Source organism: Channa argus, chromosome 21, assembly GCF_033026475.1.
Source record: "Channa argus isolate prfri chromosome 21, Channa argus male v1.0, whole genome shotgun sequence".
NCBI lineage: Eukaryota > Metazoa > Chordata > Actinopteri > Anabantiformes > Channidae > Channa > Channa argus.
The window spans coordinates 802,062-870,281 of NC_090217.1; the positions used below are offsets into that span (position 1 = coordinate 802,062).

At 39.1% G+C, this 68,220-nt stretch overlaps 9 protein-coding genes across 19 annotated transcripts in view; 3 read left to right on the top strand and 6 right to left on the bottom strand.

Annotated features, from left to right (window-relative positions):
• The window catches only part of irf5 (interferon regulatory factor 5), a 7,503-nt gene extending 6,535 nt beyond the window's left edge, over window positions 1-968 (top strand). Inside the window, exon 9 of the mRNA XM_067491082.1 lies at window positions 1-968. This exon is cut by the window's left edge and continues 1,255 nt beyond it. The gene's annotated coding sequence lies outside the window, so the exon portion shown is untranslated.
• Window positions 969-3,999: 3,031 nt separating this feature from the next.
• On the bottom strand, window positions 4,000-29,411 carry tnpo3 (transportin 3). 2 transcript variants are annotated; one of them, XM_067491069.1, is made up of 24 exons: window positions 29,305-29,411; window positions 26,430-26,552; window positions 24,915-25,115; window positions 23,176-23,249; window positions 22,924-23,080; window positions 22,705-22,848; window positions 21,581-21,756; window positions 21,360-21,498; window positions 21,105-21,251; window positions 20,858-20,965; window positions 20,686-20,777; window positions 20,417-20,556; window positions 19,721-19,912; window positions 19,518-19,609; window positions 19,305-19,381; window positions 19,160-19,220; window positions 18,859-18,999; window positions 18,336-18,452; window positions 18,144-18,238; window positions 17,856-18,012; window positions 9,359-9,526; window positions 9,172-9,284; window positions 7,234-7,308; window positions 4,000-6,203 (listed from the first exon to the last, which is right to left on the bottom strand). In XM_067491069.1, exons 2-23 carry the CDS (start codon window positions 26,547-26,549, stop codon window positions 7,248-7,250), a joined length of 2,772 nt encoding a protein of 923 aa, XP_067347170.1. In that variant the 5' UTR covers window positions 26,550-26,552; window positions 29,305-29,411; the 3' UTR covers window positions 4,000-6,203; window positions 7,234-7,247. The 2 variants fall into 2 exon arrangements, with proteins under 2 accessions (XP_067347170.1, XP_067347171.1); XM_067491070.1 differs by lacking the exons at window positions 4,000-6,203; window positions 7,234-7,308; window positions 9,172-9,284 and adding an exon at window positions 11,595-11,782 and having other exon boundaries at window positions 9,365-9,526.
• Window positions 28,871-31,553, bottom strand: calua (calumenin a). The gene is made up of 7 exons (XM_067491083.1): window positions 31,375-31,553; window positions 30,960-31,160; window positions 30,589-30,782; window positions 29,975-30,141; window positions 29,823-29,883; window positions 29,494-29,693; window positions 28,871-29,411 (listed from the first exon to the last, which is right to left on the bottom strand). The coding sequence occupies exons 2-7, from the start codon at window positions 31,151-31,153 to the stop codon at window positions 29,307-29,309; spliced, it is 921 nt and encodes a 306-aa protein (XP_067347184.1). The 5' UTR covers window positions 31,154-31,160; window positions 31,375-31,553; the 3' UTR covers window positions 28,871-29,306.
• Window positions 31,554-33,735: 2,182 nt separating this feature from the next.
• Window positions 33,736-38,123, bottom strand: zgc:193726 (uncharacterized protein LOC561161 homolog). 2 transcript variants are annotated; one of them, XM_067491086.1, is made up of 4 exons: window positions 37,964-38,123; window positions 37,839-37,889; window positions 36,880-36,918; window positions 33,736-36,505 (listed from the first exon to the last, which is right to left on the bottom strand). In XM_067491086.1, the coding sequence occupies exons 1-4, from the start codon at window positions 38,038-38,040 to the stop codon at window positions 36,358-36,360; spliced, it is 315 nt and encodes a 104-aa protein (XP_067347187.1). In that variant the 5' UTR covers window positions 38,041-38,123; the 3' UTR covers window positions 33,736-36,357. The 2 variants fall into 2 exon arrangements, with proteins under 2 accessions (XP_067347187.1, XP_067347188.1); XM_067491087.1 differs by having other exon boundaries at window positions 33,736-36,484; window positions 37,964-38,121.
• Window positions 38,124-38,729: 606 nt separating this feature from the next.
• Window positions 38,730-40,307, bottom strand: atp6v1f (ATPase H+ transporting V1 subunit F). The gene is made up of 2 exons (XM_067491085.1): window positions 40,042-40,307; window positions 38,730-39,170 (listed from the first exon to the last, which is right to left on the bottom strand). The coding sequence occupies exons 1-2, from the start codon at window positions 40,197-40,199 to the stop codon at window positions 38,969-38,971; spliced, it is 360 nt and encodes a 119-aa protein (XP_067347186.1). The 5' UTR covers window positions 40,200-40,307; the 3' UTR covers window positions 38,730-38,968.
• A 745-nt stretch (window positions 40,308-41,052) lies between these two features.
• Window positions 41,053-42,591, top strand: lamtor4 (late endosomal/lysosomal adaptor, MAPK and MTOR activator 4). Its single transcript, XM_067491088.1, has 4 exons — window positions 41,053-41,208; window positions 41,374-41,457; window positions 42,183-42,300; window positions 42,380-42,591. The coding sequence occupies exons 1-4, from the start codon at window positions 41,206-41,208 to the stop codon at window positions 42,475-42,477; spliced, it is 303 nt and encodes a 100-aa protein (XP_067347189.1). The 5' UTR covers window positions 41,053-41,205; the 3' UTR covers window positions 42,478-42,591.
• A 1,409-nt stretch (window positions 42,592-44,000) lies between these two features.
• Window positions 44,001-52,217, bottom strand: LOC137106986 (ADP-ribosylation factor 4). The gene is made up of 6 exons (XM_067491084.1): window positions 51,977-52,217; window positions 51,540-51,620; window positions 51,018-51,127; window positions 49,812-49,883; window positions 48,562-48,687; window positions 44,001-45,604 (listed from the first exon to the last, which is right to left on the bottom strand). Exons 1-6 carry the CDS (start codon window positions 52,041-52,043, stop codon window positions 45,518-45,520), a joined length of 543 nt encoding a protein of 180 aa, XP_067347185.1. The 5' UTR covers window positions 52,044-52,217; the 3' UTR covers window positions 44,001-45,517.
• A 1,230-nt stretch (window positions 52,218-53,447) lies between these two features.
• Window positions 53,448-59,654, top strand: gcc1 (GRIP and coiled-coil domain containing 1). Of its 3 annotated transcripts, none has more exons than XM_067491072.1 (5): window positions 53,448-53,698; window positions 55,537-56,022; window positions 56,383-57,045; window positions 57,711-58,972; window positions 59,092-59,654. In XM_067491072.1, the coding sequence occupies exons 2-5, from the start codon at window positions 55,651-55,653 to the stop codon at window positions 59,264-59,266; spliced, it is 2,472 nt and encodes an 823-aa protein (XP_067347173.1). In that variant the 5' UTR covers window positions 53,448-53,698; window positions 55,537-55,650; the 3' UTR covers window positions 59,267-59,654. The 3 variants fall into 3 exon arrangements, with proteins under 3 accessions (XP_067347173.1, XP_067347172.1, XP_067347174.1); XM_067491071.1 differs by having other exon boundaries at window positions 53,448-53,686; XM_067491073.1 differs by having other exon boundaries at window positions 53,480-53,686; window positions 57,711-59,234.
• Window positions 59,655-60,840: 1,186 nt separating this feature from the next.
• Window positions 60,841-68,220, bottom strand: part of dennd6b (DENN/MADD domain containing 6B) — an 11,053-nt gene continuing 3,673 nt past the window's right edge. For 4 of the 7 annotated variants that reach the window (XM_067491075.1, XM_067491074.1, XM_067491076.1 and 1 more), the window contains 16 exons: window positions 65,088-65,193; window positions 64,927-65,006; window positions 64,669-64,731; window positions 64,524-64,579; window positions 64,292-64,414; window positions 64,118-64,213; window positions 63,854-63,948; window positions 63,596-63,661; window positions 63,460-63,524; window positions 63,281-63,370; window positions 62,836-62,889; window positions 62,635-62,744; window positions 62,452-62,554; window positions 62,296-62,370; window positions 61,129-61,185; window positions 60,841-61,003 (listed from right to left, as the gene is read on the bottom strand). In XM_067491075.1, the coding sequence (XP_067347176.1) occupies window positions 60,881-61,003; window positions 61,129-61,185; window positions 62,296-62,370; window positions 62,452-62,554; window positions 62,635-62,744; window positions 62,836-62,889; window positions 63,281-63,370; window positions 63,460-63,524; window positions 63,596-63,661; window positions 63,854-63,948; window positions 64,118-64,213; window positions 64,292-64,414; window positions 64,524-64,579; window positions 64,669-64,731; window positions 64,927-65,006; window positions 65,088-65,193 (1,362 nt within the window). In that variant the 3' untranslated portion in view covers window positions 60,841-60,880. The remainder of the gene's footprint in view (window positions 61,004-61,128; window positions 61,186-62,295; window positions 62,371-62,451; window positions 62,555-62,634; window positions 62,745-62,835; window positions 62,890-63,280; window positions 63,371-63,459; window positions 63,525-63,595; window positions 63,662-63,853; window positions 63,949-64,117; window positions 64,214-64,291; window positions 64,415-64,523; window positions 64,580-64,668; window positions 64,732-64,926; window positions 65,007-65,087; window positions 65,194-68,220) is intronic. The other 3 variants (XM_067491079.1, XM_067491078.1, XM_067491080.1) reach the window with 3 other exon arrangements.

Below are 68,220 nucleotides of genomic sequence, written 5' to 3' on the forward strand. Positions count from 1 at the left end.
TTTGCCGTGCTTAAGTTTGGCTATTCCTCATGAGGAGTCGTTATTAGTCTTAAATCATTTGTCAGAAAAGCTTTTCCTGAGTCAGCACAAAGCTGACCACATGACAGAGCCTCTCTACAGGCATGCTAGACATTGTCGCAGTGTAACATTTTATGGATATACTCTTTATTTTAGGGAAACTATTTAGGGTCTTCATCTCATTCAGAATTCATATATTCAAAGATTTTAGTGATGGATTTGAATGAAGCTGTATCCTCACCTAAAACAAACAGGGTGTTTGTAACTTAAGGGCTATGACACACCAAGCCAATGGGTGGCAATCAGCTATTTTTTGGCCATCTGGGACTGTCCATTAGCCCAGTTTTTGCTGTGTTTCTTGCTTGTTGGTTGTCATCTTTGCGGTATGTTCTAGCGCCACTTCTTGGCCCAGACAAAGGTGGTTTGAGCCATCACAGCAGTGTGTCTTTGTCAGTTAGTTCTTTGACATTGGCTTCGTGTTATAGCTTTATGTGTTGCTGTTGCTCATTGTGGTGGGAAAACCTTCATGTGATTACTTTAATGCACTACATTACTGTGTGACTTATGCTAGCACCAATATTAGAAATAACGAACTATTTAAGAAGACATAATTTTTGTGTGATGATAGCACAAGCATTTACACAGCCTCTCTGTGCAGATTCAGACAGGGCAAAATCCAAAACTAAAGCTATGCAGCTCTATGCTGTCATGGAAGACACAGGATCACTGATGATAAGCAATCGAGCTGCATTGTAGGATCATCACTCTCTGACTCAAGAAGAGAGTCGCATAGTAGTGACAATAGAACACAGCAATATTGTTTTAACAGTGTTTGGTTTATGCTGCACTTTATGCTGATGGGCTTAATACAAAACGTGGCCAGTTTATACAAAAATACATTTGTTTGCACATTAATCTTGGCCAAATAAATAAAAAGCATGTGGAAATTGGCAATGGCTTCCTCCTTTTTTACCAAAAGCATGCAGAACAGAATTTTGCAAACTATTATACCCCTACTTTAAACCCGACTACAGTTTTATTTCAGATCCACTGTGTTTCCTACGGAGCCAAATTATGATGTTTCTGTCCAAATACATAAAGATCTGATTAGGACCTGTTTCCTGTGAATGGAACGACAAGGGAGCACAATCCAGTGTCTTCTTGTGCCAGTCCCAAGTCTGGAAAAATGCAGAGGGTTTGTGTCAGAAAGGGCATCCGACGTAAAAGACATGCCAAATTCAACATGCAAATCAGGACTTCAACACCGAATCTGACCCCACAGGTAGGATATAAGTTAGAAGAGAAGGATAACTTCTGCACTGAGTAGGATGAAGTGATGCAGAGCATCCACAGAGGTGATGAGAATGTGATGGGCAGGTTTGGTCTTCAGGACAGGAACACAGAAATGTAGATGGTGGTAGACTGTAAAGAGGATGGAAAAGACTGTAGTGAACATTTTCTTCCAGAAGAGGCAGGAACATAGGGTGACATAAGAGCGGAGGTAGAAGCACTCAGGTGGACTACATCTTGTGTAGACGTTGTAATCTGAAAGAGATCAGTGACTGTCAAGTATTGGTAGGAGAGAGTGTAGCCAGACAACACAGGATGGTGGTGTGTAAAATGACTGGCGTGAGAAAGATGAGGAGGATTAAGGCAGAGCAGAGGACGAAGTGGTGGAAGTTGAAAAAGGAAGAATGTTGGAAAGTTTTCAGGGAGAAATTGAGACAGGGTGGTTAGGAGGTGCTTCCAGATAACTGGACCACTATAGTTAATGTGATCAGGGAGACAGGTAGGTTACTCGGTGTGTCATGAGGAAAGAGGTTAACTAAGAAGAAGTGGGACGCAGAGGACTGAAGAGAGAGTAGACAAGAGCACAGGGAGATGCAGCGTAAGGTGAAGCTAGAGATGGCAAAGGCCAAACAAAGAGCATATGAGGACATGTATGCTAGGTTGGACAGTAAGGAGGGTGAGGCACAGAGATAGAGATGGGAAGGATGTGCAGCACATTAGGGCAATTAAAGATAAGGATGGGAATATGGAAGGAGTACTTTGAAGAGTTGATGAATGAGGAAGATAAAAGAGAAAGAATAGTAGAAGAGGTGACTGGTGTGGAGCAGGAAGTAGCAAAGATTAGTAAGAGTGAAGTGGGAAGGGTGTTGAAGAGGATGAAGAGTGGAAAGGCAGTTGGTCATGATGACATACCTGTGTAGATATGGAAGTGTCTAGGAGAGATGGCAGTAGAGTTTCTGACTAGTGTGTTTAACAAGATCTTGGAGAGTGAGAGGATGCCCAAGGAATGGAGAAGTGTACTGGTGTTGATATTTAAAAACAAGGGGGATGTGCAGAGCTGTGGCAACTACAGAGGAATAAAGCTGATGAGTTGTGGGAAAGAGTATTGGAAGTTAGATCTGGGCAGAGGTGAGCATTTGTGAGCAGCAATAGGGTTTTATGCCTTGAAAGATTTAGATTAGATCTTAGATTTAGAGAAAGCGTATGACAGGGTGCCGAGAGAGGAGCTATGGTTTGTATGAGGAAGTCTCGAGTGGCAGAGAAGTATGTTAGAGTTGTGCAGGACATGTATGAGAGCTGTAAGACTGTGGTAAGGTGTGCTGTAGGTGTGACAGAGGAGTTTAAGGTGGAGGTGGGTCTGAATCAAGGAGCGGCTCTGAGCCCCTTCTTGTTTGCTCTGGTGATGGACAGGCTGACAGATGATGTTAGACAGGAATCTCCGTGGATTATGTTTGCAGATGACATTGTGATCTGTAGTGAGAGCAGGGAGCATGTAGAGGAAGGGAGGTGGAGGTCTGCTCTGGAAAGCAAAGGAATGAAGGTTAGTTGCAGCAAGACAGAATACATGTGTGTGAATTAGAGGGACCCAAGTGAAACGGTGAGGTTACAGGGGCCAGAGGTGAAGAAAGTGCAGGACTTTAAGTACTTCGGATCAACAGTTCAGAGCAACGGAGAGTGTGAAGGAGAGGTGAAGAGGCGAGTGCAAACAGGTTGGAATGGGTGGAGAAAAGTGTCTGGTGTGTATTGTGATAAGAGTATCAGCAAAAATGAAAGGTGTTCAAGAAGGTGGTGAGACCAGCGATGTTGTTTGGCTTAGAGACATTGGCACTAAAGAAAAAACAGGAGGCAGAACTGAAGGTAGCAGAGCTTAAGATATTGAGGTTCTCTTTGGGAGAGATGAGGATCAATAGGATCAGGATGAGAGCATCAGAGGGATAGCTCATGTTAGATGTTTTGGTCAGAGAGGCCAGATTGAGATGTTTTGGACATGTTCAGAGGACTGTGAATATATTGGTAGAAGGATGCTAAGGTTGGAGCTGCCAGGCAGGAAGTCTAGAGGAAGAGGAAAGAGATTTATGGATGTAGTAAGAGAGGACATGAAGTTAGTTGGTGTGAGAGAAGAGGGTAGGGTTAGATGGAGGCACATGATTTGCTGTGGCGACCTCTGAAAGGGAACAGACAAAAGTAATAGAAGAAGGACCTGTTTTCTGTCAGCTGACAGCTCTGATCAAAAATTATGTTTCTAATTTCACCAGTCATTTCTTTAGCAGCTGATGTTCTTCTGACCTTGTTCAGGTCTAAGATGGAAACCGGTTTGATGAAGACTTCCAGCAGATTGGGGGCTCACCTGTTTATCAGGTGTTGGATTACAGACGAAATAAACATCTAGAGCCAGCTGTATAAATGATGCATACAAACAATTTTCTAAAGGCTGGATGAATAAAACAATTAAATATGAGAGGTGTGATCCGATGTTAGAATTTTCAAGATTGTCAATATTTACTAAAATACACCTTCAAATAAAACTTTAAAGCCTTCATATCCTATTTAGTTTATTTTCAACTGAGTGATGGACTAACTTATTTTTAGCCCTCACGTTTTTTTGATGCAATTTTTAAAAATGTAAACTTAAACTGTGAAGGAGCCATTTTATATTATGTTGACACGAGAGCACTTTAACTCAATAACTGATCATCTTTTAGATGTTTAATTATGACGACTGAGAGGCGGTTAACAGTTACATGTGATAAAATCTCGCAGATGCAGCACAATCAGTAAAACTCCTGTTCATTCTTCACATTGTCAGCTCTGATGAGCAGTGGAGCTGGCACAAGTATGAAGTTTAACTTCTGATTAAGGTTTCTAAATCCATTCATGCTGATTCATGAGAGTGGAAATAAGGCTGGTTGTGCAATCATTTACACAATGACTGAAATTATAAAAAAAGAATGGGGTATACATTTGATGCATCTGGCCCCTAGACTTTGATTTTAATGGTTTAACCCTTAAGAGGTCCTTTAAAAAAAACTCACATATTTGATCCTAATGACAAAAATGTCACATTCCCAAAAACTGCTGTACAAATGTCATATATTAATATTTTTTCCACTCTAAACGACTCAATCGTTTACAAGTACTTCAGCCTGAAATATACATATCAAATATTAATTTTGCTTTTTGGGTTTTTAACCCTTTAAAAGGCCATTGTGTTTCCATAACTCATTAAAAAAAAAAAAAAAACACAAAAAAACCCCCCAAAACAAATAATTTCCATAAAATACATTTGAAGGAGTATTTGATTATTAATATTAGGGCCTGAGATGGGCCAAAGAGTCGCAGCAAAATTTATTTTGATGCATTGGTTTTTTTTTTGCAGTGTCAGATTTAAAAAAAAAAAAGAAAAAAAAAGAAAGACAAATCACATTTGATCCTAATGACAAAAAAATGTCATCTTCCTGCTACTGCTGTAAAAATATTAAATATTAATATTTGTCCCTACTTTAAACAATTCCATCATTTAAAACCACTTCAGCCTGAAATATACATATCGAATATGAATTATATTTTTGTGTTTTTAACCCTTTCAAAGCCATTGTGTTTGCATAACACCCCTTTTTTAAAAAAAATCTAAATAAAGTGGGGCCTACTAAGAGAAAACACACACACACACACACACACACACCAGTAGTGACGCACACGTATCATTTCATTAGCAAGACAACCTGGCAAAAAATTGTGGGAAACTAGGGATTTATTTCTTCATGCTTTGAATAGGAAAAGGTAGCGCCATCTGGTGGATAAATATAAAAATTAAAAATTGAAGGCCAGTAGTTTAAAATTAAATCTTAACCTAAACAAATGCATTAGTTTAAATTAAGATAAATGTTGGAACAAAAATGGCAGTTTCATTTTTTATCGTTAGGATCAAATGTGTCAGTTTTTGTGTAGCTTTGCCATTTTAGGCTCACTCAAGTAACTGACACGACAATTCTATAGTTTTGTAAAAATAAATATCATCTATCAAATTTTAGCTATATTCATTTAATACAGCCAAAATGGCTACAAAATAAAGATAACTGAATGGCACAAAATGTCCCTAGGATCTCTTAAGGGTTAAGGAACAGAACAAGACATTCCCACAAATGTATGTAAAATTCAAACTCCTGTATAGACCAGGGCTAGACCACAATCTGAACTGTTCCTCTGATAAAACTGAAACAAATTTAAGTTAGAATTTCAGCTGCACGATTTTCACTTTTACAGTGTTATACACACAGCAACCCACTCTACTCAACCTGAAGTCAGAGTTAGTTTCAGTTTTACTTAAGGACCAAAAGCTAAACCACAGCCAGAAACCCATTAGTCGTTGCTTCAGTTGTTTTATTGTTTACAACGAGGCTACATCCCACGATGTTCCAGTCTCAGAGTTCCCTCTGTCTCTGTGGAAAACAACAAAAACTCAAGCAAAGTTAAAAAAGTTGAAGGTGACATCAAACCCACTGCTCAGCCAAAGAGCATCACAGGAAACCTCTTGGCTCTCTTTATGGCACCAGAAACAAACAAACAAAAAAAAAAAAAAAAAAAAAAAAAAAAAAAAAAGAAAGAAAAAAGAAAGAAAAAAAAAAAAATCACGAGTCCAAAATAATTTTTTTTCTTAAAATCCGCTGCAGACAACTGATCCACATCAGTCCATTTTAGTGAACCCATCCTGACCCTGCCCCCTTGCCTCAGGGGAAGACAGGTGAGGACAGGTAAGGTCAGGGGGGAGGACTCAGTCCTCACTCTGTCAGTCCTTCAGAGCGAATCGTCCTGTTTCACATTCAAAGTCCATCTTCTTCATCTTCATCATCCTCCCTTTGGATCCTCGTCACCTCTGAACGTCAACAAAACATCATCTGATGAACAAAACAAGCTACTTTACAACCAAATAAAATTAACAAACTGACAGTGTAATGCAATTGACACCTGGATGTGAAATACCTGGAGATGTGTGAACAGATGTAAGAAGGTGTGAACAATTAATAGGGCCCTGTTGTTTGTACATGGATCAACAAATCCAAGATCAGATGAGTAAGGCTGGATGTTCTTATCTTGGATCAGGTTATGTAGATATGTTGGTTAGCATGTAGCCAATGGGAAACCAACTTCCTGGTCCAACACCATTTAAATCTTAGAGGTTATCTTGTTTACTCTGACTAAACATGAGAACAAACCTGCTCCTGAGTAGGTATGTATTCCCTTATTTTCAAATGTTACGAAGAGTGAAACAGAAATCTTTTAAAATATCTCTTATTATATTATTACAAATTTTCATTCATCAGAAGTTAAAGTTCATTTTATTGGGACTTTTCCCCTAATATAATTTTCATTATTTTACTATATATTTTTTACAAAGAGCATTTTCACCATCTAAACGTGGACTACTACTACTACTACTACTACTACTACTACTACTACTACTACTACTACTACTACTACTACAACATTATAGTTAGGATAAAGTTCGCATCTCCTTACACTTAAATGCCATATAAGGAGAAGCTAGTACAGCTTCAATAATAATGAACATTTAGCTGGTATAAATGATCTCTTAAACACTAATGATCAAGGAGTATATAAAAAAGTCATAGTAGAATAATGAAAATTGCATTGGGGCACTACATCCAGTTAATAAATAAATTGTTATGTCTGATGAAAAAAAACTTGACCAGATCTATGTGCATTAAATAATATTTTAATGGAAAAAACTAGTTCTTTTCTTTTTATTCTTGTTGCCATTTAAACTTTTGAACCCACCTGTAACTTTGGAAGCACTAATAGATTATGTGGGATCGTTTTAAAATCATCAAAATTATCCAGTTAACCAGTTAATCCATCCATTAATAATGAGGCCATGGTGATGTGGGAACAGGTTTTAATAATTACCTGGCATTAGGCAGCTATCGGAACAGTCTGGTGAACTCTCTGATGGCCCAACACACCTGTTTACACTCTTCAGCGCTAGAAAAAAAACCCCCAAAAACCAAAATACCAGTTAGCAGATGTAAAAGAGGTTGTTACAGTTACAGACATCATTTGTTCCTGTAGGCATTTATTATTAATAATACAATAATAAACTTTGATGTGAAAATCTGGTTTAAAATTTTAAACCTGTTCAGGTTCCACCTTCAGGCAGGCGAGTTTCAACAGAACCCTGTCAGTACCTAAGTGTTGCTGAGAGGACTGAGCAACACATCCCACTGTGTTTAATGACCCTGGACTGAGTGCCTTGCTGTCAGCCCCACGTTACTGTAATCATCACTGACAATTTCACATATCCCTGTATGCCTCAATGGACTGCCACAGAGAAAGCATTTTGTAGGTCATCCTGGGAGTCATCTCCCTAGTGCTCTCGATAAAAAGCAAAGGGGACTTTTCTATTGGCATTTGACGGTCTTAGGGTTAACATCACCACCAATAAAATTTTTATTTGATTCAAATTATTGCAATTCGTTTTTCAGAAAAAGCCTGTTTTCTTATAGTGATCTGATAAAAAAAGTGACGTTATAAGTTATAAAGTCAGCAAGGCTATAAAGATGAACTCCGTGTTTGAGAGTTCTTCCTGACATCCTCTGTAGTTTCATTTAACCACTTGTTACAATTGTTTTAAAAATACATGTGACCGCTTAAAAATAGCATTAGTGGGGTAAGAACTAATGACCTTTACATTGGAGACTGAAAAGTGGTGATGCCTTTATGTTACGTTAACTAGAGACTTTACTTCATGTATTCGATCAAAAATCCTGTCAAAATGCATGGATTTCAGGACCCGGGAACCAAAAGTGCAAACCAAAAGTGCAAACCAAAAGTGCCAAACAATTTCTGGGTTTTAGGACTCATTTCTACTGCACTCCATTACAGCTTCCTGTAATGCCAGGAAGCTTGACGGAGGCGGCATGCAGAGTCTTAAGGGACACTTGCACTTGCATAGTACAAAAAAAAAAAAGTACACAAAGCCCAAAAACACATTTAAAAAGGTATGTGTTTTTCTTATTAATTAAAGGCCACATTGCAAAAACAAAACTCAAAGTGTTTTCTGAAAAACGTAACTTTTCCTACTGACTGTAATGCAATAATGCAATATAACCTTTACACGAAAACTTAATTTGGCCTTCTCTCAACTTTTGTCCAAACTGTTCAATGTTTCAATACTCATTGCGTAACATGCTGTTCTCTAACAACGTGATTAACCACAAAAATCACAATATAAAATATGGATCATGTCTGATTCATGAATTGACCACTAAACTGGTTCAATGACAATTTGTATTGAATAGGCCTCTCTCATTACGCTGTTCATATTTTGACATCATGAGACCAAGATGACTAACAATTGAGACATTGACATTTTGTGTTGTATATCCACCACTGTTAGCTTTTGTTTCACTAAATTGTTTGAAATTAAGAAGTTACCATTGCCTGCTTCTACGTAACTGCACTAATTCATTATATATCACTGTAGCATGAACTTTTTACATTTTTAATAAATTTCACCCAAAAGTTGAATAGCCCTAACTTTTTGTGAGTAGTATAAGTCAGAGGTGGGGGAGAAATCATATTACTGTTCTCCTGCATGCATTCGTGGATTTCCATAACTGTGTTTTATATGTTTATTTAAATATTGTGTCCCAATTAGCAGAGAAAGCTGATTAGTTAGAATAACCTTGTTACTCAAATGCATGTAAACACAGTCAATGAGATTCGGTTCAATCTTTTCATAAAATCCACGAAAAATACAGTTGAGTTTGATTTAGAAACTTTGACTCATAGAAAGAGACAAATGATAACAGTCAGAGGCTGTTTCAGGTACTGCAGGTGACTCACCTGGTGACCTGTTTGTGGAAGTCTGTCAGCTGTTTGTGAGTGACAGTCACCGCTCCTCCTGATGTCTCCTTGGGTAAAGCTTTCAGAGCGCTTTCCAACCAGCGACAGAACGTCTGAAACAAAGTCAGTTTCTATTATCACACCTGAGGACAGATCGGTAAGGACAAGTAAGCAGGTATGTACTTACAGGTCTGTCAAACAGCATGATCTCCCACAGCACCTCGGCAACATCGGGCAGCGTATACGGTGGCAGACAGAAACAACACGAGTGCATGAGCTGAGTGATGAGCTGTTGCCCGTGCTGCTCCATGGCCTGACCAATCAGCTGCTTCCTCACCTCAAAGTCGTCCTCATGCTGCAGGGACACAGCATGAGTTATAACATGAGGGTGGGACATATTTAACCAAGATTGTAACATGAAGACAAGTCAGATGTGCTTTTTTTTTAGAACTGTAATTCCAAAACTTTAATTCTTCATTTAAAACAAATAGAAGAGAACAAAGTAAACAACTAAGCGGGTTCTGAACTCTTGAGTCTAAAGTTATTTTAATTGTTTTATTTATTTATTTTTACATATGGTTTAACCATTCCGTTTTAACACTGTAACACTTGTTTAGAGTTTAATTATAAAGAAAATCTGCATCACTGAACCTGTATTCAATTAACATGTTAAACCTCTGAGAAGCTTATTTACTTAGTATTGTGACAATTTCTTCAATAAGGGTGATTTTCTATGGCGGTGTCCAACCATTAAAGCAAACTAATTTCTGTGTTCTCTCTGGAACCCTTTTTGAACATAATTTAAATGTAACGCCAAAAAATCCACAACACTAAATATCTGCTTGCTGACAATACCCAGGACATATTTATCCCATACTGGAAGAATTTTTAAATCCAGAAGCTGTCAACCACCACTTCAACCGATGCAAGATGGCTAACATTACATCTACAACCCAGCAAGACCCCCCAACCCAATCAAATGATAAAGAAAGATATCATCTATGGATACCTTCGATCTGCAGAGTACAATAATAGAGGCCAGTGTACTCACTTCCACCGATACAAAACTCAATAGTGGTGACACAGTAAATAAAAGCTTTAGTCAAGCATGGAATACGCCCATAAATTCATTTAAAAAGTTAGACCAGTCAAACAACTACCTCCAGATGACTGTTAAAGTTCTCAGAAAACGTACAATGTAAAATAAAAAAAATTATCAAAGAACCCAGGCTGGACATTCAAACTAGCAGAATACTAGACTTTTTTATTGTGCAACTCAACTAACATTATATTTCTTGGAAACTTCAACATCATTATTAATCACAAAACTGATTAATACCTATGCTGTAGTTCAAGAAACTGGAACTCTAATAAATCAATCAAACAATTTAGTTGGAGAATTTACCTCCTTTATCAGTCTCTAGAATAGACTTTTTTCTCATCAGCTATTCCCAACATGTAACAGAAACTAAAATTCACTCTGTAACTAGTGACCAAGCTCCGATCTCCCATACACTACAAACTTAAGATAATATTAACATCCCACAAGATAGTGATTACTACTCAAAGACCTAAACTAAAAATTACTTCATATTCATCTTTTTAAAAAATGGTTTTGATGACTTGACTCCCTTTCAAAATACAACAAGGCTGAATAGACGCTCCAAATGTTTAACTTTACTTTCTAGCAAATCAATTAAAGTATTTAGTCAAATGGATTCAGAAAGCCAACTACAACAAGTCATGGATTAAACTGGAACAAAAGAATTGTATAAAAGTTATAGTAGCAGATCTGTAGCTTGATTTCCTTCCACACCTCAAGAAAAAAAAAACAAATTAGATTATTAACCACACAATTACACCAGCCATGACTTCTGAAAAATCAAGACTCTCCATCACAGTTTGTATGAAAATGTCACAAGTTGTAAAACCAAAAAAAAGAACTTAAATCCCAACAGCTGTATGTGCACTGAGTATGTTGAAAATTACTTAACACACTGTCAGATTTTTCAACACATATAATCCAAATGAGTATAATATAAAATTATACTTTGCACAATGTGTTTAACTAAAAAGTTATTTTCAACAGACTTTTTACTCCTGTGTATATTCAAGAACTTAAACTGTTTTTGACCAACACAATCTTTGTGCTAGTAGTGTTGCACCATATATATCATACTAAAAAGTTATAGCAATACTCTGCCATTAAAAATGATACTAAACCACGTTTTATTATGATCACTGGAGTTTTAATTCAAGCTGCTTTGTCTAGGTTAGTGCAGCAGAAGAGCAGTGTGTGTGTGTGTGTGTGTGTGTGTGTGTGTGTGTGTGTGTGTGTGTGTGTGTGTGTGTGTGTGCATGCGCGCGCACGAGCAAGAGCAGCGCTCTGTTAGATAGTTGGAGTGACTCATCTGCACACTCACTGCAGGCAGGCAGCTCTCATCCTTAATGAGACATGGTTGCAACTAGAAGAGCTCTTCCTGATCATACATGGTTGTAGAAAAAGAAGATGTACAAAGCGAAATGCAGCATTATTTCGCTTATGGAGCCGACAGTCAGGGCGAGCTGCCAGCCACCACCAAGCCCATCTCTCAGAGATGCAGTCAGAAACCTGCACAAACCAAAGAAGCCAACACGTCCAACTCGGCAACCCACCTCACTTAGAGACATGCCAACTTTAAACAGCAACTGGTTAGCAAATGTAAATAACATCATTACACCACGCCCATCTACACAAAGTAAAATGTGTGTGATCAAACTTTTTTCACCATCAGTTTAGTGAGGTGATTAAGGACATGGAGAAGATCTTTTTAGCAAACAGAACAACATCTTCATATGGAAACATTCACACTGGTTATGTTAAGCAGAAACAGTTACGATTAGGATATATAATAGGATACATTTTCACATCATAAAAGGTTACGATTAATAGTAATTATGACACGCACTATACACTTTGTTTTGTTTTTAATTATTTACATTATAGAAAATGTGCACCATAGAGCACAGACTTCTGCCAAGGAGCTGTTTTGAGTCCTGTTAATCAGTGATATCTGGTTGAAAATACAAACTTAAACTTAAATCAAAATAAATGAAACCAGGGGCTAAGAAGATCTGATTACAGTCCATTCATCCATCCATCCATTATTCTTAACACTTACATGGGTTGAAAAAAGCATTGCCCCATTTTCCTAGAAACAGTAAAAATAGCACCTGGGGTACAAAGATTCTGGACCTGGTAAAAGTTTGAAACAATAAAGAAAATTACCTCACAGACCCATTTTTTTGTAAAAGGTTAACTAGCACATTTAAATATAAATAAGTATTCGTGTTCTGACTTCACGGAATATCCATTCTTCAAGACACCACTTATATTAGGAAATATGAAAACACACTTGCGGAGGAGCATCTTCTTTGTGTGTATGAGCAAGGTTGAGCTCAGTTAAGTGTCCCTGCCTGAAGCATAGAGGGAACAGGCAGCTCAGGCAAAGTCAGACTTACTCATCAACTTGACTGGACAACAACAACAAAACAAAAAAAACGCTTGAGACCTAACAAGCAATAAGAGTAAATTATTAAAACCCTTTAAACAATCATAAATGTGCACAAAAGTGGTAATTTCAGCTGTGCCTGCAGTTCCCCATCCACAGTCACAGTGTGTTCACCACAACAAGCTTGTTGGTTAATTGAAAATTGCTATGAACATTTTAGCTTAAACAGAGCTAAAGCTGTAAGTTATGAAAAGCTGTAAGTGCTATACTTAAAGTGCTAATCGTTCAACTAAATGTGCCGCAACTTCTGGTGGACACTGAGACAGCACCCCCCGAACTCCAAAACCAGGTAGGACCCTGTAGCAGCTGTAGCTGTCAGGAAAAGTCCCTCTTAACAGCAGACAGAGCACAGAGATCAGTGATTATAACTGATTTTATATTCATTCTTTTTCAACTATACAACGTTTCTGTTTAGTTAGGGGAAATATTACTGAATCCACATGGTGAATTTGCTGTTGGACATGTGGATAAACAATGTTCCAAGCAGTAAATCCTCCTTTATGAAGGTCATAATGTTCAGTTTGTGTTCAGACTCAGATGAGTTGATTCAGGATGGGAGGCTGTTTTTTTTTTTGCTGCTGTTGTAATGCAGACAGGAGATTTTGTTATGTAGCCAGTCCTCCCTGATATACTTAATGTGGGAGACAAAATAATAGAAATAATAGTTACAATACATGGAGTCGCCAGGTAATTAAGCATTCCTCACATTAGTTCTACTTTAGCTAGTATAACTATTTCTTATGCTCTTTCTAATATAGCTTACATTGCAGCTCTGCAGACATAGGTACAGAAGCAGGGGACATTTGGAATTAGGTTATGTCTCTTAAGGCAGACAAAGCACAATGTGAGCATTTAAGTGCTGCATCCTAAAACGGAGTCGAATAGAAGGATAAGTGATGATTGTGACAGCAAGTGATCAAGAATTCTGCTGGAAATAAGAAAAAAAATCAAACTGATATTTTAGCTTTTAATATTATTTAAACTAAAGTAAACTAAACTGTTTACTGTTTATTCCAATTATATATACAGCAAATTTCCATCACAGTATGTCAAAGGGGTTGAACCATAGATTTGAGGTAATGCATTTTATTAACTTAACAGTGATCACTAGTAAAACCATAGTAAGGTAAACTGATACTGTAGTTTCAAGTTTTTTTTTTCTTGACAAGCAAAGGGAATAACTAGCAGTACACAGTTTCAAATGTGTGTATGCAAACTACTGAAACAAGATATTAGACGATTTGTAATGTAAAAAAACAAACGGTACTTCACTTGGGTTCATGGTTGTTAAGATTGGGACATTTATAAGTACGATTAGGGACACTGAAACAAAACATCGATTTTGGGCCCTAACAACTTATCCTGTTCAGGGTCACAGGGGGCTGGAGAGGGTAAAACCCGGACAGTCTATGTCCGGGCATTCACAAAGACATCTGCCTGTTTCACAAATAAAATCTGGACAATGTCAGGAGAAATCAGCCTTGGGGCAATGTCTGGAGTTTCTTTTAACACACACAGCAAGAGATTGAGTCAGAAGTGCTGGTTTAGTGTGGAGGCTGCTGATAGACTCTACCAGACCTTGCTCAGTTATGCTCAGTTATTAAGTTAAGTGAGAAATGAGGCATGAACACTGAAAGACTGGACTGCTCCTCAATGACACCTGGAAGTTTTCCCCGACCACACCCCTCAACAATCTGTCATCTCTGGAATATCATGCCATTAGGATCACAGCACCAATTACAGTCCAGGGGATTGTGATATATCGGCCACAAGGCCAGCTAGGGAACTTCTGCGTTGAGCATAACATGTTGCTGTCCCACTTCCCTGAAGATGGCACGCCTCTCGTCGTCATGGGAGACCTGAACACCCATCTGGACAAAGCACAGGCAGCTCACGTGTTTGCTCGTCTAAAACACATTTGACCTGAGTCTGGTCTCCACTCTTCCGACCCACAAAGCTGGCAACAACCTCGACCTCATACTCACCCGGAACTGCACTACAGACAACATCTTGGTCACTCCTATGCATTTATCTGATCATTTCTTCATTCAACTCACACAGTCTTCATCCCTAGACCTTCGCATTTTCCCACCACACTTGTAAAATTCCGTCGTAACCTCAGGTTTCTGAACCCGGACCGATTCTCTTCGCAACTCTGCCCCCAACACAGGACCTCTCCATCCTCGATGCAGATGCAGCCACGGACAACCTTTACAATACACTTTTCATGTCGGGATAGTCTATGCCCCATGTCTTCAAGACCCACTCGTCCCTCAGCTTCTAATCCGTGGCTCACCAATTGAATACATAAGCAACACACCAAGCTCAAATGTGCTGAGTGGAAGTGGCGCAAATCCAAGACTCCATCTGCTCTTGCTGAGTATAAGGATCTGCTTGGATCTTTTTCCTCACACTGTCACCACAGCAAAGATTGAATACTACCAGGAGAAGCTCAACAACACAGTGGACACCAGAAAGCTGTTCTCCACTTTCAAATAACTCATCTACCCACCTGCATTGGAATCTCTTCGAGCTGCCAATGCCACAAGTCAGTCTTCTGTCTTAATCCTACTTGATCCATCTTCAACCTTTGACACTGTGAACCATCAAATCCTCTTTTCCACACTCTCTGACCTAGGCATCTCTGGATCAGCTCTAGCATGGCTTTGGACTTACCTATCGGGAACAACCTGCAAGGTATCCTGGCGGGGGCATGTTTCTCACTCTTATAGCCTCTCTACCAGTTTGCCACAGGGTTCAATTCTTGGTCCTCTTCTTTTTTCAGTCTATACTACATCCCTGGGTTCCATCTCCCACTCACATGGCCTTTCCTATCACTGCTATGCTGATGACACACAGCTCTTCCTGTCCTTTCCACCGGACGACTCCACTGTCTCATCACGCATTTCTGCCTGTCTCTCAGATATCTGTGCCTGGATGAGAGAGAGACATCGTCAGCTCAACCTCTCCAAGACCGAAGTCCTCGTCTTCCCAGCCAGACCTTCGACGCAGCACAACATCAGCATCAACATTGGATCTACAGAGATTGTCCCCAGTAAATCAGCCAGAAATCTGGCATTCATCATTGACGATCAACTGAGCTTTAAGGACTACATCTCCTCAGTCTCTAGAGCATGCATATTTGCCCTCTACAACATCAGTAAGATCAGACCCTACCTCACGGAATATACAATCCAACTCATTGTACAGGCGCTGGTCTTATGTCCTCATGATTACTGCAACGCTTTGTTAATGGGGTTACCGGTATACAAAAATCAAACCCTTGCAGATGATCCAAAACTCAGCCAAAAAGGTCTCATGTCACACCACTCTACACTGGCTTCCTGTAGCTGCTCGCATAAGGTTCAAAGTTCTGTCTCTTGCCTAAAGAGTGATCACCTCAACAGCTCCTGCTCATCTCAACTCCCTCATTCAGGTCTACAATCCTTCCCGTCCACTGCGGTCTGGCAACGAATGACGTATGGTGGTCCCATCACCGCAGAAAAGACACCAAGCAAAACTCTTCAGCCCAATGATCCCACAATGGTAGAACAAGCTACCAAACTCACTCCCAATATTCAAAAAATTGCTTAAAACACAACTCTTCCGCATCTTCCTATGCACTTAAATCTATAAAAAAAAAAAAAGCTTCCTTTCTGTTCTTTCCTGCACTTGCATCTCGTGAAATGTAAACGCTTTTCTGATAGGACTTAGCTTTGATGTTTTTTCCTTTACTTAGATTTTTGCTTGCCTTGTACCTTACGTGTAAGTTGCTTTGGATAAATGTGCATGCTAAATGGCTAAATGTAAGATTCTTCATAAACCAGTTATAGTTGATTCAAAACTCTACTGCCTTAGTTCTGACAAGAATGTAACATATTACACCTTTTTTAAAGTCTTTACAGTCTTTTGCTTTTTTTAAAGCACATCATGGTCTTTATGTTTTATCTTTAGATTTTCTATAATTCTTATAATCATTGTGTGCATTATTGTCTTATAATCTCATACTTTTATGTTTTATTGCCTTCGTTTAATGTGCCTTGCTGTTAAGTGTTTTTTCAATTTTGTTTTATGGCGTTATCACTATTTTATTATCTTTTACTGTTCTTGATCGGTAAACTTTTCAATCATCTGTAAAGCACATAAAATTGCATTAATCTGTATGAAAGGTGCTATGTTAAAAAAAAAAAGAAAAGAAAAAAGTTTTGACCGATGAATCTGCAATAACTTCACACCTGTTAATCTCACTAAGAGAACCCTTGGAATGCAAATAAAATGCTGAGAATTGTTCTGCCGTCATTCGTACTCACTTGCACTGTCAAGCTCTGCACGGGTAAGGCAACAGGTCATCATCACAGAATTCTCGTCAACAGCATAGAAATTGTGTATAAAAACAATTTCCCTTAATGCATTATCATGTTAATGTTGACAGCCATATGTAACACAACTGCTTGGTGAAGGTCTGTGCTCTACAGAGTTCATTTTCCTAGTTTTCAATCAGTTTTCTATCTTTTCAAAATTCATCATTTTCTTTGCTAAGTTCTATATTCTATCAAATTATTCCTTTACTTTTCCTGATGTTTTAGGCTTATGCCTTGGTATCGTTTCAGTATAGAAATATTAAGACAGGTATTATCAAATAAGTCATAATTTTGGTATTGTGATAACACCAGTGCTGGGCTGGTGCTACAGCCAGTTCAGAGCTGTTTCAACTTGCAAACTTTTACATACGGCTTTGCTTTACCACAAGCTATAGAGCCATCAAGCACTGCTTCCATAGCAAAGCAAACAAGTACATATAACTTCTCCTTACAACTGTTATTTTAGACTACATTAGCATCCAAGCACATTTGTACAGCCTGTTGTGCTTGCTATGCACAGCAAAGTTTGAATAGAACTGTAATTACTACTAACAACACTGATCTTACAATAATATTAACCTTTTTTAGCCTTGTTTCAATGGAAAAATGTCAAAGTGCTGAGGAAAAACTAAAAATTATTGGCATAAAGTAAATTTAATTAAAATTAATTATTTAATCAATGAAATTTTTTTGGTATTAAAGTTTTTAAAGTCAAGGATCAGCATTAAAACATTTTTAAACAATACCAAGCCCTAGTAACATTCTAACTCACATCATTGGCGAGTCCCGTGTGGATCAGGTCTCGGACAAACTTCATAACGCTGCAGTTGGCATCTCGGTGATCGAGTGAAGTTGCAGCAATAGCACATTGGATGATGTGAATGATGATGCTGCTGCTGAGTAAAGTGACGGGACTCCTCTGGACAAACCTGAGCAGATATACAAGTAGATCTCAGCTAGGTATAAAATATAGCTACAGTACAAGTGCATGTGAGATGTCACAGGAGTTTCTGCATCAGCCCTCAGCAAGCAAAAGCTGGTCAGGTGAACCTGCGCTCACCTGGTGGCTAGTCTGAACAGGTCATCCACGGTGTCAGGGTGATTCCTCAAACCATTATGCTGCTCCAGCAGCTGAAAGGTTGGCATACACAGAGCCTGGGGAGGAAGAGAAGGAGGTCATCTTCATCTATCAGACTCACATTTACAAGTTGGTTTACCTACTCTACGGCTAAGTTTAGAGGTGCTTGTTTACCTGCAGCATATCAAGCAGTCCCTGCCTGCAGCCTTCCTCCATGCCATACTCATCCACCAGGATACTGCCCAGGTATAAGAAACAGGAGTGTGGATACACCTGGTAGACACTCACCATCTAACCACAGACAGCCAATCAAGAAAAAGATCATCAGATAGATTTAAAAAAAAAAAAAATCAATTAAGTCTAGGAGAAACATTTTTTAATGTATACCTGCGGTACAGGTTTTTGTTTGTTTAACAACAGTTGTAATTTGCAAAGCTGTGATTATGACAAGAATGACAGCACCACCAAAGGACAACAACTGGAACAACAGGAAGAAACTGTTCACAATCTAACATCGACAATGACCCCTTACAATGAAAAGAATATACGGACACATGCAACGGGCTCTGTGTGGGCTACGATGACAATTGTGGGGCACGCAAGGTTTCACAACTCCTTCTGCAATGAGGATTAATCTGGTTTCACTAAGAGAGTCAAGGTCTGTAGGTCAGTGAAGATTATGTCAAGTGTGTCTCACCTGAGTGACGAGTGGCTGCAGCAGGGAGGCTGAGCCTTTCCCGACACATCGTACAGCAAACCTGAGACAGCGACAGCATCGCTCCACAATCCTGTTATCAGCCTGATGAGTGTTCAGAGTCTCTGACAGCACAGGCCAGATCTACAAGTGAGTCAAACAGGTAAATATCTGAACTACAAGTTCACACCCTTGTAATACATCTGATTAAAGTAGTTTAACAAAAAAATAAAAAAACACTTTATGAAATAAAATATAGCAATAGCCCTGAGAAGGAAACTACAGGTGAGCTCAGGGGTGTTACCTCCTGGATGACTTTCTGACAGGGGTGTGTCTGTCCATTTTCCACAATGGGGTTTGTGTGCCTAAAGCAGAAACAAACTGTATAAACATTGTTCTTTTTGTTGATTTAAATTTTATTTGACTACAGGTAAATGAGCAGAACTCACCTAAAGATAACAGCCAGTCTGTCAAGCCACACAGTTGGATCAGCTGATTTCCCATTTGTAGATTCTTCAGCCAGAAGCTAAAAAACACAAATTTGGGTTTTAATTTAAAAAATATTCAGTTGTTTCCAGAAACATTGACAACTGATGTCATGATGCACGCCAAAGGCACCTGCTAAAAACACATTAAAACACATCAACTAAACAGCCACTCACCTTTTTCAGAGCCAGGACCTGAACAGCACACAGGTCACTGAGACATTCAGCGATTTTTTCCAGAGGAAGACGAGCCAGGACCAGAGCCGTACCTATACAGGTAAATATACGCAGTGTGACTTCACTGACACACCTGAGCACCACACCACACAAACCCCATTGTGTTGACCTGTAAAAAGGATACTACAGGTGTAGCAACATACCTTTGAGAAGCCCTACGGCAGCCTCAGTGCTCAGGGCAAAGGAATCAAGAGAGCGAGCTATGTCCAGCAGCCCCTGGAAGTGTTGAGCCATGTGGTCTCTGCAGACGGAGCATATGTTGTGGATTGCCTTTGCTGCTGCTGACGCCAAAGGTTTCTCTCTGAGACCCTTCATCAGGTAGTTCAGGACTGGGTCTGACATGAAACACACAGGTTAACGCAATAAAAAGGTCCCTGTATCCGAGCCTGACCTAGATCCAAACAACACACCTAAAGGCCGGGACACACCAAGCCAACCATCAGCCACCAACCTGAGTCAGGCTGTCAGGGAATGTCCATCAACCTAGTCTCTGACCAAGTACAACTTTTACTGTTTTTAGAGCTTCATATCAGACATATCCTCCGTTAGAAGTAGTTAGAAACCATCTGTGGTGAGTCAGAGTGGTGTACAAATGGTAAACAAATGCTGCTGCTTTGTTTACATTTTGTATATCCACGGTCCTAGATCTTCCTCTTCCTCTTCCTCCCTCACACACAGAACATGGAGCTTCACGTTTGTCAGCTCTTGTCTTTGTGGTGTGTACTATTGCCCCTTGTTGACCAAGACAAAGCAGGCATGGGCTTCCACAGAACTATTTCTTATCGGCTTAGTGTGTCACGGCCCTGTCAAAACCATCTCATTATGTTTTCTCTTTATACCGAGGAATCTTGGGTTTCTGTCCACGACTTCGCTCATCTCTCCGACCAGCTCAATGCTCGTGTATCGAACTGCCATATGGACACTTTCCGGGAGTAAAACCACCTGCTGCAAGACCTCAGACAGAGTTGGGTTGTTCTCTCTGAAAAATAAACAGCACAGAGTGAAATGTATTACTGACAGCGTTGGACAGATTTTTATGTTTTATCTATGTTTCTCTAAAAATTTCTTCCCGTTCTGTTTTCAGAAGAGAAGCATTTCAGACACTTACGGATCAACGCTTTTTGCAATTGAAGCCATGATGAAGAGAACAGCCTCTGTCACTTCCCAGGGAGGTATTCCCTCTTTTAACGTTGAATATAACTGAGAACAAAGTAGAGTTAAAAACAGAGCATTTCATCATGTTCAGTGAGAAAATAAATGTAGAATATCTCCTAAATTACTTGAGAGAAACACTCCATGGATCCAACAAGAAAAATGACATCTTTAACGAGGTCAGAGACTCGCATCCTGAATTCTCCGAAATCATCCGTGTCCTCTGGGATTCCCTCCTGTCAAACAAAAACAACATTATCAGCATTTCCTCGGTAATCTAGACGACAGTCTAAGAATCTAACTGACCTTTAAAGTTCAGGTTTAGGATTTCATTAATCTAAGGTGGATGTTTGTAGATTTGTTCAGAGTTCTTACGTGATCTGGATCAAGCTGACAGTGTCTGGCTAAACAGTGCAGAAGTCTCTGTATGTAGGGTCTGAAGATGTTGTGAAGAGCTGCGTTATTGATTTTATACAGATGTTCTCCAAGACGGTACCAGAAGTTAAAGGAAATCTCAACAACCTAGTTCAGAATACAGACCAAATAGAGACTGGGGTTAGAATCAAAAGTTAAAGGGTGTTGTGGTTATTGTCTTATCTTTTATTTTAGGTTATTTGGATACTGGTATACCTCATACTGTGGGTGTCCTGCACAGATCAGCAGCAGCTCCAGCATCCTCAGATCTCCCATACCCTGACCTGGACTCCGGACAGTTGTCTCTAGAAAGGTCTCACAGAGTTCAGTGAAGATCCGGCAGTAGTTCAGCACTCTAAAAACACAAATCAGAAAAAGTGTATTCCCTGACCAACACAACTGTTACAATCAGAACCAATTTTTTTGTGAGTCCTCACTTGTCAAGGTCTTCCCGGGCTACAGCCATGTGATAGGCTGTCTCCAGTGTCAGAACACCCTGGAACAGCTGCAGAGCTAATGCCATGTTGGTGTCCACATTTTCTACGGCATAGAGAGCTGAGCAGACACAGTCTGACGCTGCTTCGTGGAGGTTGGTGGAAGTTTCATCCCTCTGCTGTGAAGCCAGAACCAACAGGGGAAAGTCAGGGAACACCAGTTACTAATTTTAGAATAAAATGATAGTTTGATATTCTGAACAATGCAGTTACAAACTACTGCCAATGTTTCACACAGGATTTTGTGGGTCTGTTGTGGGTTGACATTGGACCCTCTAAGGAGGTTTGCGGGCATTGTCCCCAAAAAGAAAATCTTGCACATTTAAAAGTTAAATGTAACAACAGATGCAAAATAATTATTACATTAAGATAAGAATTAAACGGATAGATGTATGGGGAACTGCACGCCTAGTGAACGACTTTGTTCCATATTAGTAATGTAATTTTAAATAAATAGATTTATAGATGAGAAGTGAACACACTACTCATTATGGAAAACAAGTTTTATGCTACAGTGATATAATATCAGTCATATAATATATGATATAATATTAGTCATCTTGGTGTCATGATGTCAAAATGTGCACAGCAGGATGAGAGAGGACTGTTTAAATACAAATTACATTGAACCAGAACATTTAGTGGTCGATTCACCAATCAGACACAATCCACAAATCACGCTGTGATTTTTGCAGTTAGCTAGCGATAGCTGATCTGAGCTTATGCTTGACACCTTAACTGGAAAAACAGTGATTAGTTTTGGCTAAAATGAAAAGGACTTACTGTTAAATGAACAAGTGTCAGAAAGGTGGTCAGAATCAATTGCAGGCTAGTTCAAGTTTATAATCTGAAGCGAATCCACATCCAAGATATGCAAAATTTGCAAAAAGAGTAACTGAATGGGAGTGAGATAGGTTTGCCAATGTAGATGTAAATTACACAACATTAATGATCTCCTACAGTACTTTGCCTTATATACTTTCAGTTCACTGTGAAACTGGCTGTACAAATTAGAATACAGTGGGCCACCACAGTCAAGATAATTAATGGCACAGTATCAGACTCACCAGGACTTGAAAGAGGACCATGAGCAGCTGGTTATTGGCCATGAAGTTACTATCCAGGACTCCTAGGTTAAACCAGCTGCCCAGGCACCGAAACACTTTAATGAACATTTTCTCATCGCTACCCGTCTTCTCCACACACGTTGTCTGTAATTAGAAACAGCGCGATGAGTCCAGACTGCAGTTAAAATAGAGCTATATTATATATTTTCATAAACAGACCAGCAGCGTGACCACAGTGCTGGAGTAAAAAGCCAGATCTTCTATGATTTCTGTCCTCCGATTCGCGCCGATCCTCAGAGATCGGCTGTGAACCTCCTCTGGCAGAACCGTGAGGATCTCGATGAGAAATGGCATCGAGCTTATGTCATTGTTGTACCTGAGAAGAGGCGGAAATATGGACAGGTAAGTCAGAACACTGATACGAGTTCTCATATCTCTGACAAAGTTTCGTGCGATGCTGCGACCTCCTACTTTTCTATGAGTGTGTGAACACATCCTTTCCAGGAGGCCATCTGCAGGGCGAGATCTGCAATCGCCAACGCCAGCTAAAAGGAAATAGAGAAATTGAAGATAAATAAGATGACCATACTTCATCAGCTGTAAAGCATCATTTAATCCCCAACAATAGTGACTTCCTGATTCATACAGAAATGCAGCAAGGTGCAACATATTCAAGTATTCTTTAAAAGGTTAACTGTAATTGGTCAAGCAGATGTGATGTCATAATGTCTGATATAATGTCTGTTAATGTTGAATTTACATGACTCAGTGATGGTTCTGTTTGTTCTCTAAAGTCCTTATTATCGTTTTGTTCACAACAGATAAAAAAATCTTGCCAGGAGTATGTTTATTCTTAGGTTTACTCAGTGTATACAAGACAACCTCTCAGGTTTGACTTGTGTTGGAACAGAAAGGCCATCTATAGATTCACCTTTCTTATGCAAGCAATCCACTGAAATTATTTACATGACAAAGGGAGTGCAGTTAGGTAACATGTCTTGAAACTCTTCACCAAAGAAACGCTCTAGCAGTCTTGTGGTTTAAGACGTGTACCACATAATCACAACATTGTGGGATTGACTCCCAACCTGGCAGATGTTAGTTAAATGTTGTGTCCCTACCTCCGTACGTCTTTCCTGTCTCCTCACTGTGTGCTATTCAATAAAGGCACAAAAAGGCACCCAAAAATTAAAAATAAATATGTTCCATGATCAATAGGCCCATGTGCAAGAATCCACTCTCATTGTGTGTGCATTGAGTTTTGACATAACACAATTCACAAATAACAAAATGCCTCATTTTGTAATAATTTACTTGAAATAAGTCTCCACAGAAAATTGCAATTTACTTTACTTTCACCTGTTCCCAAGTTGGTGTTGTGCTTGTACTTATCTTTAAATGATTCACGGATTATACGTATGATTCACACACAGATTGACGTCTGTAAGGACATACATTCAGTTTGTCTGCATTTTTGCAGGATCTTTAAATTCTCCATAGCTGCTCTGTTGGAGTGAAAAAGTTGTTTTCTCATGCTTCGTCTCTCTTTTCTCTGTCGTTGAGCTGTATTGTTTATCAGGGCTTCTATACGGTCCAGTCAACAACCACAAGGATCCACAGTTTTTCCATATAATTAAATCTAGCTTTTCTAATTCAATTCTCAAATGGGTTTGAAAAACTAACAAAACCAGATAAATTCCAGGGCTAGAAAATCCAGCATAGTGATAGTAAGTAATTTACTGCAGCTTGGAACAATATGAGGAGAAATAAAACTATTCTTAAATAATAATCCTCACACTGCATATTGCCATGATTATTTGTCTGATGTTACTGATGATCTGCGGCTCACATTCAGATGTTTATTCACTGTGTGTACGTGATTTCTCATGTTCCAGCAGTTTCTGATTCTGCTGAAGTTCTGTCCCTCAGCAGAATATCACTTTGAAATTCTACTGTAAAGAAATGTTAGGAAAGGTTATTAATTTACAATTATGATGATAATGGGTCTAATTAACAACTTACTCGTAGTCTGAAGAAAAATCAGAAATCACAGAATATGATTACAACTAGTATCTTGGTTCAGTTATCAGGGACAAACCCTGTTGGAATTTATAGCACTCTTTTAATCATTTGAATCTGGTTCTGTTAACAACCAGGTCCCAAGTGGATCTGGGGGGTCGTTACTGAGCTTGTCAGGGGTTGGGTGTTACCTGAGTGACAATGATGGGAGACAAGTCTTTGAGGTTCTGGATGTGGCTAAGCAGGGAGTCTCTCAGAGCATTGTGGGTTTCAGGTGGGAGCTCGTAGAATGAGCTCTGAATCTTCACCTTCATCGTCTGAGCAGCAAAGTAACAAGATTCCACGTCCTGTTTGAGTTGTAGTAGCTGGTCTGAAATCTCCCACGCGTACATCTGTAACACAGGACAGAAGGTGATGTCACAGCACCTGTATGCAACCCACCCCCTTTCTTCCAGTGAAATCTCAGCAAGAGGTAAACATAACCTGAGACATCAGAGTTCGTGGACACATTAAGTCCTGATCTTAAACGGTCCAGAACCTCGAAAATAATTATCAGAAATACATTATTCTGATAACCGCTTGAAGAACTAAAACATCAACAGTCTTATCTGAAGAACTAGGAACAGGATTTGTCTTTATGGTCGAAACTCTAGGTCTGCTGTTCCAGGTCTGGATTTACGTTAGCATTCTGGTTATTCTTATTTTACCTTTTAATTTCCAATTCCACAATCTGATTTAGGTTTCTGAAATCTAAATCTAAGGGACCAAAAATCAGCACTACAGCCACTCTGACCCTCAGACCTGGAAGATACTGGTACAGAGACTGAAAATCAAATTGTTTTATAAAACTAGAGAGAAGCTGCTACATTTAACACTTTTGATGAAGTCAGACATATGTAGTGACATTACCAGTGTTTTATTTTTCTGCTGGGAAATTGCCAGTCTGTGCTGGTGCCTGTGGGACTAACAATTAACAGTGCGGGGTTAGGGTCCTGTCAAATCCACACTCTGAGTCAGGTCTGTGTCAAACTCTGACGAGAACAATCAGTACTGGTCAACGATAAATCAAACAAAAAAAATTAAATAAAGCTATGATCTCAAACCTAGTCCAAACTAGTATGATGACTGATTGACGTTCCTGTTTAATTAACTTTGTGATAGTTGCCTAATGAGAGATAAAAGTTAACTGGTTAAATCTATCACATTTTGAACGGAGTTTGGTGATGGAATGTCCGCCACGTTAAAAACAGATGAATCTGAACCAATAACTTTAACTAGTTTAACGAGTCTGACTAATTGCATGAAGTCTGAGTAAACTTAGCCATGCTAACATGCTAGAAGAGCTAGCAGACCGGGCCTTCTGTATGCTCTGAAAGTGACACGCAGAACCTCGGTCAGAAACAGGCAGTTTAATTTCTTTAACAGGAAATAGACTTTAACGAAAACTTCTGTGTTTCTGTTGAACTTTAACCGAACACAGAAAGCTAACGAAGCTAACACAGTGTTTTGGTCCATTCATTGAGATAGCTTGTATTAGCTGTGGTGCTAACAGGAACCTGCGGTTCTTTTGAGATTGCGCACTTGATCTCAGAGAGTCTACTTTATACAGGTAAACCGGCAAAACCTGGTCCCCACAGGCAATGTCGGAACCATCTCGGTCCCATTGGTTCCCCGCTCCGATCTCCCGGCCTCTCCCATTTTCTTACCGATCTCTGAAGCTCCCCGAGCCACACCGACGCTCGCTCTTTCCCAGCTGGGTCCGGGTCGTGGTACAGGGCCTGGACCGCCTGGTAGACCAAGACCAGGCTCGGTTTCCCTCCCTCCATTACCTGGGTCAGAAGCAGGGATGAGATAAGGCAGAAATTTTACCAGCACGGAGGATCTGGCTCAGTCCTAAACGGTCTGAATGTCGACCGCCATCTCGCAGGCTTCCCGTGTGCACCCCCGATCCTTTCCCGGCAGAAAACACAGACAGGGACATTAGTTCCGGAGCCGATAGCGAACTCCGTTTAAAAATTGTTTAAGATTTTTAACACGGATACGTCTTGAAAAAAGTAGAAAATTTCATTCAAAATATTTTAAAGACGTTTTGACCGTATATGGACAAACACGGACAAATATTTCAGGCCAATCAGAAATGCTCAGTCGCTGTTTTCTCAATTTATTATACCTTGTTAGTTACTACTGTTACACGTTCACAGTAATCTTCACTTTAATAGTCAGACAGCGATGGATGGAGGTCTTTTCGGTCCAATTGTTCATGTAAATTTCACTTTGTGGCACTGAAGCTAATATTGTTGGATCTTAAACAGTGCATTCGGAGGCTTTTCAACCCCCTGTACATTTTTAAAATATGTTGCGTTATTTTGCAGCCTGATACTAGAGTTGTAAAAAAAAAAAAAATATATATATATATATATATATATATATATATATATATATATATATATATAAAATATTAATATTGTATAATTAATATTCTCTTATTTTTATATTTAACAAAAATATTAACATATTTTTAAAATATCATTTATCATTATTAAATTAAAAACTAAAATATCACATACATACATAAAATATCATAATACATAAGTATTCAGGCCATTTACTCAATAGTTTGTTGAAGCACCTTTGACAACAATTACAGCTTCTAGTCTTTTTGGGTATGACACCACAGTTTTTGAACCCCTGGATTGGGGGACTTTCTGCCATTCATCTTAGTTAATCCTATCCATCTCTCTCAGGTTGGATTTGGACCATTGGTGGACAGCCATTTTCAGGTCTCTTCAGAGATGTTCAATGGCGTTCAAGTTGTCTTAGAGTTGTCTCTGTGTGCTTAGGATTGTTGTCATGTTAGAAGGTGAAGCTTCAACCCAGTCTGAGGTCCTGAGTTCTGTGGAACAGGTTTTGATAAAGGATAAATGGTAATGTAATGTAGCTGATTCCTTTTCACTCAGTCACACAGACACTCACACACCTTGCCATGCAAGGTGCTCACCTGACCCACCAGGAGCAACTTAGGGCTCACTGTCTTGACCAAGGACACTTCGACACGTAGCTGGGACCTATGTCCACCCCTAACTATACCTGTACTTTACTCCATTAATCATTCCCTTAACCTGGATCAGTCTCCCAGTCCCTGGTACTGAAAAATCGCCCCCCTAGCATGATGCTGCCACCATCATGCTTCACCGGGTTGGTTGGGCAGGTGATGATTTTTTTTTTTTTTGTATTTATTGCATGCTTTAAATTTGTGGACACTGCTGAAATTTGTGAATTTCACCTTGGGATGAATAAAATATCTATATATCTATATCTGTCTGATTGACATCAAACAGTTTAATCTTTATTTCACCAGACCAAAGAATCTTGTTCTTTACATTTTCCAGGTGCTTTTTTGCAAGCTACCAGCAGCCTTTCATATGTTTTGAAATGAGTAGAGGCCTTCATCTAGCCAATTTGCCATAAAGCATAGATCGGTGATCTTTCTGGGACTTTGTCCTGTCTCCACACAGGTTCTCTGGAGCTGAGTCAGAGTGACCATTGTGTTCTTAGTCACCTGTCTTACTAAGGCTGGTGGTCCAACTCCTTATAAAAATTCTGTTTGGGGTGTCTTCCAACTTCTTCTACTTGACAACTACTTCTACTTGATTCCACTGTGCTCTTGGGAACCTGCAGTCCAGCAGATCTTTTTTTAGCCTTTCCTAGATATGTGCCTTGTAATAATCCTGTTTCTGAGCTCGACAGGCAGTTCCTTTAACCTCATGGCTTTTGCTCTGATACAGTAGCATTCTCAGCTGTAACTGAATATAGTATATTTATATATAAAACAAAACACCTTTTGAGGGAAAATATTGTATAAATTCAGAAGGGGCTTGGTGACTCAATGGTAGAGAATTGGGTGGAGATGCAGAAGGCCATAGGTTCGAATCCCACCTCACTAGGTGCGGCCCCAGCTGGCCAGCCACCAACACCCTGGTGCCAGTCCCAAGCCCAGATTAAAATGGGAGGGTTTCCACAAGAAGGGCAATCAGAATACAAACTCATGCAAAAAAAATTACTGTGCTGAGTTCCACAGTGTCAAGCAAGCTGAAAGCTGTTGATTTGATTCTGTAAATTCAGAAAAATGTGTTGAATAACCCCATGATTTATGAGAAGTGACAAACAAACTTTATTTCACTGGAGAAAAACTTTGTTTAGATACAATCAAATCAAAGTGTTTTGTCCTCAGTTACTTTACATCTGTGTGGTTATTCTGTTGGATCTCTATTGTGTGAGTTGTGAGTTGTAAATGTTGTAAATATTTAAACATTACATTTAAACATTAAATTTTATTGATATAATCTTATATATAAAGTGATATAAAAGGATAAGTCACAGCTCATCTCTGAACATGTGTGACAGCATCTTAAATAGAAGAAAACCTGTAACAGTAAAATGTGATGCATAAAGAAATTGTTTTTTTGCTGCAGGAAAAATTGACAAAATATGAAATGTGTTAGTGAAAACTGAAAGCGATTAAACTCAGGAATTTTGTCAATGTTAACAAAACAAAACTTTGGCTGTGTGAAGGTGCCTTGCCTCTAAAACTCGTCATGTTGCATCAACGCCGCCCCAAAGTCCGTCACTTGGCTTCCAACAAAAACTTCATACTTGTTCAGGATCTCCTTCTTTGTCAGCTTTCCATCCTGCACAGAGACCAGGTGTTAAACAGCTTATGACCAGCAGGTGTTAACAGGTGATCAACAACTGCTGACGAGTGTTACCCACTTTGTTGGCATCAGACTCATTCAACAGGTGTTTGGCCTCAGCATCAGCGTGGTCGTAGTCTGATGGGAGGATCCAGTCCAGAGTTTCCTCTTTGTCCATTTTTCCATCATTGTTTTTGTCTCTGAACTCAGAAAACTGTTGACGTTCAGTCTCTACCCACTCAGGTTCCTGCTCACCTTCCTCTGCATTGTACATATCACCTGGAGGAGAAAGCCAATCAGCATCCCTGTTTAAACATACCTGCACCTTTTTTCTCATATGAAAATACAGTAAATGTTGTAGTAATTGCTGCAGTACATATGTCTAGTGCATGTCGCAGTATTTCATACCAATGTACTCCTTCAGGTCAATGAAACCATCTCCATTTTTGTCAATGTCCTCTATCGTCTCCTGTAAAAACAGGTTTACACATTAAATCTATTTAAAACATCCGAAAATACTTCATAATCCTAGTGACATCAACTTATGACATCACCATCACCTGCACCACAATGTCCTTCATGTACTCGTGATGCTCTGGGTGAAGAAAAGCTGAGAACTCATGTTTGTCTGCAGCCAAATTTCCATTTGTGTCAGCAACTCTGAAACGTCTCTCGTCCCTTAGTAGCATCTGGGTGTAGTTGTAGTCTGAGTCTGTCTGAGGCCCGTCTGTAATTAGTTAACCAGTCAATGAGGCCCATCTATAATTTATCAATAAATCAATGTGGCAGTTTTTCAAGTGTGTCACCTGCTCACCTGTTTCCCTCCCCCTGAGTGTTTCTACCTGCTCCTGTTCAGAACCTGGTCTGGATTATTGTGGTTTCCCAGAACCTGGTCTGGAATCTTCTTTATTTAACTTCCAATCTGAACTTTTGGTCTTTTGGTCTTTGCCCTCTTATAGCTTAATTTGTACTCATCTGTCTGGACTGATTACCTGATTGAGACTCTGCCTGGTTTTCTCCTTGAATAAGCTAAATCAGTCGTCCTTGGCTGATCAGTCCTGTCTGATTCCTGACAGGTTGATTTTTGAGGTTCCTTTACACAGCCTGATTAGACAATAACTGAATCAATTAAGGAATCAATCAATCAAACAGAGTTAAACCGCTGACTGTTTACCAAGGAAGCTGCTGTAGGTGACATTTTTGTACTCATCCCAGGTGATCTGTCCATCATGGTTCAGGTCAAAATCGTTCCACTGACGTTCAACACTGTCGTCTACATGTTTTTGCTGAGAGCGTCTGATCCACAGCTTCAGCTCATCTTCTGAGACAAAACCATCTCTGTTAGTGTCGATTTTGTCCACGATGACTCTGCACAGACATAGATCTGTCAGTAAAGACTCATTCATTGGTCTGTTGTTGTTACTAAAGTCTGACAGTAACGTCAGGTCGGAAAGTATCTGTCTCTCTGTGTCAAGTTATTGCAGTCATTGATAGTTTAGGATTAACTTTAGGGACTTTTTCAGTGATTTAGATGTGGAAACTGACCCAAGCCTCCGGCGGCTTTCCTCTGGCGGCAGTTGCTCAAAGGTTTTTGCTTCGTCGAGACCCAAAAAAGCTTCATGGTCAAAGTTTTTGTCATCGTGTTGGATGTGACTCAGAACGCGACTCTTCTTCTCTGTGGGTTTGGACCTGCCACAGATAATGCAGAGGGCAAAGCAGCCCAGCAGAAGACGCAGCATTCCAATACTGAAAGGAATCAGTTACTCATTAGTTACATATCAGCATCCCCAAAAAGTTATATATTGATTTAATTTAAAGCTGCAATAATCCAAGAACATTTACTGAATGTAGCAATTTGAAATAAAACTAACTAAAAATCACTAAGAGGCTAATGATGGGCCTTGTTTGTCTCACTTGCTGAAAAAAAAGCCACATTTTCTGTGTCTCCGTCTGTAGATACCTTTAAATTTGTTTGCTTTTCAAGTAGGTCCCACTGAAATTGGCATAGCAACTCTTAAGGCGTAGTACTAGTAGAGCAGAAGGGTGAGCAGAGCAGTCATTCTTAAAACATCTGGTTTTGGTTCTGATAAACACCTTGTTTATACAGACCACAGGAAACACATGTCTGAATATGATGATCTGAATATAAAATGAAATAATTATACACCAACATGATGCTAATAGTGAACTACATTATGTGTTAGCATCTAGCTAATGGATTAATAAATAGTAAATTGATCATCCATATGAAACATAATTTTGCAACTCTACAGGTAAAGCATTATCATGATCAAGTTGCCCACCCCGGCTATCACTTTACTTAGGGGTCTATTAGGTCAACTGGACTGTGGATAATTGGAAGTAAGAGAGTTTTAGCTAGTTTGATTCATCGGTGTGGAATAAAAGAAGAACAAAAGATGTCACTAGCAGAACCAGATCAGAACATACAGAGTGTAAGCATTGGGCCATGATATTTACACATCTGAGCTCCAGAGTGGTTCACACTCAAGTCATAGAAACTATGACTATCTCGAGCTTGATCAATGGCCTGCAATGCTTTACTTCCATCAGAGGCCCCCACAGAACAGTGCAATCAGATCTTGTTACAAATTTCATTGTAACAAAATCATTTATATTCCTCCCTCCACCTCTGCAGAGGGCACACGTATCATTATAAACTCGGGCACAGCATGACATCAGACCTGACATCCTGACGCCCCTTTATGATCTCCGGTACTTCAATCATGCAGCCCTCTCCAAGACCGCCCCAACCTTCACACCGTATTGTGACACCAGGGTGAGAAGACACTGGACCTGATGTATTCAAATGTTTAAGAGGACTACAGCTCTTTTGCCCCTGTCTGACTGTCTGCTGCTTCCCAAACAACAAGCCATGGGTCACCAAAAACATTAAAATAATCCTAAATGAAAAGAAGGCAGTGTTCAGGTCAGGTGACAGGGAAGCAGTGAGGGAGCTCCAGAGATGGCTGTCGGTAAAGATTAAAGAGGGGAAGGAGGCTTACAGAGGATGCTTGAAGAGAGGCTCCAACAGAAGGACACCAGAGCAGTTTGGAGTGCCATGAAGAGCACTGGGGGTACAGAAAGTGGCCCGCCCCAGTATCCCCAGCGACAACAGACCTGTGGCTCTAACCTCCCTTGGAGAAACTGGTGCTGGACTTCTTCCGGCCTCAGGTGGAACCATCTCTGGACCCCCTCCAGTTAGACTCAACTGGGGGTGGAGGATGCCCTAATCCACTTGCTACACTGCATCTCCACCCACCTGGACAAAGCTGGGAGATCTCTAAGGATTATGTTCTTTGACTTCTCCACTGCTTTTAACACAAGCCTGTTGTGTTAGTAATCCTGTTGTTCTGTTTGTAAATTTTGAAAACTTCATTGATAATTCTGTGAATAATTCACACCTCATTAGCATAGGTCACATTAAACTCTGAGAAATTTGTTCCTGTAAAAACTTTTTAAAATGCTGCATAAAAAAAATCTTATCTATACTCGGGTCAAATATCACATAAATAATCTAACAAACATTATCAACACAAATAAAATCAAAGTTTCTCCTGTTTAAATAAACTGATTTCATATAGTTTTTTCCAGTTTCAACCAAATGATTTGATTTGATTTCCTCTTTCTTTCCTCTAAAATACTGTTCATATAACGAGTTTAAAAAAACTGTGACGTGACTGCGTCTCCCTACAGTTAACCAGATGAACTACACCAGTTAAACTAGGGACAGACAACTCGTTCTGGCTATTTAGGTTAAAATTGCTCATCAGCAGAAAAAGAAATTGCGTGAGTTGGTCACCTGTCAGGTTCTCACATTACCTGTCGGTCTTTCTCTTCTCCTCTTTTCTTTATCTCTTCTTCTCTTGTTTTTCTCCTCAGACCATCACTCTCGCTTTCTACCGTCCAGAACAACAGTTTCCGCCTCTCAGCCAATCCACTGCTTCCTGCAACGCTCCTCTAAATCTCATTGGTCTATTTAAGCCACGGTTAGTTACGCCATTTTGTTTGGTCGTCGGACTTGCATGTAATTGGTTTTTTGCCATAGGGAGACCAATGACTTCGGTGGGGCGGGAATTAGCGGTGAGAAAATTCGCAGCAGCGTCCTGCCACGTCCTCGGAAAGTAAAGTCTAAATATTATCAATAAATGAACGAGTTTTAATTTCTATTCTTCACATTTGAAACTTCAGAGTAAATTATCAACATATAAAGAACATGAAATGGTTTTGTCTGAAGTCTTCATACTATTTTAAATAATCATCATAACATTTAATGTGTAATGGTAAATATTTAGGATTCAAATTCCAAGATTTAAACTTTATTGATCCAATTGGGAAATTGTGTTGGCTTGTTACAGCTGATTTCTATGTGAAAAGTAGCAAGGAAAGGAAAAGACCTCCACCAAAGACAAAGTACAAATACATGAACAAAATACTGATCAATCACTAAGAAAAAAAAAAAAAACAGCTAGAGGATTAAATGTAAAAGAAATAAAAACAATCCTATTTGTCCATTTTGACTATTAAGTTGAACACTTTAATGGCTCTTGTGTTGTTCTGTAGATCACTTGACTGTGATCAGTCTCTGTCTGAAAGTGCTTGTCTGTGCAGCCAGCACACAGTGGAGTGGGTGGGAGGGATTTTACGGGAGAGGAGTTTGGACATTATTCTCCTCTCAGCCACAACATGCAGAGGGTCATATAAATATCATGAAACATTTAAAATTTGACCTTCAGCTGTAAAATTGCCAGAGGAAGAAATACACAGCATTGCACAAAATAAGATTTAATGGAATATATTTTGGGTAGCATGGAGGTGTTAGCACTGCTGCCTCAGAGCCAAAAGGCCCCAGTTCAAATCCCCGACCTATTGCAGCCTTTCTGTGTGGAGTTTGCATGTTCTGCCTGTGCTTGTGTGGGTTTCCTCCGCTTGCCTCCCACAGTCCAGTGAGACCTGTCCAGGGTGGACCCTGCCTCTCCCTCAATGACAGCTGGATAGGCTCCAGCCCCCCCTCAACCCTGACTGGGATGAGCAGCTACAATATTGGATGGATGAATTAATTGTAAAACATCCAATAAAAACAATTTTGTCTTTTATCCTTTTTTTTCATTAACATGACAGTTATTGTTTTCATAATACCACCTAAGTTCATTGTTAAATGTATCTTTTACATTTGATTTGTTTTCATCCAAGTTTTGTGTGGATTCTTCTTTAGATCCTTCTTTTCCTTTGTTCCTTTATTTTGCTATCGAGCGGTACAGATGACAATCTGTTTTGTGGAGAATTTTCTTTATCTGTATTAACAATGTAACAATGAAGGAACAGTAGCAGCTTAAAGTAAACATCAGGTTATTGCCACCAACAGTTTGTAATCAGAGGCGGCCACATTTTACGCAGAACTGTCTGATGCTGTGCTGGGAGTGCCAAGGAGGGGTAAGGACCAGGATTATGGAAACTCTGCTCATGTGTTTGATCAGTTCTTGTCTGTATTTAACTGGATCATGTGGCCCATCGTCACATGAGAACAGTTGGTCTTTAATCATGTTAGACAGGTTAATTTTTCAGAAACACCCAGAAGTTGTCTTTGTGGAGCTTTGGATGATTTTCATGCAGAAAGATAAAACTACTAAATATTTTATTTCCAACTTATTTTCTCAGTTTGACCTTTGACTATTTTGCAGCTCAGACAGAGCAAACCTGTGGAAGAGGTAGTTCTAATATTTTGGCCCCCTTATTCATTTTATATATGGTGGCCAAAACATTTGAACCATCTCTTAATATAATACTCTCCAGTACAACTCCACTACCCAGGTCATGGTGTGAGGTGTGACCTCAATAATAAATAAAGAGTAGAATTATCACCTTTCTGACAATTTTTAACCTAAAAACTGAGAAACTGTAATATTGTAAAAGTTGAATGGCCGAGGTGCTGTGTTGGGTTGCACTATATTATACATTATATTATTATACTAATAAAGTGGCGTATATTTGAGGGAGTGTATATTTAACAAAAAAATGGAAATGGCTCCTCGGATCCATTTAACTGACAACCAAGCAGTCACAGAGGCTCGCAACTTGTCAAACCAAAAATCATAAATTAAAAGATTTTACAGCAAACAATATGAAATAAATCGAAGGCAGCACAGTGGTGCATTGGTTAGTACTGACTCCTCACAGCCAGAAGGTCTCCAGTTTGAATCCCTGGTAGGTTACATGTTCTACTTCTTCTTGTGAGGGTTTCCTCTGGGTACTATGGTTTTCTCCCATAGGCCAAAGACATGCATGTTAGGTTATTTGGTGACTCTAAATTGTCTGTGTATGTCTCTCTGTATAGGCCCTGAGACAGACTGGACCAATCTGCCCAGTGACAGCTGGGATAGCCTGTGGTTAAGATAATGGGTGGATGGCCATATTTTTAATGGTTAATTGCTGTTAAAGGTTCACTTATCTAAACCACAGATCAATATGAATATATAAATGTAGCCTTTAGTAATGATAAACTGTGTTTCCAGTTTTCTCAGCTTTCACCTGGCATTTGCGGACCAGTTATCGAGCTCTGATTGGATAGTTCACAATATAATTAGGGCCTGAAATATTAATTATGCAAACCTTTTAAAGCATCAGGGTCTTATTAAAGAAGCAAACATTTTCTACTACAGCTATTTGTGTTTAATTCTGATAATTGAAAGTTGCATGTAGATTAATTTAGCAGCAGTTGCTCTGTTTAATCTTTCTGCTGTAAAATATTTTCTTCAGATTGTCTGACTAAACTTTGTTTTTGCTGTTGAAAACTGTGGAGCATGTTTTCACCTCAGTTGTGTCTCCGGTTTATGTAGAAATTAGAAGATAAGACTATATAAGCTGCAGAGAAAACAACCTTGATTCTGCTGCCATGTGACAATGATGGAGATGATGTAAGATTTCGTCATTTCTTCCCGTTGCCATATGGGTCGTTGGTGGCACTGCCAGCTTTCTCATCCCCAACCTGCAGAGCAGAGCCGATGTTCACCGTCCCACAGGTAGGTAGAAAGCAACGTTGGAAGACACTTATTCTAAAGATGGAGATGAGACAACTGTTTACAAAAGAGACAGTATAGTGGTTACTTTCTTTACCTGGTGATGCCGTGATGAATGAAGCAGGGAAATGAGCCAAAGAAATTCTAAAATTCATTTATATAGTATATATGTTTTTTAAGTGTTGCTTATTAAGTTAGAAAAATTGGATACTAGTTAGCTCTCTTACCTGTATTAATGAGAATTAGCTGGTTAGTGCAATTGGCTGTTAGAGTTTCAGTCTTTTAAAAAGGGCTAATCATCCAACTATAACCCAATAAACATTTTATCTGAAGATAGAATTATTTCCATAAATTAAAGATCTTAATATACCTGTTAACAGTACAGGTATATATCTTCACACACATTTAAACAATTCTAAACATTTACTCACTTGGGAAAATCAGAAATGGTGATGTTAATTGTGTCCTTCCTGGGAAAAATAAAATCAAACAAGTATTTAAATGTCACATATTCCTTTTTAAAGCTGTAGCAATGCTTGGCAAAATCATTGCTTTTTATAATGAAGGTCAGTATTGTCATGATTATGTCAAAATGTTTAAATAGTTCTGTTTATTGTCAATTTTTCTGTGTCTGATAATCAAAACACACAAGTACTGAGTTAAATATATCATAATTACTTAAATGCTCAGATTCTATTTATAGATCTTTAATAATGTGTTAAGGACTTTTTTGTCATCACTGTAATAATTGTATTTTAGAGAATTCGAAGCACACAGTAGAACAACTGTACAATTAAACATACAAGATGTAGAGGCGATCTTAAAAGCAATCTGATGTTCCAACAATTACTTCACTCCAGAGATCGTTGTATGACGATCATTGAACATTTATTGTATTTGTTTCTCAATTTAGCCGATAACAGACTAATACTACTATACAAGTTTACAAACAGTAATTTTACAAACACGTTTACAAAGCAATTCCATCAAACAAGTTTCTCAAAGTTAGCTAAATTTACAGAACCCATTTCTTATATCTATACTACAGAACAGCCTACACCCTGAACTTTGTTGTGGTCCCCACTACCTTGTAGTCAGTTCCTTTGCTCCAATTACTGTCTCTTACTAAAAAGGTAAACTACAAAAGCAAACTATAAAGGCAAGAATCAAAGCCATATGATGTCATTAATGACATCTTCAGTACACCTATACATATACTCCCTAATCTAATTAACCCTACAATACACAACATAACCAAAACATAGTAAACCCTGGTTGGCTCATACACAAGATATGTACACTAAATAAAATTAGGACATTTCAATAATAATTATTAAATATGATTCCTTATAAAAGAAACTATAGATTAAAATGTTTCCTTCAGACTCACCTGGTTGAGTTTTCCTCCTCATTCAGCACGAGAGTCACCTGGTCTCCATGGCTACAGACAGAGAACAATCATCATGATCAAATTTAAGTCACTGATTCAGCATCTGATATAAGGACTGGTCTCACCTGGAAAGGACATCTGTAGGATGAGAAGGAGCAGCAGAAACCATCACCATCATCATCATCAGGGCAATGAGCTTCATTGTTGCAGAGACAGAAACACATCTATGATTCAACTACAGCTAGTTTTATACTGAGCCCAGCTGAAGGTCAGTTTGTTCTGCAGCTGACTGATGAGGATTCTCAGGGTCAGTTCAATATTTACTCTAGGATGTTATCACCTGCTCTCACTTTCATCACTTACAACCACAGTCCAGGAAAAACAGAACACCAGATGAGTCCTGAGAACAGTGACAGCTTTATAGGAGTTGATGGACTTGGTTTTTGTCCTGGTGCACAGTGCTAACTGTGAGACCGCAAATACACAGGTGGGTGCCTTTCTAATGCCTGTCCAATCGGGTGGAGTCCATTGAAGTTGAAGCAAACAGCCTGATCACAGCAAAGCACCTTTGTATAGTAGAATAGTATATATAGAATAGTATAAATGTGTAGTATAAATGTGTGCAGATGTAACAATACAGGAATAAAGTATTAAAATAAAATTCTGTCTTTTATACCTTAGAATCTTAGTCTCAACCAAATCCTGAGTAATTAACTGTAGAAAGTATTTACATGTGTGTCATTTAGTGAAATAACTGAAAAACTGTTCAGAAACTTTATAGTAAAGTAGAGAGAAATTATTATATTCCTATTCAAAATCATATTGTCTTATCTACGCAGAATGTTTGAAGCAAAGTTTGGGAATTTAAATATAAAATAAATAATTAAGATGTTCACATCTCATAATGCCATTTATTTATAAGTTAAACATCTGAACAAACACAAACAGGAAACTTTAAATTTATCCTCAGTCACATGAAAACTGAAACATGTTCAGTTCCCTGGAAACTTCGTGTTTTTACAGAAACCGGAACCAACTCACTCACACAGATAATTTATCACTGTACAGAACAACATCAAGGACACAGTCAACAAACAGCCTGTCAGGGTTTTATTGGGGGGGAGGGTTGTTTATCGGAAGTCTTCGGCGGAAAACATGCCCTTGGCACGGCGCAGGATCGAGTCCTTGGACGCGTCGTATGGATGCTCTTTGGACGGGATCTCGAGCACGGCTGGGATCGACTGGAGGTGGGCGTCGATGGCGTGACGGATCATCTCTGCGATGAACTGATTGATGAGGATGATGCCGATGTCGTTTCGTGTCAAAAAGCTCCTGCACAGAAAGAAAGATTGATGACACTACACGTTATTATCAATTTATTAATCTAAACATAATTCTACAACGTTTTCAGTGAATTTTATATAAAATATTTGGCTTTTTATCTCGAGTTTCTTAATTCACGTCTTTGAATTTCCTGTAGGGTTTAGCGTAAAAAGTTTTGAATTTAATAGTTATCACAAATAACTACTTTATAGTTGAAGATATCTCCTTCATATAACGAAGTCTAAAAAGTCAAAATAGTTCGACTTTCAGAAAATCTGAAAATGTGTTTCATTAAATTTAATTTAAATAATTTCAAGATGTTCCTGATAATTATAAATATTTATAGCCGATCGGTAACTCAAGACACTGAACCCCTAACAGCCCATTACCATCCCCAGCTGTGCAGTGCAAGTCCAAGCCCGGTTGGGGAGGGTTGCGTCAGGAAGGGCATCCGGCGTAAAAAAAAAAAACAAAAAAAAAACAACAACTGGTAACTAAACTCCCAACTACCTGTGTTTTGAATGGAGTCTGGTGTGAGAGTTCCAGGATAAACACATTTATTTACAGTTCAGAGAAGCTAAATGTGGGTTTACTGACCTCTAAAACTACAGACCAAACTCGATTCAAGTTATTATGAATTCAACATTGTTATTAAAGCTATAAAAGTAAAAGCGTACTGGGATTATTTGCTAAGTAATCTACTTTATGGTTCATTATATTTAGAGCAGAAATCTCGGTGGTTAAAAATTTTTTTTCAGCCAACGAAGAATCAGTAAATTTATCAGTAAAGAAATTGTTAACTAAAACAGAAAAAGGCCTGATTTCAGAACAAAGCCTGGTCTTTTTACTTGAAGACGTCGGAGAGCATCGCTGATCTTACTTAAAGGTTTCCTCGATCTCCGCTATGCTTGTGTCCTTCTCCACCACCAAGAAATTCGGTTTTCGGTTCTTGTTCAGTTCCCCAATTCCGCCGAGCAGGAAGCCGGTGCACGTGTCCTCATCCCCAATAACAGCGATCAGCTTACCGCGGCCGGCCATGACGGAGGCAAAAATCTGTCGCTGAAAATCTAACGATTAACGGAGAAACGGAGATAAAATTTTAGCTTCTGAACGACAGGTCACATGAGTCAGCTGACCGCCACTTCCGGCAGAGAGCTGTCAGCGCGCGCTCTGCTGCTCGGGGGGAGTAACTGCTAAATCGAATATGAACACATTGTGATTGAACAGAGTTTGGGACACACGCACTTTTATCTGTTGATGGTGTTTTCCATTAAATGTTTGGAAATTGATCACAGAGTCAAAATAAAACAAAGATGATTAATTTAAAGCATATTCGAGCACAGAATAATGGTCACAAAACCCTTTGCATTTTAAACTTTGGGTTTCCACCTCCATGCTTCACTGATGGTGTTAGGCAGGCATCTATAATTTTTTCATGAGCTCCGCTTCTGACACATGTTCTTCGCTTGGATCCAAACACCTCAAACATTGACTACTCATCAGTCCACAAGAGTTTGTTCCAGTCATTTAAAGTTCACTGTTTGTGCATTTTGGCCCTGATACATAATCATCTTCATAATTCAATAACTTAACTACAGCACAGCATCGTGATGCATTTAGGGTGCTCACTGTGAATTTCCAACTCAAACGTTTAAATGTAGTTTGATTATACAAATATTTTCCCCTTAGTATTTAAGTGTCTTTTTTATATATTCATTACTAGTTGTGTTAGTAATACTTATGCAAAATCGTTTTTATACCAACATAAAATATACATTCAGTATACATTTATATTTCGACAATAGGTTTTTATATTTTGACAATATGTGAAACAAAACAGCAAAGTAAAAGAAAACATAAATAAGCAAAGAAATGAAATGAATGTTTAAATACAAAAGCCTAAACACCTCGTCAAAAAAGTATCCAATAAACAAGTAATATACATTAATTCCGACAGCACTTGAAGGCCTCAACTGTCACGTGAAAAATCACAAGAAAACAGGAAATACAGCAGAGCAGCAACAATTTGTAAAAACAGAAGAACATGGTGAGTTAAACATTTATAGTTTTTGATTGTTGTCTTTTTTTTCTAAAGTTGTTGTTTTTCTCTCACAATGAATCTATTTATACCGGTTACATGTTAGATTTTGACTTTACAGTTAGCTCTTGTTAGCTGTTGAGCTTTTACCTTCTCCAACCTTGTGGTTTTCAGGCTACTGCGGCTATCACTGCTGGTCTAGAGCGGATCCCGGATCAGCTTGGGTACCTGGTCATCAGCGAGGACGGAGTTCTGGCCGTGAGTGTCTCCTTTATCTTTAAACAGAAATCCCAGACTTTACATTTCAATGTAATGTTGATCCCCATCTTAACTCAACGGAAAAGCAGAGAAGATATTTTAGAAATTAACAGGAGCTTCTGGTTTATTTGTTGCTGGATTATTCATATTTCAATTATAATGGTATATTTGATTAAAATGCGGCGTTTTTGTTTTTTTATTTTAAAACGTAGTTTGGTGTGGGGTTATTTTAATCGTTGACGATAATAGACACGCAGAACCAAAACTCATTCAAATATCCGTTTAACTTGTGTTGCTACTTGTAATTTTGCACATAGCCTAGAAAAAGACATTAAATTAATTAAAAGATCCTGTTCGTGAATGTATTCCCACATATATCTCTTAATAACACACTCGTTTGTATAAATAACGTTTAATTAATAGAATAAACTGAAGGAATACACCCCACCCACACTCCACAAAATACATATACCCAAGATAATGGATATTTGTGTGAACTAAGTGTTATTTAATGGTATATTTGTTGGTGGTATCACTTTGGGTACTACCGTATTTCTTGGCCCCTCTGCCAACCCAGAAATTGTTTTGCAAATTGCATCCTTTGTTGGAGGGACTAAGACATGAGAATAAAACTTTAGGGTGAGAACAGAGGAAACAATTTAAGGTAATAGGAAGCACCGTTTCAGTCCAGTCAGACATGACCTTTCACTTCTGCACCTGTGCAGTCTGCAGGTGAGCTGGAGAATGATGAACATACAGCAGGTGTAATGATGCAGATGGTTCGAACTGCGTGTCGCTTCAGGCTACCTGGATCAGCAGATCCCTGCTTCAAACGCATGTCAGGTAACATAGCATACAAGTGAATAGGAAATGCTCAGCTAAGCTCTCACCTGGACTTACCTTTGCATGTTTCTGTTCTCAGTGATTTTGGAGGACTTTGTTTACACAGTCACAGTTTCTGGTCAGAAAGTGTTTGTGGTGAAACGTCAAAACAACCAACATGAACCGATCAATGTGTGATGGCCTCAAGACGAGGAGGAGGATGAAATTCCCTGGATACTGTGTTTGTTTTATTGAGTTTTTTTGTTATTGCGTGTTTAATGTTTGTGTGATTGAATAAAAGATTCAAACTAATTTCTGTCTTTTTAAATCTGCTTTTTCTCAATTTTGACATTTGGTCAACTTTCATGTGTAGTTACATTTGTTCTTTAGTCATATTTGAATAATTTAACAGAATTTCCTGAAGTAAAAACTAAATTCACAAATCACACAGAGAGCCCAACCTTTCCTAAGGGAAGAAAATGTATTTTGACTCAAATAATTTAGCCTTAACTTAGACCCATCTAATTTAATGCAATCTTTAATTGAGTATAACATAAAATGTATGAATGACAAACTAGTAAGGTGCATCTCCAAACTTGCTTAAAGAACTGATGTTTCTAGATCAATATACATTCACGGGTCACTTCTCACCTTGGGCCACTGTAGCTTAGTTAGTAAGGCTTTCGTCCATGGACCACAGGGTCAGAAACTGAACCCCAAGTTGCTTGCGGTAGGATAGGTGAGATCCTTGCAGGGCAGCTTCTGCCATCAGTGTGTGTGTGAATGGGTGAATGAGAAGCATCATTGTAAAGCACTTCAAATAAAAGTGCTATATGAGTAGCCATTTACTTCATTAAAAGGTGACTTCACAAATTTTCCACTTGCTCTCTTTGACTGTAGTTTAGGGTTTAAATGTATATTCATGAAAATGTATTTTCATAAATGTATATTTTAAACCTACCACTGACTTTCCTGTATGAAAATGTCTGCTTCTAGCTAAAAAACTCCTATAGATGACATCACCCAGAGGACTTTTTCATCATAAGGAGCTCAGATAACATCTGGGGGAGCTCTGGAAAAGCAGGTTGACCATGATTACAAACGCCATAGTATGAGCAACAAGATGACATAATCTGAAGGTTCCTCCAAGTGATGTCATCTGCAGACATTTTCCTGCTAAAAGTAGAGATAATTTGATATAGGTCAATATTAATGAGAAGTTTAATAATATTTATATACACCTACTACCCAAACTAGAGCTAAAAGAAGCAAGTTCAAAATCAGTGAATGTGTCGGTTTAAGTACACCTGTACAATGCAATCTAACTCTACAACGAAATTCACTTTTGCAAGGTTATAATTTCTCAGGTTTTAGGTTGAAATTGTCAGGAAGATGATAATTCTACTATGCAACAATACAGTATGTTAGCAAAGATTCTCAATCATTCAGGTTTGGTTAACCGAAGGTTTATTAATGTCAACTGGACTACTTTGGTTAGAAGAACGTTTTGCTACTCACAGAAGCAGCTTCTTAAAGAGGATTAAACCTTTGGATAATTCTACTATTTTTATTATTGAGGTCACAGTGGGTGGTGCGGTCATAATGCAGGCCAGTAAATTAGGAGGTGTTTCTAATATTTTGCCCCCCTTATGACCTCAATAATAACAAAAAAGGAGAAATTATAACCTTCTAAAAGTAGGATTCATGGCAGAGCTCCTGAATTCAATTGAAATCAACTTTATTTATATAGCGCCAATTCACAACAAAGTCATCTCAAGGCACTTTACAGAATAAAGTCAAGACTATAAAGATGTATAGAGAGAAGCCAACAATTGCCCCCTTAAGCAAGCCCTAGGTAACAGTGGGGAGGTAATTTTCCTTTTAATAGAAAAAAAACCCCCAGCAGAACCAGGCGGTCATCTGCATTGACGCCAATTCACAACAAAGTCATCTCAGGGCACTTTACAGAATAAAGTCAAGATTGTAAAGATGTATAAAGACAACCCAACAATTCCCCCTGGAGCAAGCCATAGGCAACAGTGGAGAGGAAAAACTCCCTTTAACGGAGGAAACCTCCAGCAGAACCAGGCTCAGGGTGGACGGCCATCTGCCTCGACCGGTTGGGGTGAGTGGAAAGTGAAGAGAGAAAAGAAAATAGCAACAAAAACAACAACAAAACATCAGGCAGGTTGGTAGGACCAGTAGCTGCACACTGGAAAAAACACAGCTCCAAAGCTGGGGACACCTGCAGAAAGGGACAGAGAGAGGGAGACAGAGAAGGAGACATAGGAGGAGAAAGGCAACTACAAGAGAAAGAAGACACAAAGTCAATTTCATACAGTGACAAATGTGGGCGGAGAGGAAAGAGGCCCAAGAGGAGGAAAGAAGCTCAGTACACCGGCGGTTTGGGTCCCCCAGCAATCTAAGCCTATAGCAGCACAACTATAACTAACTATAAGCTTTATCAAAGGGGAAGGTTTTAAGCCTACATTTAAAAGTAGAGAGTGTGTGAGATTTTTAGGCCCAAATACTATGACTTCAGTTTTGTCTGAGTTTAGAAGTAGGAAATTGTGGGACATCCAGTGAATGTATAGTTGGACTCAGTGAATGCCAATGAATGTATTTTATCTATTCTATCGATGACAAAATCTGAAAAACCACATAAAGCCAAAATCTGGAGAAAAATTATGAAAAATTATTAATATTGAATTTAATCAAATTTATTTGAATAAATCGAAAAAGCAAATATCCGTCAAACAGAAAAACCTTTTATTGCATCATCATCTCAGTTTCTTCTTCACATTAACAAGGAAATAACGAGGCCTCAGGCTCTGGAATGAGTCATCACAGGTAATTGTCACCTGTCCTAAATCCCACCCCCTTCCTACAGATAACTGTCACCTGCTATTAGCCCCGCCCCTCCTAATCCACTTCCTGTCATGTGATTCAGAGTTAAAACATGCGGATTAAAATGAAAATGAAAACCGGATTTAACACCTTCAGGAAGAACAGAAGAAGAGGATGATGGGAAATCAAGATGAGCTCAGAGTCCATGACATCACTTCCTCCTACAGACACATTTATAACTTAAAAAAAAAAACAAAAAACAAAAAAACAACAACAACAAAACAAAACCAGTCCCGTGTAACACCGTTCTTCATCCTCATCCTCCTCAGTTTTTACATGGTGACATCAGTCAGTGACATCATCTGCTGCTTGCCGTTACCTCTCAGGTGGTCTAACGTTTCGACAGCTCATTGGACAGCCAGTCTAGGCCCTCGTACAGGCCTGTACCCTGAGTGGCACAGGTGGCCTGGACATGCCACTGTGGAAGAAAACAAAACTATAATTAGATACACCCGGGGGATATTCTTCCTACATGGCTTAAATCCAAGGTCATGCTGGAGGTTCTAATCCTGGATCAGACTTTATTGCAAGCGAATTAAGGACTATCGATAAATCAATTTGTATTATTTTTTTTTGGTGATCATCAGACTGCTGCTGGAGATAGATTTATCAGTTTAGATTTATTTAGACCCACATTCAGTGGCATTGCACAACATTTATAAATGTGTTTTTTGTCATCACCCCATTTTCTATGGTTTTCTTCTTTTTACTGACTAAACCAAAACACAGACCCGCTCCTGATAGTCTGCATAAATTTGTTATGAAACATTTTGTGATCTTCACCAAAGTCACAAATATCAACAAACAATATTTCTAAGCTGGTAAAACGAAAACAATCATGATCTTCCATCCATTATCTATAACAACTTAATCTGTGTAGGGTCACTATGGGGACTGGAGCCTATCCAAGTTGTCATGGGGCGAGGGGAGGTGTACACCCTGGAATATCTATCCCAGGGCCAACACACACGGAGAGACACAGACACGCAGGTTAATTGGTGACTCTAAAATTGTGTGTAACATGCATGTCTTTGACGCTTGCCTTTGGAAACAGAAGTGTTCCCACAAGCAAAGGGAGAACACAGAAAGGCGATGGTCAGTCAGGTGTACACCCTGGACTTGTGAACCCGCAACCTTCTAGCTGTGAGGAGGCAGCGCTAACCACTCCATCACTGCCCACAAACATGATCATTTTTTCATGTCTTTATTGAACACACGCAATAATCATACAAACGTAAAAGCAACACTACGCTTCGGATGTCACGGAACATCAATTTGTGTCAGTGTAAATGAAAAGAGAATGTTTAGAACTACCTTGACTATTCATAAAAGAGACAAGGTATCCGTAGCAGGATACTACGGATAAAGGAATTGCTCTCAAAAAACAACATTGCAGTAATCTTGATGTTTGTTAAATTCCACTATGACACACCACTGGAAAAATGTCTTGTGGACAGCTTAAAAACACTTCTACCTTTGTTTAAAGTACACAAACACTACGAATGCTTTGAAAAGAGAAGCTTGAAGTATGGTGGAGGAAGCTTCATGATTTGGGGCTTCTTTGCTGCCTCTGGACCTGGACCAGTTGCAATCAGCTGTGAAGGGGAAAACGCATACTCAAGTTTATCAAGGCTTTCTTTAGGTTAATGTCAGGGTGGCTGTCTGAAAGTTGAAGTTTAAAAAGAAGCCTGGTGATGCGGCAGGACAATGACCCTAAAAATCAAAGTAAATCTACTACTACTACTACTACACAGAATCCACCTTTTGGAGTGGCTTGTTAAGAGCCCTAGCCACAGTCCAATAGAAATCCTGTAATATCATCTCAAAGGAACCGTTTAACCAGACATCCTAGGAATATGGCTAGGCTGAGGCAGTTCTATAAACAAGAATGGTCTAAAATTCCTCCTGAATATTGTGCATTGTGGCTTGCTTGAAGTTACTGCAAGCAAAGGTGGCTCAACCAGTTATTAATGTTGCCATTACGTTTACCACCTTCATTTTGTATGTTTATAAGGTGTGTTTAGTAAAAATCCATGAAAGACGATTACTGTTTGTGTTTTACCAGCTTAGAAATATTATTTTTGTTGATATTTGTGGCTTTGGTGAAGATCAGATCACATTTTATGATCAATTTATGTTAAAACATAACATTGACAACAGAGCCATTACTTTTTCTTGCAGCTGTATTTAAACATATGGTATGTAAAATGACATGATGGAGGTGTTCTTAAGACTGAATTCATGCTCAATACCTTACAATTATGTCATTCGGCACGTGCTGAATGACCTCCATGTTAATGATGGGCACACTGGTCTAAGGGGACCAGAACCCAACCTTCTTCCAAGTTGCAATAAAACTAAGATAACTAATGTGATTGTAAAGACCAATAGCAACATAAAAGCAAGCGGAACTCAGAACATTTGTTTTACAATGTTAATATGCTGAAAATAAGTTTTTATTAACAGCTGTAATAATAGCTTTTTTTCCTTCCACAACCACCTCACACATTCAAATTTCTAGTGAAACTTTCTGTTCTACATTCAACATTGCCATGCTGAAACTTTATTTCTGGGCTACACCGATGAAACTCTTTATCAATACCATGCTGAGCTTGCTCATATGAGTGAACAAACTGAGTTGGCCGAGCTTAAACTGATCAGCTTTTCTGGAACTGAAAACTCTGAAGCCTCTTTCACCCATGCACCGGAATCCCTTATCTGGAGGCAGTGTATGTGCGAATGTAATGTATGAGTGAGACATTCCCTACATTATACAAATTATATCCTGCGAGCCCCCTAGTATTGCCTGGGGTGATTTCTCTATACATTGTCTGGAGTTCATATGTCAAAAGAAGCTTAAGTTTCCACCTGTTTGTTAAGTTTGATCAAGCCAGAGTTCAGATTTAAGCTTCGATAAATACCTTTCTGGGGATAAAAACCAGAACAGGTAACAAAAATGTGCTTTTTTTAAAAAATTATAAAGCACACCTGGACATGTTTAATGTTTAATTAACAACTTATCTCTGCCTTAAAACAATACACGTCCAATTAAGATTGTTTTTTATAAACATATTATTTTCCAGATAAAACTTGGTGAATGACAACAAAAATAGTCAGACCACGTGTTCTACGACCGAATTAATCAGTGGACCAACTGTCAAATCACAGGACGCCCTGTCCGCTGCAGTAAAGCATGACTACATTTCAAAAGTAGAAAGGTGTTGGGCAGTTTAAGAGGATTATGTTAGCGCCAAAACTTCCTGTTAATCTGAGTTATTACACACATTGATTTGTGTGTCAACTTAAAATTGACCTTTGTATTGACTGATAATTGATCTGAGTAATGACTGATTTTTAATGATTTTTGATCCTTACGGTTCTGCTGCGCAGGCTGTGCAGTCCCAGTTTGTCGGTGAGTTCACTGACTCCCATTGCATTGGGCAGATCCTGTTTGTTAGCAAACACCAGAAGAACAGCATCCTTCAGCTCATCCTCCTGGATCTGCAGAGAGAGTCATGTGACAGATGCCAAAGATCAATAGTCACGTGACTGATGATGTCAGCATTAACAACACTACGTGAACATTAAAACCTAACAACAACCACTAAATTGAATATTTTAATGAAAATGTAATGGTTCACTCAGTGACGTGTAAACAAATTCTACATGTATACAAGTTGGGTTCTAATTTGCATCCCCTTATTTTAAAATGGCAAAAAGAGCAAAATTATTTTTTCATTAACATAATATTTAATGAACATTAAGCTATGCCATGAACATGCCTAACCATGTTTCTAATCGGCTTTCTCCAACTGCGCATGTGATTAACAAAGGGCTGCAGACAGGAACGCGGAGCTGAGTGAAAATCTAAATGAAAGGAGAGCATTATGGGGCGATGCTTCAGTATTTTTAAAACAAAGCCTGCCAAAGGTCCAAGTGAAAATTAAACTACCACAAAGTGGCTTGTAAAAGTCTAAAAGAGACCACTTTCCCATGCCAGTTTTTTTTTAAATTCTGACGGTTCCCATTGTGGATCTGCTCTTTCTTGCACCTGCATCTCATCAAATGTAAACACTTTTCTGCCTCACTTGTAATTTGCTTAGGATAAAAGCATCTGCTAAATGTAAATGGATCAGCTGTGTCTTTCTTTTCACGCTCTCTGTGCTATCACTTTGCTGCGACACGAACACATGCAAAGAAGACAGAAAGCAGCATTTTCTGGCACTATACTGTTTAAAATCTGCAGGCGAGGCATCAGTAACCAATTTTTTTAAGTGCATGTAAAAAACATTACCCAATTCAACGAGAGAACTGATTTCTCCACATACCCTGGTTACTCAAGTGCAGGTTAACACACTCAGTAAATGGGTACGTGAACTAAACATAACACAATAATACACCCTCAACTAGTATAAATGTCCTGTCATCATCAGAAGTAATTAAAATGGTAAAGGAGTGTATAAATAAAAAGTTAAACAATAAAAACTAAACTTAGCATCCTGCAATTTTTGCAACTAATTTAACATCAATTCCCTCAGTCAGTAACAGAACATGATTCTCCACAATAACAACAAAAACTTTTTTTGGCATAAATATGTAATAAATAAAAGTGTAGTGTTTTTCACCATCTTGGAAAGCTCCTCGGCTGATTCTGCTACTCGCTCTCTGTCGTTACTGTCGACCACAAAGATCAGACCCTGGCAAGCAAATACACAGAGGTCAGAGGTCACAGTACAGGGGCTCAGAGTCCACATGTGAGTACTTCATACTGAGTTAAAACCTCAGAGCTGTGAATGACTTAACAAAGTTTTGAGACTTGCATTTCTACTTGAATATTGAGTTTATGTACTTTTACCATCTGAATTATTGTTTTAACAATGTCAGTACTTGTGAACAATTCTCCAGCTACACATTACAATAAGAAAAATTGTGTTGGCATATTTAGACCATTCTCTATTATTACTCCCCATTTGTGCAGTAGCTGTGACTGACTCTAAACTTTGTTAAGTTTGGTTGTTTTTCCTGTAGAATCAGAACCTGAATCCATTTCTCAAGTTTCTTAATGAGGACCTAGCCTCAGGCAGCAGTCATAAGAGGTCCAGTTCACTTACATAAACACACATGCAGAGCTGTGTGTGTGACCAAAACTGAGCAGCAGTTAGAAGATTAAACTTCTCCATCAGTTTCTGTCCTCAGCTTCTTCTAGTTTTCCACAGCCCATAATCTAGATCCTTAAGAGCAGGGTCCTCATTTGTTACCCATTCGTTTACAAAGCTTTGTGCTCAAAAATGTGTGCATTTAGAACCTCCCTTTACCAGGCCAACTAGAAAAATGTCCCTTCTTAAACTTGTATTACTGTGGATAAATGTATTCTAAATAAGAACACTCAAAATAAAGATCTGTCACATGTGAAGGTAATAATGGAAACTTGGTAAATTATTGTTCCTGCAGTTCCATTTATATTTAGAAGAAAAAGTAAACATTTGTTTTTACAGTTATGGTTAGGTTTAGGGTTAGAACAGCTGATAATTATCAGTGCTCACTGTGTGACGCTGTGCATGCACCACTTTGACAAAACCAAATTTTCTTCTTTAAACAGATCGCTCCTATGCACACATTTGGAACTTGCTCAACGCATGCTTTGTTGAAAGGAGTGTGTCCTCACAACTACTCATCATTAATGTGACCAATATCGGGGAACAGAGGACCTGTTCGATTCTACATATTAAACAAACAAGAAAACAAATGTGAGGTCAGAGGTCATGGTCATGTATGGAGTATGGGGAGAGTCTCTGGTTCAGAATTTGTGAGTTCTGCTTCTGGTTGAGTACCTGTGTGTTCTGGAAGTAGTGTCTCCACAGAGGTCGAATCTTGTCCTGACCACCGACGTCCCAAACCGTGAAACAGATGTTTTTGTACTCGACCGTCTCCACATTAAAACCTGTAGCACAAACAAGAGGTTATATTCTGGTTCTGTGTTACACAGACCCAGTTCTGGTTTACCCTAAGGACCTAGAACCTAGACCAGTACTTTAACACAGTGATAAAACACAGAGAATTCCTCATCATAGGAAATTATCTCAGACACTGTTTTTCACTTTTAACAACTGTGTTGTTTTTCTGTCATTTAAAGATTTTAACGTTTTACTCGTCATAGTGTTAGTACTTTTACTGGAGTATCTGAGTACTTCCTAGTACTTCCCAGTAGTTTACACACTATACCCCAAGTAAGATACTCAATCCTTGTTAGGAAAGTCGTAACTATTTGTTTGTCATATAATCATCCCATTGATTATTGACTGATAATTACAAGTAGTTGGGACGGTGGAGTCAGGTTATGGATTAATGATTACCTATAGTAGGGATGGTAGTGACAATCTCTCCGAGCTTCAGTTTATACAGGATCGTTGTTTTTCCAGCTGCGTCCAAACCCACTGAAACAAATCAAAACTCACAGTAAACATCACAAACTGGTGGTAAATAGCGCCACTACTATTAAAACTACGTTAGCTTAACATTATATTAACAGAAAAAGTGTTTTAACGTTTTAAACTGCTCCGTTAACGTTAGTTTGTTCACATTAGCTCTGAGGGTTAGCCTGAGACGATTAACTATGTCAATTTCTGTTTTAACATTTTCCGTTTACTTTAACCAGCGCGAGCTTTTTGACGGGAACCAAGATAAATTGGGCCTTTCTATATACAAAACCAATACGGTATAAATGTTGTTTAGTCCCCGCTGGTGTCCAGCCGGTTAGCCAGGAGCTAGTTAGCCTGGCCGCGGCACTCACCCATAAGGATACGCATCTGCTTCTTCCCAAAGAATTTCGAGAACAGCGACGAGATCGTCAAACCCATTCTGGTTATAATGTGCCGATTCCGCGGCAGTAGGATTAAAAACCTGGAGGCAAATGATGCGGTTACTCTGGTAGCAGCTACGGTCAAGGCAGGGAGTCAGAGCAGGGACAGAGATGAGAGAAACCGGAGAGGGTGCAGCTCCGCCTCGCTGCCACGTCCAGGCCAACGCGGAATAAATGACGTCACTGTTTTGAAAAAACTTTATTAACATGGCACCTTGACGGTGGCTTTCACGATCTACTTAAAAGACTGTAGATTCGGGAACCTTGTCATGTCATAATTTAAAATCACATTACATTTCCTTTTATGTTTCTATTCACCCATTAAGTACAGATTTTGTAGTTTACCATTTTTTTTATAAAATGTGGGAAATTAGAGTTATTACAAATTTGTCAACCACTGTTGTCACTGTTTTATTATCATTGTAGGCTATAAAGAATTTCTTAGCACAGGTAAAAGCACACAAATGTCATACATTTCTTGTTTTCTGTTATGACTAATTGAGTTTTATTGCAGTGTTCATTTTCTTTTTAATACATTTGGATTGTACTTAGAAAACTTTTAAGCAAAGTTTGTTTTTGTGAGAGAAAATCTATATTTTACAAAGACTGGATTGAAAATAAATATGAAAAAAACATAAGGTACAAAGTTATATTAAAATTTAATTTTTAGATTGATTGGTACTATTCAGGCAGCATGTTGGTGCAATTGTTAGCTGCCTCCCCATGCATGCATGGGCTTCCTCCAGTTACTTTACTTTTCTCCCATAGTCCAAAGATGTGTACATTAGGTAAAATGGTGACTCAAAATTGCCTGTAGTTGTGATTGGTTGTCGAGTTGTAAAACTTGATATTAATCATTTATACCCAAAGTATTGTAAAAAAAAAAAAATTATTAAAACTAAGCAGCGATACGTTGTATATAGGGCATATGGCAAATTTGAGTCTAAGATGACACATAGATATCTCAATTTATTCACTTCCTCAATTTCCTTTTGGTCATTTAAAAAAAGTTTTTTGTGTCCATTCAGCTCATCCTGTGAGTTCTGGGTCGCCAGAGCGGATCATTGTCCATATGTGGATTTACCACAGTTTTTACGTTGGATGCTCTTCCTGACGCAACCCTCCCCAATTTCTGAATTTAATTTTATTCAGGGCTTTTTTCTTTCATAACAAACACATTGAGAGTGTTTTGGTATATTTTAAACAGTTATACAGCCATTGGGAATCACTGACTAATGTGATTTACAATCTACAATCCAGGTATGATTTAAATCAGCAGAATAATATTTTACAAAATACACACATCAACATCGACTTTTAATTTGTATAAATGTAACAAGGATTTGTATAAATCACTTGTAGCAAGTAATGTTACAAAAATGTAATGTGAAGTTTAGTAATTTGCAATATTCCTGACGCCGGCGAAGACATCACCAGATTCCCACCTCCTCTTGCCTCATTTCCGGTTAAGTTCAACATGGCGGCTATTTGGGGGTAGACTCAACTCCGAGTTCAGATTGCATATGTTTAAATGTTTCTTTTCATTCTCATTAGATAAATAAAAATTCAGACATTTTCTTTTGGATTCAGGCTCAATAAGCCAGCAGTTTGTTCCTGAACAACTGACAGCCGATTAAACAGGTAGGAACCGAAGTAAGTATTTGTTGAAAGACTTTGACCATAAATTTTAAAGTTTACACAGTAAAGTCAGTTAGTTACGTAATGTTAAATATGTAAATATATGTGGTTAATTAATAAAACTGTCATATGTACGTTTTGCTGGACAAATAACTTGTTTTATCATAAAAAGTAAGAAAATAAATGGTGAGAAACAAAACGAGGTAATACATAAAAATACTAAAAAACTTGCAGTGAAAATATAGCTTTAACAAGCATTCACTATAATGATCAATATTGGTATGATGCTTCGCCTTTCTAAGTGGATTTACATGTTCTCCCCATGCTTGTATGTTTCCTCCCACAGTCCAAAGACTTGCATGTTAGGTTAACTGGTGACGTAATCGTTCGTAGGTGTCAGTGTGAATGGTATGTCTCTCTGTGTTAAGTTAGGCCTGAGACAGATCGGAGACCAGTTCAGGGTGGACCCCACCTCTAGCTGTGACAGCTGGAATAGTGTCCAGCCCCCTAATCCTTAACCGCATAAGTGTTTACAGATAATGCATGGATGGATAAAAATGTGATGTTATATAAGACTCAGTGATGGTTATCATGATGCAGACATGTTTCCATCACTTTTTAATTCAGGAGGGTTTTTTTAAAACAATTAAGGATAAATACTTATCACCTTTAAATTGCTACTATCTCATCTGCTGAAAAAAATCAATCAAGAATTCAGCTTCTAGTATCCAATGAAAAGTATGTTGTATTTATTTGTGTTTTGTCTGATTTATTCTTTTTTTCCCTTTCTGTGCTGTCCTTGTTGTGGAGCTAATATAATGGATTCATTATTTGAAAGTGTCTAGGAGAGGTGGCAGTAGAGTTTCTGACTAGTTTGTTTAACAAGATCTTGTAGAGTGAGAGGATGCCCGAGGAATGGAGGAGAAGTGTACTGGTGCCCATTTTGAAGAACAAGGGAGATTTGCAGAGCTGTGGCAATTACAGAGCAATAAAGCTGATGAGCCATACATTGTTGTGGTAAAGAGTAGTGGAAGCAAGGGCAGAGGTGTGCATTTGTGAGCAGCAGATGATCCTTAGCTGTATGTCCCAGTAACAGCCCCAACAGGATGCTGGCTATTTTATTTACTACATGGCAGTTAAGAAATCAAAGTCTATCAAAAACGTTTAACAGAAGATTTAACACAAAGTGACTTGTAGAAGTCTAAATAAGTTGCTTTCCCCACACAGATTCTTTATTAACTTAGTTTGTGTGGGGGATCAGCGGTGTCTCAGCTTATTTCCTCTCTCCCCCCCATGTTGTCACAGCAGAGTGACACAAACATCATACAAAAAAAATAAGTCAGGGAGCAGCATTTTTGTGTCACCATTACAAAATAAGTTTGAGATGGAGGAGAAATCAGATTAGTTGTCTGCTGTATGTATACGAGGATTTCTGTATTAGCTGTATGTCCCAGTAACAGCCCCAACAGGATGCTGGCTATTGGCCCATTGACTCTGCCATACATTTATATAAAAATCAACTCCAAATAAAAGACAAAAGCTGTAGCTCAGTTGTTAAGGGAGTTGTCCACAATCACCGGCTCCATGTCAGAGTGGCGTTGGGCGTAACACTGAACCCCAAGTTTCTCCCGGTGACTCACACGGGGTGTGTGTGTGAACAGGTGGATGAGAAGCAACATTGTACAGTGCTATTTAAAAAAGGGCTATATATGCGGCCATTTACCATTTTACCATTGAAAACTTCACACCTTCCCACTTTAATTAGATTAATAATTCACTAGTTTTAAATTGTGGGGTTTATTGTTTGTACTGATAGAAAAAGTGTGTAATATATCAGAATATATCTTTTTCAGAAACCAGCAGACAGAGTTTCATCATGATCAGTCCCAGATGAATCAATTCTGTTCTAGATGATGGTTCCAGTCACACCACCAGGCTGACTCTCACCCTGATAGACCATTATAGCTATGGAAAAGTTTGGGATGAATTTTGGGGGTGGCCCCAGCAGGAAGGAGCTGCTGGACACCATAGAGTCCCAGAAGAAGCAGCTGGTGCAGTACCAGACCCGCTTCAAGGATGTGGTACAGGCCTACAAGAGTCTTCTAAAGGAGAAGGAGGCTCTAGAAGCCAGTCTGAAGGTCCTGACAGTGGTTCAGGAGGTGGACCTGAACCAACTGGGTCAGGACACTGTGATCTCAGATTTGCCAGAGGATGGCAGCTCTCTGCACAGTGAAGACGGTGTTGACATGGCAACATCTGTGGACAATACCAGTGAGACCCCAAGAGGGGACCAGTCAGAGGAAGATTTGGGAGAACCAGGATCCAAACCCAGCTCAGTGGTAGGTTTTATAAATGTTGCTGATGCTGAAGTAAAGCAAAAAGGAAATCAAGAAAACTTTATATTAAAGCTTTTACTATCAAGTGAATCAGTGAAGTGCGCTTCTGCTTCTCTGGTTAGTAAAGTTTCATGTAAGCTAAAACTTTTAGCAAGCTGCTTACTGTTGTAATTGTTGCTGTTTCAAGTTAATGTCAAAAGGTCATTTAGCCATCACCAGCTAACATTCATTCTCAGAATTAAATTGATGTGAGCCCAAAAAGGAACTGTGTTGTGCTTGTTTGTGAGTAGAGAACAATGAGAACGTAACATGCTGCTGTGTGTGATGAATGTGATGAATCAGCTCTTCTTTTTCTTACTGCAGACCATGAGGGTAGAGGTCCAGGCTGGCTCTGAGAGTGGCATGGTGGGGGTTGGAGCTCTACAACTGGCCACAGTTCCTTCTAATGTGGATGCAGAGCGTCGCATTGCCCAGCTAAAGAGTCAGCTGAGCACCCTCACTGGTGCCCTGGCCACAGTGACGCAGGAGAAGTCTCGAATGGAGGCGAGTTTCCAGGCCGACAAACGGCAGCTGAAGCAGGAGTTGGAGGACTTGACAGACAGACTAGTTACCATGACGACGCAGCAGGAGGAGGAGCTGCGAGCGCTGCAGCAGCAGCTCGCAGAGAGTCGTGCTCGCATCATCACGCAGCAGCACGAGAGGGAACAGGAGCAGGGAGACCATGTTCAGCAGCTCAGGGAGCTGCAAAGGATTCTGCAGCAAGAACGAGACATGCGGCAGGAGGCAGAGCTCCGCCTTCAGGATGCCAATGCTACCCTTCTGGTGACATCACAGGCCATAGACCGAGGGGCAGAGTCTGAGGCTCACCTAAACCAGGTGAGGGAGGAGAGAGACACACTAAAGAAGAAGTTGCAGGCTGCTGAGGAGGAGCAGAAGAAACCAGATCCAAAAGTGGACGAACTGCAGCGAGAACTGAATGACCTAAAAAAAAACTTCCAGCAACAGATCCACAATGAAACCAGGAAGGTAAGACTGAGACCACAGGGGCCTTGTTCTTCCAATGTGGATTAACAGGTTAGCCAGATCTTGTGGATGACCTAATATGATCCTGGATCTGTTGAGCTTGTTGCCCCGGCAACACATCCACAGTCTCAAACCTACTCAGGATCAGGGTTGTGCTTAGATTTAGTCAGTGTAAACAAGATAACCAACCTATCAGATTTGAACATTGTTGGACCAGGAAGTTCATTAACTACAGATGTGCTGTTCTGATAGAAGCAAACCATTGACAACATGACGATGATAAAAAGAGATGTGTTTATAAAGTGGTGTAACAGTATTTTGATCTAAATAATTATCCTCCAGATCCCAGATGGGGGACAGGGCCCAGAACTAATTAGTCAGGTAAAACCTGACTATAACAGGTCCAGAGAGGTAAACATGTTATACTGTGTGTGACTGAATCCAATTTCAGTTTAAATGAACCTAACCCTTTTATAATTAAGCCCTGATTAAACTGAGATCAGGTTTAAGTAAACCAAACTCTGGCTCAGATTGTACACTTAAATCTGAAGATAATCAAACATGGATTCGGTCTAACCAAATTAAAGTTCAGATGGTGGTGTTGCTGTTTAAACCATTGAGTCAGAACAGGATCATGGTTTTCAGATCTGAACTGTGTGTGTTTCCAGGCCTGTGAGGCAGAGGGGCACGCTCATGAGCGGGCTCAGGCTGCAGAGACCAGGGTCGCAGACCTGGAGCAAAGGGTCTCCGAACTGTCTGAATTGCTGGGTTCCTGCGAGAAAGCAAGGCAGCGAGACCAGCAGACTGCTCAGAGATTACGAGACCGGATCCTCCAGCTTGACACTGAGAACAAAACGTTGGCCCTTGCCACCTCCAGCAGGTCAAGCTGTGACCTCAGCACAGACGAGTCACAGCTGGACATCACCATGCTGAAGGAGAAGCTGGAGAAGGTAAAGAAACTGCTCCTGCTGGCAGCTCAGAGGAACCCAGACCAGAACATTGATGCTCTGGCTGAGTCCGAAGTGGTGGTGGGTGGGGACAGAGCATCTGTGTTGGTATACCAACAAGAGCTGCGACAACTGAAGGACGAGTTTGAGCGCTACAAAGTGAGAGCACAGGTAGTGCTGAAGAACAAGAACACCAAAGATGGCTGCCAGGCCAAGGAGCTGGAGGAGGTCCGGGACCAGCTGGCCGAGCTGAAGGAGAAGTACATCAACCTGCGGATCCAAAGCGATGAAGCTGAGGCCCGACACTACCGCGAGCTGGAAGAGCGGCAACAGCAGATGGCAGCATTTCAACAGAGCCACAGACAGGAGTTGGAGCGGTCAGAGGCACTGCACCGTGATGAGCTACTGCGGTTGGAGGCTGAGCTGCACAAACAGAGAGAACGGACCATGGCGCTGCTGGACGAGAAGGACCAGGAGCTGGAGAGGCTACGAAGTGCTGTGGTCAGCTGTGGCAACATCTGTGATAAGACGTGTAACGATGAACACGAGCCTGGCCCTGAAAGCGAGACTGACACCATTAGCCTTGCCCTACAGCGGGCAGCGCCCACCGAGCCCACGCTGCTGCTGTATGCTGAACAACTGGCAAGGAAAGATGTGGAGCTGGGTGCCCTAAGGCGGCAAAAACACCGGCTTGAGGAGGATCTGCACCAGCTACAAGCACGGCTCATTGCCAACGCAGAGCGGCAAGATGAAGAGGTGACAGAGCTTCGGGGACAACTAGACAAACTGATCAGAGACCAAAGCAGGGAGGGTGCCAACATGGAGTACCTGAAGAACATTGTCTACAAGTTCCTGACTTTGCAGGATGCCAGTGGCAGGCAGCAGACCCTCACAGCCATCCTCACCATCCTGCACTTCAGCCCACAAGAGAAACAGCACGTCTACAGGCTGCAGGGGGGAACTTGGTGGCCCAGTACCAAGAGGTAAAACCCAAAAAGAAGAATTTACATTCTCAAGCATAAACTTGCAGAGAAACTGTTTTTTAATGATGTGCTTTTGTAATGTCTCCCAGTGTAAGTTTTATTCTCCTTGGTCCCTAAAGATCTTGTCCAGTCCCGGTCAGCTCTGGGCCACCTGCAGGTTTTGTTTTAATCATCACACTTGGCTGGTCCCAAAATAAAGGATACTATTTGAAACAAACTTCTATTTATTTTATATATTATTTTCATGTTCTAAGGTTTTCTATCTTTAGTTTCTGCTGCAGGTTTACACACTGAATTTAAAACCGGAGACTGGGAAATGTTAAAGTAGTCTGATCCTGTTACCGCCACAACGTATCATTTGTCCACATGTTGATTTAGCACAGTATTTACGCCAGACACCCTTTCTGACGCAACCCTACCCAATTTATACTGGGCTTGGGGCCGGCACTGAGCAGCTGGGGATGGTAATGGCCTGTTGGGGGTTCTGTGTCTTAGCCAGGGAAGTGGTCAGTATGAGCGGGGCACGAACCTCCGGCCCCCTGATCCTGTTACTGAGTAAACTTTATTAAACCAAATCAACTCCTACAAGATGTTTTTGTAATTCTCTAAGAATTACTTTAATAATTTTAATTATTCTGAATGAACTCTAATATTACTTAATAAAAGACATTTAATTTATTTGTATTTTTGATTTTCGTGCAGAAATTAAACAATTTTTTTGTTCTTCAAACTCACTTTGTTTCAGTCACATGTAAAATAGAAATTTAAGTTTTTCACACGGTTCTGCAACTGAAGAACTTAAATCTAAAAAAATCTTGATTTTGTATTTTTGCACTTGCATCTCACAAATGCTCACAGTAATTTGCTTTAATGTTTTCTCCTCCACCTGACAAATTTTTATTCATTGACTTTTTCCTATGAGGACTTCTTTTTATTTAAACAACTTTGATGCACAGAAAAAACTTTTAGGTTATTTGCAAATAAATTGTGTTTATTATCAGAGCAACAAAATTTACCAAAGAGGTTTTGGGGGGGAGTTGAAGCTGATTCCAGCTGCCATTGAACGAGAGGCAGACGTACAGTCTTTTGCGGTCAGCTTTCTGTGGTAGTCTGATTTTACTACATGGCAGTTAAGAAATCAAAGTCTATCAAAAACGTTTAACAGAAGATTTAACACAAAGTGACTTGTAGAAGTCTAAATAAGTTGCTTTCCCCACACAGATTCTTTATTAACTTAGTTTGTGTGGGGGATCAGCGGTGTCTCAGCTTATTTCCTCTCTCCCCCCCATGTTGTCACAGCAGAGTGACACAAACATCATACAAAAAAAATAAGTCAGGGAGCAGCATTTTTGTGTCACCATTACAAAATAAGTTTGAGATGGAGGAGAAATCAGATTAGTTGTCTGCTGTATGTATACGAGGATTTCTGGTAATCTGGTTTCTTAAGTGCACGTAAACCTAAGGGCAATTAATAATAAACTCAAATACAAGGAGAACATGCAAACTCAAACTTTAAGCCAGGGACCTTATAGATGTTAGGAGTCAGCACTAACAACTTCACGACTGTACTTGTTTCTGTAAATCTTCTGCTTTCAGCTTCACATTTATTGAACAACTGATGCTCACAGGAAACACCAAAACTCAAAATGTTTAGGAATTTAATATGTTCAGAAATGATTCCTATTTTAAGTGAACCTGAGAAGAAAGTTTGATTTTTCATAGTTCAAGAACTTACAAGTACTTTTTACGGTTGTAATCTTACTCACTTTTTCCCCCTCTCGATTCTGAATTTTTCTTTCTAAGACCAGATTCAAACAGCAGCATCAACCTGTTTCTGTCTTAAAGATGAAACAACTGTGAAAACTAAGTATTTTACAGATTTTATTAAGTTTTTTGGAGACATCTTTGTCAGTGTGTGTTGAGAACAGTCTGCAGGTCTACAGGCAGTGAACTGATGATAGAATTTATGAAAGCATCCAGTTTGTCCAAGATCCCATCCTTGACCTGCAGCTGCTGCCGCCGAGCTTTGTTCTGAAAACCACACAAACACTTCTTTGTCATTGGCTAATAAGCAAATTCAGATTTTTTTATATTATGGTCGTGTTGGAGAGTAAAACATGAAACATATTAAAACGTGAAAAGAAGAAAAGTTTTACCTTGAGATTTAAAAAGATGGTCATTATGATGAGATTAGACCAGTTTATTCTCATTGTCTGAGATAAAAAGTCAAACTACATTTTTGGTATAAAGACTTTTCATAAAAAAATATCAAATTTACAGACCTGCCAACCTTGTACAAATTTTTGAATACCACCTTATCTGGAAAATAACTTCAGTAACTATAAAACAGGAATAACACAAACCTATATTTTCAGAAATTTACATTTAACTGAACCATATACAGTAGCTTAATATAGCAGCTGGCAGGAAAGGGTAGGCTTGGGTATTGTTTGAATTTTATTATAGTTACAGTTTTGCTGACCAATTCCATGTGTCAGTTCCAGAGCGGCTAATTGGGTTGATGTTTGGATAATGAAAAGAAAAATAATTTTTTACTGTTCCTGTTACTCATTCAGTGCCACCTATGCACATGCAGACCATAGACTAAATCTGCACCAGAATAAGGAGAAGACAAAGTATATAAATAACATAATTGGACAGGCTACACAAAGATGAGATTTTTGCATTACTGGAAGTGTTTTAAAACATTGTGGTCCACTTTTACAAAAAAAAAAAAAAAAGACCTTAAAGAGCTAATTTAGGAGTTGTTTTTGTAAAGGTCCATTCTGGTTGTTTCCCCTTACCTAAATGGCAATTTTTGGGGGCTATATTGCCAATGTAATTTACCTGCAATTTTTCAAAAGGTTCTCTTCAGTATAATTTAATACAGACAAGCTAAGAATTATTAAAAAAACAAAAGTGTTGCACAGAAAATGAAAATGGCCACTTCTCACGTGGGCTATGCATATACAAGCACGTGTGCATGAACAGCAGAAAACACCTAGACAAATGTTTTCAACCAAGGGCATGGCCATTTGGCATGTTACATGTTAGTTTAAAGGAGTAAGAATTTGAAATTTCTCTTAATTTCTCACAGCAGTCTCTAATGGCTGCTTATTACTCTTCTCAATTTAATGGTATCGAGGGGAAGCATGACCAACATCACTTGAAGCACCATGAAAGTGATAACAACTGCACCAGTGTACTTTGATAACAAAATGTGTAACTGCTACACAAATTGTTTACAGGTTGGCAGATCTGCCTGTTTGAGGTAATACTTTTAATCTTAGGGTTATGTTTTATTTCAAAGCAGTGATTCTCACCAGCTTTTCTCTAAGCTTCAGAATCAAATCTACAATTTCCACCTCAGACTTGTCTTTGGTCCACCCTAGGAGGTCCTGAAGAAAGAACAGAAAGGTCCAGATGTTTCACACCTGTCATCCATTTACAAAATATTTAATGGACAAAAAGGAACTCACAGCATTACAGATGACCTCCAGGTGAAGACTCTCCAGTTTCTGAGTCATTTCTTTGTGCCGCTGACGATACCACCCATCAAAGTTGGGAGACCTGAAGAACTTCCTGACAAGTCAAAAATGGGTTTTAACAAAACACATCTGAGAGCAGCAACATAACGACTTCTTTACACCTGACTGACTGACCTGTACAGTCCCATCCAATCACCTTTAAGGACGGAGGTGAGCTGAGGGCCAGTGAGATCCAGAGTGGACATGAACTCGTCCTGACTAAAGGGTCGAATCTGAGGAGGCGTCTGAATAAACCAAAAACATGCAAAAGATGTCAAGTTCCAACCCTGTTTAGAACATTGTGATGTCAAGACTGAAATTCCACTTCCTATTTACCTTCCAAGGTGTCACAGATCTCTGCAGAGGCATCAAGCTTGCCATGTATCGTTCCTGACAAAAAACAGTTTTAACCTGATGAGTTCCTGCTTAATTTATACTCTTAATTCACTGTTTATGACTTAACTCTGATCATCACAACTTTGATCTCATAAAATGACTTCTCATATGACTTACTTCTAAAAGTAGTTTATCTGACAACATTATGAATTCTGACTCAACGGGATGCATTTTATATAGGACCTTTATCCAAAATTACATATTTTAAACATTGTGACTTAGTCATGCCATTTTTTGTTGATAGAACTTTTTGGAAAACTTTAACGTTGAGTCTTCACACACATACAAACACCTGAAGGTTCCTCTGATATACTGTAAATACAGAGAAGGTGTGGCGAATAGGAAATTTTTTTTGTGTGATTTGATTAGCTGGCTGGTTTCTCACCAGAGGGATGATGAAGCTCTGGGTGAGCTCTAACAGGTTCCTCCTAAGGATTGCACTCTGAACCTCTGATGGCCTCTTCCTCTGAAAACCCTGAAAGGAGACAAAACCATTATTGGGAAAACCTGGTGTATTTGTTCTTCAAGTGTCGATGTGGGTTCTGGTGTAAACTGGTGGTTCACCTTAAGCAGTCGTTTTATCAAAATCTTGTCTTTGTGTAGAAATGTCTTGTATGCCGTGTAGATCCCTGCACACATTTAAAAAACTTTAACTGAACATTTAATTTGGGTTATTACTCATTCTGGTCTGTCTGGTTACCTGGTTTAGTGTCAAGTGTCTTCAGTTTGGACAGCTTCTTCACCTTCACCTGTTTAGGTAAATCACCTGGAAGTGATCAGACCGGTTCACCTCAGGTGTCATAAGCTCTTAGCTACTATGTGGTTTTAATGGTCTTTAAATTACTTTGGACACAAACAATTACGGTAATGTAAATTTAAAAAGTAAGAGGATCAAGAGCAACCCAAAGTAGAGAAAATAAAGATGGACTATGTGGGAAAAAAAAATAAAGTTTGGTACCTGCCATCTTGGTCTCCCCGAGTCTGAAGATGTGAGGCCATGTCTGAAATGTCTTGATGAAGAACGGGTTGGTGACTCCAAGCACAATGTTTGGTCTGTCAAAAGACAAACATTTAGTTTCACTAATTTCATCCTTTCAGATGTTAAACCCATCTGCTCACCCAGTTTTCACACAGAGGCAACTGTAAAGGTGAGTGTGATGCTCCTCAAGTGCTACATTTGTGATGTGTCTCAGATGTGTTTGCTATACAGGTATGAACTCACGGGGCCTGGGTCCTGGTGGTGTACTCTCTGAACTCGCTGTCATGAATCGTGAAATACGGACGAAAGTCGCACCAGAACTTTAAAGGACTGATGCAGCTGAGGACACACACACACCACAATTTGAATGTGAAATATTTTTGGAAAACTGATAGTAAAACTGATTCTGATTGTTACCTGACAAGAGCCAAGACTGTTTCCGAGGAGATGGTGGGAGATGGCGCCATGACAACTACTGGTTCCCCAAGTAACATGAGCTCCCAGAGCATCTGTAAGTGGATCAGGACCGACTGGAAACACCTGCGCACCCGTAATAGTTCTTTCAGTTAAAAACTAAATTGCAGCTACAGGAATAAAAAAAATGAACACTGATCAGCAGGTTTAACATAAACCAGAACTTAGGACTGACTTGAACAGGTCCAGTTCATGTATTGTGGGCAGCACAGTTGGAGCTGGCAGCAGGTTCTGTCCAAACAAAGACACCAAGCTTTATTAAGTGTTATTAATAACAAAAAGTCAGAGTGAATGAACCTAAAACAGAGAGAAATTCTGACCTCCCTGGTCATTGCTCTAACCGGACTTCCTCCTGGTTTATCAGTTTTTGAAGGAATCCTCACCTGCAAATTTCAAATTAGTTCATTAAAGAACTAAACACTACAATACCAATAAGGTTCAGCTTCTGTTGCTATAGGGACAAACACAGGCAGAGGTGTGAATGTTTAATCCAGTTTTCACCACTTCCTTAGAATTTTATGTCCACAAGCTTTTTTAGCTTTGATCTTTTATCCAGGAAGCAGGGATTCCGGACTAACCTGTAGGACAACGCCCATGAGCGGCAGGTTGAGGCTCAGGCCAGGTACAGGCAAAGGCCATTGGTTGATTTCATTACATACTGTGAGAATGAAGAAACATGTTATAGTGAAACTTCTTTCCTGATTAGTTAGCGGGTATAATGCAAGCATGACATCTTTACCTGCTTCGAGACAAGGCTCCAGTTTTTCAAAAAATTCAGGTGCAATGATCTGCAGCAGTGAGTGGAACAGGTAAGTGTACGGCAACCTGGAGACCAGCACCAGAGACTGAAAGACAGTCACATGATCACACAGGTGTTAAAGATGAACAGGTATTAATGCTATTATCGGGTTTTATTTAATTTACAGTGAGTATAGAAAAGAGTCACCCCCTTATAACCACCGCATTTTGTTGTTTCATTGTCTGAAATAAAAACAGCCTGATTTACTCAATGCGGGTATCAACATACAAGTGAAAAACTAATTACCTTCTTGTTCAATTGGCACTTTCAAAAGATCTCAGATAAAGTTGTGAAAAGTCTGTAGATGAGTACAAAAGATTTTAAAGGGCCCCTCCAATCCCAGAGAGCACAGTAACTGCAAGTCTCTGATTAAGGAGGTAGACTCGCTGCTCGTGAGCTTGTTCTTACCTCAGATTGCATTTTATTGCTCAAACTTAAGGAATTATCTGAACCACTGCTGCAATGTGTCTCCTTCCCCTCTCATGTCATCATCTATGAACTTTAAATACACAGTGAATAAAACCAACCAAAGATAATAGAAACATAAGTGTGTAGTTTCCAATCTTTTTTTGCCAGTGTATGTAATGAGTCACTTCCTGTTACTTGTCTGTGGACTCATCTAGTCCAACCTGTATGATTTGATACAGACAATTCAGATACATTTGTAACAATACTATACAGTAAAATTCAGGGTGCTGCCAATATGAATCTTATCTTTGCTTTTACGTGCATTTTGCAGTGCAGGAAGTACATTTGCTTGAGTAATTATAGGTAGTATATTTCTAAAAATACTTGTAGTTTTTCCATGTCATTCAATTACAATTTGGATGGAAATAGATATAGTACTTTTACTTCTTTACACACTCATTTTCAGTTAAGTGCTTTAGTCAAGTATTTCAAAAGGTCTCATGTTTCCCTTATTTTGATTTTATTACACTGGCTTTCAATCAAATTCATGATCCAATTCAAAATTATTAAGTTTCAAGCCTTGCAAGGTAAAGAACCTTCCTACATCAGAGGTACAGCAGCCATATATTACTGCTTAAGACCAACTAGTTTAGATGTCCCTTTGTTTAGCCTTTACTATCTTTTTATGCTTCATTGTTTAATTTCATTTAGAAATTAACTTTTGTGCAATACCTTCTTTCAGTTATATTTTGATATTAATACAATTTTTCTACACTGCATCAATAATATTGTAACGAGCCAAGGAGACTGGATTGCTAAGACTGAGACTTGTGGGGGCTAGGGATTGTGGGAGTTCCCTTCTGTGGGTTATTCTGTTGTGTAGCTAGGGTTTAGCCAGTGGGTGAAGATTAAGTTAACTCCATGACTGGGTGCTGTTCCAGTTGATGGCATCCGGTTGCGGTTCCTGTCGTTTGTGTTGAACTAAAATAAATCTGTCCTCTTGGGGTTGTGCGGTGTATGTGACATGAGAAGCTCAAAAGAAACCTGTGTTTCATGTGACTTTGTTCAGCACAATGTCACAAAGTTATTTAAGTAGAAGATCCGATCTTTCTTTAACCACTGAGTCCAACTAAGAGTCAAAACAATAGGAACTACAACATGAAGTTTTCAAACTGTGTAAACCGTGGGAATTCCTGCACAGCAACATCACTTTTTCAACCTGCTGCTTTACCACACAGTACTGGGATGCAATTTTCTCAGAAAAGCTGCAGACTCGTTACTGTAACAGTTCGTGAGCAAACCTAATAAATAATGCATTTGTAACTCATGTCCTTGTGTTTGATATAATGATAGATTATAGTTTCAGTTACTGTTGGTTAGCGGTGGAGTTACCACCTGGTGTGTTCTGAGAGTAGCTGCTAACACATTTAACTTTACCTGCCTTCAGCTCCCTTGCTCTACTTTATTTTTTTTACTTCTTTCTTCCTACGTGAGTAGGGTAGCATCAAGTTTAGTTCTGGTAAACCTGATGCTGCCGCTGTGTGTTTTTAACACCTCTGTTTTATCAAGAATCTTTGTTTATCCAGAGTTTGACATACTTAAGTAAGGACTTTGTAAACATTAGCTAGCAAAATTAACACTTTGGACTATGTAAATGGCAAACTTTACAGGTTACCATTTACTCTACGTGTAGGAAGTCTAAGTTCACTATGTACAATTTTTGTCTGTCATTTTGAAATCTGTATTTAGCTTATGTTGCACTGGTCATAAATACTGCTGCAGTCTAGGACATGGTCTGCATGTACACGAACAACTATGCTAATACTACTAGCCTATGAAAATTTGAAAGTTCAAGTTTAAATGTATTTTATTGACTGAGAAGTTGCATTGAAAGTGATATTTTACGCCTCCTCTTTTGTATATAACTACATTCAGTCAGCCCATTTACTTTGGCACATCTTATTTTCTAACAGCTTTTTGCTTCAAAAGTCTCAACTCAGAACTAACAGCTGATGTGATAGATTTGAAACTGGTGAAGCAGACGTGATATCAGCAGATGGTTTTACAAGAGAAGAGGTCTCACTCAGGTTACAACTACAGAGAGACTTTTCTCAACTCTAGTGTTGCAGAGCTATGCCTTTTGCTTCATAGACAATTTTTGTCTGTACACACAGAGTTGTTGTAACTGACTGAAAGATGTTTTATTCAAGTTTTTGATATAAATTCATGTTTATGAAGGGTCAAACAGTCATTAAAAATAATTGTAAAATGTGTCTTAATATCTCATCTCAAAGTACAGTATGTTTGGTTAAAAGTATGAAAGTAAAAGTCTGCGTGTACCATTTTATTTTGATGTATGAATCACATGACTGGAGATTATTAAGGAGTATAGCTGTGGCATTATAGGTCAGAAACAACATTGGCACAGAGGAAGGACACATGGACACAAACTAATCTCCTTTGCACATGGTTTAAGAGGTGCACACTGTAATTGTCCTTTGTTTACGTTTTTGAACAATGAGGGGATGATGTGACAACTTTCAGAAATGTTTGTATCAAAATCCTGCTATGTTAGTGTGGTGGGGCCTGTTTAACAATAGACATTAGCTTGATAGACTCTATAGACCTCTATTCTATACCCTGTAAATCTCTAACAAATGTGGTA

Bases quoted from the DNA above. Each gene is read 5' to 3' on its own strand.
- tnpo3 (XM_067491069.1), bottom strand. From the start codon at position 26,549: ATGGAGGGAGGGAAACCGAGCCTGGTCTTGGTCTACCAGGCGGTCCAG. The intron at 23,081-23,175 runs GTAGGAGGTCGC...GCCTCTTCTCAG, and splicing joins GTTCACACACTCATAGAAAA to GTACAACAATGACATAAGCT. The intron at 18,239-18,335 runs GTAAACAAGCAC...CTTCCTCCCCAG, and splicing joins GACTGCTTGATATGCTGCAG to GCTCTGTGTATGCCAACCTT.
- calua (XM_067491083.1), bottom strand. From the start codon at position 31,153: ATGCTGCGTCTTCTGCTGGGCTGCTTTGCCCTCTGCATTATCTGTGGC. The intron at 29,694-29,822 runs GTATGAAATACT...TTTCTCCTCCAG, and splicing joins TGACCTGAAGGAGTACATTG to GTGATATGTACAATGCAGAG. The intron at 29,412-29,493 runs GTGGGTAACACT...GTCTCTGTGCAG, and splicing joins ATGAGTCTGATGCCAACAAA to GATGGAAAGCTGACAAAGAA.
- zgc:193726 (XM_067491086.1), bottom strand. From the start codon at position 38,040: ATGAAGCTCATTGCCCTGATGATGATGATGGTGATGGTTTCTGCTGCT. The intron at 37,890-37,963 runs GTGAGACCAGTC...CTCTGTCTGTAG, and splicing joins CCTACAGATGTCCTTTCCAG to CCATGGAGACCAGGTGACTC. The intron at 36,919-37,838 runs GTGAGTCTGAAG...TATTTTTCCCAG, and splicing joins GAGGAGGAAAACTCAACCAG to GAAGGACACAATTAACATCA.
- atp6v1f (XM_067491085.1), bottom strand. From the start codon at position 40,199: ATGGCCGGCCGCGGTAAGCTGATCGCTGTTATTGGGGATGAGGACACG. The intron at 39,171-40,041 runs GTAAGATCAGCG...CTTTCTGTGCAG, and splicing joins GAGATCGAGGAAACCTTTAA to GAGCTTTTTGACACGAAACG.
- lamtor4 (XM_067491088.1), top strand. The intron at 41,458-42,182 runs GTGAGTGTCTCC...GCACCTGTGCAG, and splicing joins GCGAGGACGGAGTTCTGGCC to TCTGCAGGTGAGCTGGAGAA. The intron at 42,301-42,379 runs GTAACATAGCAT...TTCTGTTCTCAG, and splicing joins CTGCTTCAAACGCATGTCAG to TGATTTTGGAGGACTTTGTT.
- LOC137106986 (XM_067491084.1), bottom strand. From the start codon at position 52,043: ATGGGTTTGACGATCTCGTCGCTGTTCTCGAAATTCTTTGGGAAGAAG. The intron at 51,621-51,976 runs GTGAGTGCCGCG...GATTTGTTTCAG, and splicing joins GCAGATGCGTATCCTTATGG to TGGGTTTGGACGCAGCTGGA. The intron at 48,688-49,811 runs GTGAAAAACACT...CTCTCTCTGCAG, and splicing joins CCGAGGAGCTTTCCAAGATG to ATCCAGGAGGATGAGCTGAA.
- gcc1 (XM_067491072.1), top strand. From the start codon at position 55,651: ATGGAAAAGTTTGGGATGAATTTTGGGGGTGGCCCCAGCAGGAAGGAG. The intron at 56,023-56,382 runs GTAGGTTTTATA...TTCTTACTGCAG, and splicing joins GATCCAAACCCAGCTCAGTG to ACCATGAGGGTAGAGGTCCA. The intron at 58,973-59,091 runs GTAAAACCCAAA...TGGTCCCTAAAG, and splicing joins TGGTGGCCCAGTACCAAGAG to ATCTTGTCCAGTCCCGGTCA.